This window comes from Oncorhynchus kisutch, linkage group LG28 (genome assembly GCF_002021735.2).
Source record: "Oncorhynchus kisutch isolate 150728-3 linkage group LG28, Okis_V2, whole genome shotgun sequence".
In the NCBI taxonomy this organism is placed as follows: Eukaryota; Metazoa; Chordata; class Actinopteri; order Salmoniformes; family Salmonidae; genus Oncorhynchus; species Oncorhynchus kisutch.
The window spans coordinates 40,288,199-40,349,076 of record NC_034201.2 but is presented as its reverse complement, the minus strand read 5'-3'; the positions used below and the strand labels follow the sequence as shown (position 1 = coordinate 40,349,076).

The following is a 60,878-nucleotide window of genomic DNA, read 5'->3' as shown; positions in this document are numbered from 1 at the left end:
ATGCTAGACCTCATGTGGCTGGAGTGTGTCAGCAGTTCCTGCAAGAGGAAGGCATTGAGGCTATGGACTGCCCGTTCCCCAGACCTGAATCCAATTGAGCACATCTGGGACATCATGTCTCGCTCCATCCACCAACGCCACGTTGCACCACAGACTGTCTAGGAGTTGACGGATGCTTTAGTCCAGGTCTGGGAGGAGATCCCTCAGGAGACCATCCGCCACCTCATCAGGAGCATGCCCAGGCGTTGTAGGGAGGTCATACAGGCACGTGGAGGCCACACACACTACTGAGCCTCATTTTGACTTGTTTTAAGGACATTACATCAAAGTTGGATCAGCCTGTAGTGTGGTTTTCCACTTTAATTTTGAGTGACTCCAAATCCAGACCTCCATGAGTTGATAAATTTGATTTCCATTTATAATTTGTGTGATTTTGTTGTCAGCACATTCAACTATGTAAAGAAAAAAGGATTTAATAAGAATATTTAATTCATTCAGATCTAGGATGTTTTATTTTAGTGTTCCCTTTATTTTTTGGAGCAGTGTATATGCTAATTTTGGGACTTTAAACCAATGATTTGTTACAAAAGGTTAATAAAATAGTGCTACTGCTTGAAAGTCTTTTTGCAATCAGCAAAACATGTTGGTGCTTTAAGGGTTAACCAGTGTATCCAGAAGAGCACTGGTGAAGCTGTGTCTGTAGGTCATGGTGGTTGGAACAGAGAAAAAAAAAGAAACCCAGCTAGTGGGGATGAGGGCTCACCCTCTGCACACACCTGTTGGTTTTATGTACTGAGCTGAGGGGGTGATCCAAAAATAATGCCTATCAAGTGGCCTATTTGTTCCTCAAAACCACCACTGGCCATAGAAGGGATTTGCCGATTTGAGATTTAAAGCAATAGAACATCTAAACATTGCATTTTGTTTATGCCACCTTTGTGAATTTTACATTATACTAACAGCAAACCAGAACTTTGTATAATCCTTTTCCTTTCGTGGAATTCAATGTGTTCCACTCCAGGTCCCTTGGAGTGTTCTCTCACCCAAATCAACATGTTCCTCATTGCATTTTCAAATAATCTTTTAAGCACTTGAACATAATTCTCATACACAAATGTATTTATTTTGCTTTTGGTGAGTGGTAACAGCACCAAATTGGTATTCACACCATTGTACAGAGTAGAAAAACAAAACAAGGCTATACCAGAGAACAACCCACAGACCATTGCCTTTAAATGTGACAGCCTTATGTTGAAATATTGCATGACAAATCTAATTAAACATATAGTAGACAGATAATTGGTGCCTCTATCATATCTCTGAATACACTAACCTTTATTCCATCCAATCTCTCTCCCATCAGGGTGTCCTCAACATTTATCCAACAGGGAATAAGCATACATTTCAAGCTTCAACCCCCTTCCCCATTCAAACATAAGTTAACATTTTTCACGAAACTTCTGTACTAGTTTTTTCACTGCTTACGACCTCTTAATATTTCAATCTCAGTGGAAATAGGCTAGAGATGCTGAGAACATTCCTTACTAAATGGCCATTGAAGCAATACACAGAAAGCAAGATTCCATCCTGCGGCACTCACAATATTTGATGTCAAACAGCTTGATCAATATGCATTCATTGTATTCAGCAAAAAATAGTGGAACATGCCAAGAAGGCTGATTGACAGTACTTATAGGAATAGTTTGACTGTGTCATCAAAAGAAAGGCTATAATCAGTAAGAACTCAGAGGTGCGAGGCGGGTGGGGAGAGAAGGCTGGGGCAGCTGCAGCAGTTAGTCAATGTCCATCTCAGGCAGTTTGTTGCCCTCTGCAGATTCAGGAGCCACCGTGCTCCCTGCTGCACCCTTCTCTGGGCTGCCTGGCTGGGCATCTGTGTCTTCCTGTCCATTAATAGGTCCATTCTGCTCTTCCTTCTCATCCTTGGGGATCTCCACTTTGGGCTTGGGTTTTGAGACGATAGGGTTGCAAGCTGAGTAAAGCTCCTAAACAGATGGAAAGAGGATGTTAAATGAACTTTATGAAATATTACCTAGAATGAAATAAAATATTTGTGAAATGGTCTTCCTTCCAAAACATGGTAATTGTGACAAAACGTGCAATGTCTAGTGCAGAGAATCATTGTACTATCTAAACCGCTTTGAAAAATATTTTCAATATCTCCAACTATTGTATTTTCAGCTGGTGTATAAAACCGAAAGATGCAAACATGAAAATGTAAGAGCAAAAAGCATAGAAATAGAGCACATAGAAGAGATCTACAACTTCTTAGACTTGCTTTCAATAAGAATGACAGATCTACAACTAACATGTGTGTGAACGTGGTCAGGTTCGCCCCCCCCCAAATGTATATATTACAGCATTAAGTATATTAAAAAGGAGCTTTGTGTAGGAATGGTCTGGGCATACCCCAACAACAGAAGGATGCCGGTCAAAAATATTCACATGAGTAGACCACTGATGGCCAGCTCATCTTCCTCAGGATGAAATCATCCTCAATGGACTGGCCTGCCCGTTCCCCAGACCTGAATCCTCAATGAGGAAATAGTAAACCTTTTTGAAACTGTGTTTGAGGTGGGGGTTTTGAAGTGGTTTTTTTCTTCTCCAATTTATGCTTTGGCCACAAATAGGAGTATACAGTGAGTCCACAACATTATTTGGGTACGAGTTGACAGAATATGAACATTAAAAAGTGAGCTTAGGGACATTCTGAACTTTGGATGACCATATGCCATATTAGGACCTGGAGTTGTCCCCGACCATATGACCTCACCAGGCAGAACCGAGTCCTTGACAGACTATACAAACCTATTGTCTGCACTAACCTTTGTTTTCGCCTGAATCTCGTGGACTTTGATGGCAGGCTCCTGGGTAAAATTCTGTTTGCTCTGCGCATTCATTTTGCTGTTCATCCAAATCATGGCGTCGTTCACCTGCTTATCCACCTTCAACATCTCCAACTCGTCCAAATGTTCATACTGCTCCTCCTGGGTGTCAAGACAGACATAAGGAACATTTCAATACTGGGAGACATTGAGATATCATTACATGTCCAGTGACTCAGTTGATAAAACTACATGTGCACAACTATGCAATAACAATATCTTAGAAGTTACCTTTGTTTTGTAAGCTTCTACAATCTTCATGTACTGTTGGATATGCCTTCCGAGTTCATCAAATGCTTTTGGTCTCTCCTCAGCCTCGATGTATCTTTCCAGGACGGGCTGCCCAAGTTTCTGTCGAAGGGACATTTGGTTCAGTCACATAACAAAATACACACCCTAGAATCAGAGACAGGAATTGACTGGCAATGTTACCTTTAATTCAGCCAGTTTGTCGATGTACACTTGTTTCTGTTGGTCCTCGCCGTCATCATACAACCAGTTCTCTGTGTCCTCAAGTCTTAATGCAAAGGTGTCTCGGTCCTACATTTAGTAAAAACTTTTAGTAACTCCACAATACATGTAAAGGTTACCGTAATTGCTGGACTATATGCCGCTACTTTATTCCCACGCTTTGAACCTCGCGGTTTATACAATGACGTGGCTAATTTATGGATTTTTCCCGCTTTCACAAGATTCATGCCGCCAAAAAACTGAGCACCGTCACATAATGTGACAAAATCGAGCGCGCTCAAACTTCCCATCATTCTGATTACGGTAGTAATTTTGTCACCCTCATCATGGCAAAGACACAGAGAAATGCATATGATGCAGCTTTCAAGTTGAAGGCGATCGATCTGGCTGTTGGAAAAGGAAAGAGCTGCTGCACGGGAGCTTGGCCTTAATGAGTCGATGATAAGACGTTGGAAACAGCAGCGTGAGGAACTGAGAAATCCTTCACTAAAACGGGCTGCATGCGAAGAGCAACTTATGGTCAAGTCTGCCAGTGGGTCCTGACAGCGTGGAGCATTGTCAAAAAAATCCACTATCAACGGGTTTCGAAAGCCTGGACTGCTGCGTGTTGAAGGGGCAGCATGAGCTCAGCGGGGTATTTGCCTCCGGATGAAAGTGACGAGAGCGACAATGAAAACGATCCAACGTCGGATGAAGCAATTCTGAGGCTATTCATCTCCGACACCGAAGGAGATGACTTCAGTGGTTTCAGTGCACAGGAGGAGGAAGATAGTGACCAAGTTCATTTGTTTCAATGAACCGGTAGGCACCTGCGGCTTATAGACATGTGCGGTGTATTTATGTACAAAATACATCTTTTTTAATAATTCAGTGGGTGCGGTTTATATTCAGGTGCGCTTAATAGTCCAGCAATTACGGTATATAATACACTGGGAATAATACAAATAAATGTGTCTTAGCCTTGCTGTTAGCTAGTGCTTTTCTACTCAGCCAGCTTGAGGGAATATACTCACAGATTCACTGACAAACTTCTCCAACACTCCGTGCAGTTTGTCCCTCATCTCATAGACGTACTCCTCTACATTGTTCTTGGCATCGTTTCTCTCCTTCTCCAGCTTGTCCTGCATAATCATCTTACCCTGATGTGGACACAAATATACATTTGTATGCACTTACTACTTACTAAGTCGCTCTGGATAAGAGCACCTGCTAAATTGTAACATTTAAATAAAAACAAATGTGTTACTTTCCTTCCTACTATACAACTCTCAGTGGACACAGATGAACATGCTTAAGCAACCCATTAAACCTAATTTTACAGACAAAAAAGGTTGAGAAATTCTTTATACTGTACAATAGTGGTATGATATACAGTGTTGCATATTAAAATTATACCTGTAAAACAATAACAGACAATAATACATGGTTTATATCAATACAGGACAGGTTTTCAACTAATGAGAACAAAATTCAGAAAAATATCCTGTCTCAGTGATGCTAAGCCAATCAGATAATACTGGAAAAAATGTATTAATGTTGATACTAGTTATGGTGTCCTAGAACATTACCTCATTCTCCATGAACAGATTGACCAGGTCATTGGTTAGTTGCCAGGGCAGGCTGTTTTCGATTGGGAGTTCAACAGTCTTCGTTTTCACTTTGGGTTTCTTTGCCGATGGAGCGTGATTCTTCTCCTGTTTTCCATCCTCCGATGTCTGAAATAAAACACACACACACACATATATATACACATTTATAAGCCAATATAGATACACATACATATTATATAGATATATATATATATATATACACACACACTACATTTTAGGTAAATGTGCACTGGTCCCATACCTTTATCATGAATACATACACACAAAACACATCCCCCCAGAATGTTGAAAATATGTAGTCAGTCAGTCACCTCCATTTCCTCAGTCTCTGACTTCTTGTCAGCGTCATCTTTCTGTCCATCACCTTTGGCTTTTTGGTCATCTTGTTCAGTCTGCATCTTACTCTAAAGAGACAAACATTGTATTAGCTCTCCATTCATGTGGCGTTAACACCAAACGTTAGCTTGACATCACAATGCACAGATGGTCAGATAACACAAGAAAAACAAGCAGGCAAAGGACAATACAATAATATATTTTCTGAAGCAGGTTTAACTTGTTGAGACATGACAGATGAATTAGTTGCCCTTTTACTGAATATGTCTGGGTTGATTCATTGTCCAATAAATTGGGTGTGGGTAAAGTATAGGCATTATTGCCGATGTAGCCTAGGCTTCCAGGCCTCCCTCAAGTTGTTCTCCAGAGCCTGGGGAAGTTCATATTGGAAAAGTGGATATGAGTGGAGCGCTGATTGCCAGCGGCTGCTGACTGATTGGGTGTGAGTAGATGATTATTATGCAAGCATACTACATTTTCCCCCATGAATATTTATCATTTGGTTGAAATGACACGACCCCACATGGGCAACAAAGAAAATGATTGGCTTTCGGTTTCCAATCGCTGCCTGTTTGAAAGTGCCTATTCTAATTGTTGGGAGGGGCAAACAACTTGGATACCCTCCACCTTCTTTTGGCCTCTTTGACAGGAACTTCCACAGGCTTTTATACCGAAGATGAGGTGAAAGCCTGGTAGAGGCCATAGCCTATGTAAGCGCTGTGCGAAAACAGTACACACAAACCTCCTCTTCCTTCCCGGCTGGGTCTGTCTCCATTGGCTCCTCTCCCTCATTAGGTTTCAGGAGCTCTACTAGAGAGGCACTGGACACGCTGAAGACCCCGTGGACATTCACCCTGACCTTCACCTTGACCTTTGAACTTTCACCATTTGCCTGGGGAACCACTTTCTGGACGATGAACTGACCTGACGAGATCACAAGTGGAGTATTAAAAGACACCCAGTAACCTGGCCCTCAGAGACAACCATTAAAAGTACAAAATGAATTGAACAGGTGCAAGCTTATAGCTTATTAGAAGCATTTAAAGTTTCAGGACTGTTTGTTCTGGTACCTATTGTGGGGTCCGGGTACGGCAGCTCTTTGGGGTTGTTGTAGTACGCCTCCAAGGAGAAGGGCTCTCTCCGGTAGAATGTCAACACTTTGGAGAAGGGTGCAGCATGGTTCCTTGGGAATACCTCGCAATCACTGACAGAGGAGAGTAGACCAGAAGATGATGTGAGTCACTGCCAGTCAGAGTTCAATAAGCCAATGTGAAATGTGAAGAAGATATCATTACCTTAACCCCTCCTCTGCGGCAGAGTTCCACTTCAAGGATATGGGATAGTGGACAACATCCGTGATGGAAAACTCTCTGACTTTGAAGGCAGGGGACAGGATTGCACACTAAGGAGATAAACTACCTGCATTATAATATGTTCGCTAAGTGTTTAACAACTGTACTTAATGGTATGTCAACAGGAAAAGTTATTACCTGCTAATTGTTTGTGCTATGCCAGTAAACATCAGGTCAACAACTACAGCGATACCGACCAGTTCCATGAGTGAGAGGCATGGGCGTGCCATTTTTAGCCATTTGATGAAAAAATCATTGGGGACAGTGAGTCATGACATGATACCTGCAGTGCACATCCTCTTGCGACAGCCTCGTCTGCGTTTAATGTCGTGCTCAGCTCTTTTCCAAAGAATTTGCTGACCCTTTCTTTGACGGCAGGGATCCTGGAGGCCCCGCCCACAATTTCCACAGCGTAGATGTCTTCCTTCTTCAGCTCTGGACAATGTATGAAACATATTAGTCGTCAGATTTAAACAGCCAATCCAGGTCTTAGCAAGAACATGAACAGCCTGCGCTTGTGCACGCGGCTCAGGGATATTCCAGATACTATTACTACAGCTACTCACTGGCTTGTTCCATGACGCTGTGCAGGGGAGCTTCCACTTTGGCCAGAAGCCCTGCACACATCTCCTCAAAGTGGCCTCTGGAACAACAGTGGTCATGGGATATTAATAGATACCGTACACACATGCAGCTGCTTGTATCATGATGATACACATGCACCGAATGAAACCACTTCCTGAAACATGGCTTTTCCACTGTGGATGGCCAAATGTGTAATGTAGACGTACCGAGATAAATGAAAGGACTTGTTTTACGCTCCACTAACCTGTTGAGTTTCCCAGTCACGTCGATGTCATTCATGAAGCACTCGATGTTGAGTGGCAGATCAGAGGAGTTTGCGCTCATCAGCTTCTTGAGCTTCTCACACTCCTGGTAGAGACGAACCAGGGCTCTGGGCTTGGTCTTCACATCCAGCTTGTACTTCTTGCCAAACTCTTCACAGAAATGGTTCACCAACACCTCGTCAAAGTCTTTGCCACCCAATTCTGCGTCAAACGCAGAAGCTAGCATCTGAAAGAGAACAAAAACAATTTACTTAATGCCTTATTCTATCTTTTTTTTTGTGTGTGTTACGTTGTCTTTGAACATATCAAAAACGTACCTTGAGCTTTCCTTTGTTGAATGCACAGATAGAGACCTGATAACCAGAGTGGCCCAAATCTACAAATACCACATTTCTTGGTTTTTCCTCAGGGGCAGGGAGATCCTGTTTATAGATCCCATATGCCAGTGTAACTGGAATAGACAGAGAAATTGGTTCAGACCAAGATTTACATGGGATAACATTATTCAGTGTTGGCATGGTAATGGCATTACCTGCAGTGGTCTCATTCATGAGTCGTAGGCAGTTGAGCCCTGCAATCTGAGCTGCATCTATGACAGACCTCCTCTCTGCATCAGTGTAGAAGCTGGGGACCTGGAGGACATTAGGAGAAATTATGACAGTTGACAAAAAAAAACAGCCCGTGACTGCCTAAACTGTGTGTGCGCGCACATGTAACTGCATATTTTCTATAGGGCATAGGCATCGCTGTAGGCATGAGGGGTTGTTAACCCCAAAAAGAATACATCTACTTAGACAGGCGTGAAGATAGAGTAAAATTTCTTACAGAGATGACACAGTCAGCCACAGGTTTCTTCATTGCCGTCTCAGCAGTCTCCTTCAGTTTGGTCAGCAGCATGGCAGTGACTTGTTCAATGCTGAAGACTTTCTCCTCCTCCATGTACATCACCTAGTAGATAAATTGAGCAATGAAGTAAAAATGAATATCTCAAACCTGCTCCCTGTTTAGCCGCATCCTCACTTCTGATTATTTACCTTGATGCCGGTCATCCCAGAAGGCATCTGGGCCAGGTCGTAAACCAAGCTAGATTTTGCTGACTGGACGTAGGGGTCTAAGAATGCCCTGCCATGGAATCGCTTGAACCCTTGAACAGTGTTCTTACAATTTGTTACAACCTTTCAAAAAGAAAAAAGAACAAATGTCATGTTCAAATAACATGCTACTTTATTTTCACAAATGACTTATTAGCGATACGTCTTAAAACAAGGCTTACCTGGCCTTTTGCTGCCGCGCCTACTGAACGATTCCGTGGTCCAAAGGACACACATGCTCTGAAAAAGGTGAACAAGATCATTGATAAGATCCTTCCTTGTGTGCATGCTGCTTTAGATTCTATGGCATCCCATATCTTAGTGTGAATTAGCCTATGTAAAATTCAGAGATTGAGATGAGAGAAGTAAAGTAATCTATAACTTAGCAAGTCATCACATTAAATTGTTTAGCCCACATTAAGCTTGGGCAGTTTACCGTATATCAGGGTATTTTGAAATACAGACAGTATGATTTTCAACACTGTCAACAACAAAAAGGTGCGTGCGACGCCACTGCTTATAAGTTCTGACAAGATTTCTATCGAATATGTGCCAAATAGATTATGTTCAGCTCAGGGCTCCAACTACGCATTTGGTTTTCTAGCATTACAGCAGAGACAATCAATCCCCTCCTGGATCAAGATCTCTGCTGCATAAATGTATTTTGCACGTTAAAAAACTTGAACCCGAACATCTCTAGACCTGAAAATAGGTGTGCAGCGACGCTCCCCATCCAACTTGACAGAGCTTGAGAGGATCCGCAGAGAAGAATGGGAGAAACTCCACAAATACAGGTGTGCCAAGCGTGTAGCATCATACCCAAGAAGACTCAAGGCTGTAATCACTGCCAAAGATTCTTCAACAAAGTACAGAGTAAAGGATCTGAATAGTTAAATGTAAATGTGATATTTCCTTTTTAAACCTGTTTTTGCTTTGTCATTATGGGGTATTGTGTGTAGATTGATGAGGAGGGAAAAAACTAATTAATGTTAGAAGGCTTTAACTTAAAATGTTTTGAAAAGGGTCAAGGGGTCTGAATACTTCACACATGCACTGTACGTGCTAACAAAGTGATGGAAACACTAAAGTAACTCAGATATTACACATCCAACAAGTACTTGTAAACATACATTTCAATCTGGGACAGAATCTTGAACATTTGTTTTTCCAGTGTTGGACTTGGTAAAATATAGGGTAGCAACATCCATCTGCAAGCTTGTGATGTTCTTTTTGTTTTAGATTGTCCAAGATCCTCCACGAATGAAAAGTATGTGATGAATTCGATTATGATTCTTGCTAAATATTACATCCATAAAATGAATAGAAAACATCCTATTCAATATATTTTACAGTAGATTTAACTTATTCCTTTGCCATATTGAATACTATGCTCTGTAAGAATAAGGTAATGATACTCTTGTCTTTGAATGTAAAAACCCGGTGTTTCTGTTTTTGTGTTACAAAAATCTATACATCCTTGAAAATGTTAAGACATTTAAATGAGTATCTTTCAATTTACAGAATTTCTCAAATATATATCTCAATACCAATTGCTTGAAAAAAAACAAAAAAACAACTAGAAATATAATGTTATTTGCTGGACAAGGATTGTCCCGACTTTCAAAAGTGCCTGCATTGCTTCGACTGTTATTTCTGATTGACTGCATGCAAGTTTAAACATCCAGTTATTTCTTATCTATAGGAAAGCAAGTTTCACCGGTGTTATGCAATCAATTATTTCATTCTATCCATGCAGCCTGAAGAAGACTCTAGAAGTCGACAAGGTGTGACGTCATGACGTTCAGCTGTTTCTTTTGTTTCCCCCCTCCAATGGAAACGTACCTTACCCCTGGTTTAATGCTGCGTTCACAAGCTAGACGGATCTAGCAAACTCAGGCATGTAAATTTGCTAATTGATAGAACGCGGAACGTGTATAACTACAACCATGTAGCAAGTCAAAAAAATTTTTGTTTAGTTCCAACTAGCAACATATTTTCATTAGAATATTCTAAAATCCGCATAACAACAATTTGCGCATTTTTCCAGCAGATTTGTTTCCATCAAATTGACTAAAAAAAGGTTGTGCGTGTTGACTTGGTGCACATACAATTACCCTTTGCCGTTCAATTCCCTCGTACCATGTCACCAGAATAAGACCCTATATTTATTGGAAAGGCGCATTAAGACATTTACATTTTAGTCATTTGGCAGACACTCTTATCCAGAGCGATTTACAGCAGTGAGTGCATACGTTTTTTGTACTGGTCCCACGTGGGAATCGAATATTGCACTTTCACCACCCTGTGAAATGAATCAAAACTGGTTTTATCTGTAGCCTAATAAACTGCATGTTTTCCCTTCAGTAGTAGTGGTAGGACCACAAATGTCATCGCGTGACTCCAAGTGTACTTCGATATGATGGCTATGTTAATATTTGCGCATAAAAGCAATTCCACCGTAATTTCTCGCATAATTAATTTTATCGACACTAAAAGATACCAACTTGTCTAGTGTATTTTTTTTGTCGACGTCCGGAAGTTTAACGAAAAATGTTCTGTTGCCATCAGGCCGGTCATTACATGTTTTGTCCGACATGTACTTGCATAGGTTTGATGGAACCTGATTTATTACCGTTTTAGGCAGTTATCGCATGTAATTTGTCAACTTTCTTAAAAAAATATAAAAAAAATATAAAAATCGCTTAACAAGTTAATGTTAATATTGACTTAAATCTGACAGTAAGTGGCCAGTAGTGCCATAAACTAATTATATGGTATATATATATTTTAAATAAAGGTAAAAAAAAAAAAATTCATTGGATGGTGTACTTTACCACACAGTTATACGCACTGCAAAATTGCTAGAATATTCCTACCGGCGACTGACGGATGTCGTCATAGCAAGTGAGCCAGTACAGTAAAACGGTGAGCTAGCTAACTGGCTAACTATGATAGCAGGCGAACTCATAAGTAACTGCTAGTTTAATAGCAACCATTAACTAGTTCAATACACATGTGAAATAAATCCATCTGATAAAAGCGGGATGGTGAAATTAAATGGATTACATGGCTGCATTACGTTAGCTAGCTCGCTAACGTAATGCAGCTGAATTCACGTGCAGTACCCAGTACACACAACTGTTAACGAACTAGCTAGCAGCTAGTTGTCCAGGCCGCAAAAACAGAAACTGGCCACTCTCACAAACCAATTGTATTTGTCTCAAGTATATGGCTAGTCTAAACTAGGGAAACGAGTTTTAAAATATTTTACTTACGGTGTACTTCGGTCGCTGTATTCGTTAGCCACGGTCTCAATTCCTCCGGCTCGAGCTACAGCAACATAGCAGCTTTGAAAGCCCACATCAATTCCCACCACTGACATCTTCCACGCTAACGTTACCTTGCCTGTATTCTACTATTGTATGAAATGTTGACGTCAATAACTCCTTAAAATAACAGAAACGTGTTTGAATTATTTTTTGAAAGACGTACAAAAGTCAGTGGATATTGTTAAATCAGAAGTGTACTTCAATTCATAATCCGCGGCACTGTACTGAATAATCTGATAGCTGTGCACACCGGGCGGTAGATTGCAAGATCTACTTCAACTACAAGGTGGTTTTGTGAGTTCACGCGGAATCTCAATGCAATATCGCGAGAATTGAATAGTTCTCGATGGCTCTGGACCTTTCTATCAGAAAGATGTCGTTCTAAACCATGCATTTTTTTTACTTTTCTCCAACTAATGATATGTAGTACTCACATATGGCAGTATATTAACTGCTGCTAAGTCAAAGTTAGCATGTAAAATGCGTATATATTTTATATATATATTATATATATATTTTATATATATATATATATATATATATATATATATATATATTTACACACACACACACACACACACTTTCACGTTCACACACACACGTTCAAAAGTTTGGGGTCACTTAGAAATGTCCTTGTTTTTGAAAGAAAATCATGTTTTGTTTTATGTTATTAAAATAACATACAATTGATCAGAAATACAGTGTATGCATTGTTAATGTTGTAAATGACTATTTTAGCTGGAAACGGCAGATTTTTTATGGAATATCTACATAGGTCGTATAGAGGCCCATTATCAGCAACCATCACTCCTGTGTTCCAATGGCATGTTGTGTTAGCTAATCCTAGTTTATCATTTTAAAAGGCTAATTCATCATTAGACAACCCTTTTGCAATTACGTTAGCACAGATGAAAACTGTTCTGATTAAAGAAGCAACAAAACTGGCCTTCTTTAGACTAGTTGAGTATCTGGAGCATCAGCATTTGTGGGTTCAATTACAGGCTCAAACTGGCCAGAAACAAAGAACTTTCTTCTGAAAACTCATCAGTTCTGCGAAATAAAGGCTATTCCATGCGAGAAATTGCCAAGAAACTAAAGATCTCGTACAACGCTGTGTACTACTCCCTTCACAGAACAGTGCAAACTGGCTCAACCAGAATAGAAAGAGGAGCGGGAGGCCCCGGTGCACAACTGAGCAAGAGGACAAGTACATTAGAGTATCAAGTTTGAGAAACAGACGCCTCACAAGTCCTTAACTGGCGGCTGAATTAAATAATAACCGCAAAACACCAACAGTGAAGAGGAAACCCCCGGGATGCTGGCCTTCTACAAATTATGATGGACGGTTAGTGCTATCCAGAATCCTTGGGATGTCCCTAAACTCTAACCCCCTGCAGGAGGCTGATGAGGGGAGGGCGGCTCATAATAATAGTCGGGAACCGAGTGAATGGAATGGCAACAAACACATGGAAACCATTGGTTTGATGTATTTGATACCATTCCAACCTTTGCCACGAGCCCGTCCTCCCCGATTAAGGTGCCACCAACCGCCTGTGAGTCTCTTACCCCTTGCTTACCTTAACCCTTACCTAACTCTAACCTTAACTCTTACCTTAAACATTTTAAAAGTCAACTTCAATGGGGTAACGTCAGAGTTGGGCCGTCCCACGGATCCCCAATATCAAAGATCAATTATGGATAGTCATTTTCAGCTACCTACAGTATATAACCTGTCTTGAGTTTTCTGCTCATATTGGAATTCCCTGCTATGTGTTGCTCTGGTTGTCTGCGTCTAATAACATCTGTAAATATTTTAAATCAACGCTCAAAAACCTACAGCTTGATATTTATAGTCAATATTTTTCTGTTGTTCAAGGCTCAAACTCCCATGATTCCATTTGGCAAAACCAATCCCACCATTACCAACCGAAATTGCACTCAGGTTTGCGCTTTCGAAATAGCCTATGGTCTTGTTCAACATTGCAGGCGACTGAGAAACATGCATCATAAATAACTATTCATTATTATTCTAGATCAGTCAGCCATTCACAATTTAACCATGATGCATTACTGTTTTGATCCTCTCGAACACTGTAAACGTTTTATTCGTTCCAATATAGGCCTCCAGTGTTATTGGTTGTACAGTCACTGAAGGTGTGTTTGTCTGTTATCATTGAAAACACTATTTTAGATGCCGCAGGTTTAGCTACTTAGCTAGCTAGCATTGCTAACGTTAGTACCCTAGATACATGCTAAGGGACTAGGATTCCGTAAGGATTTGCCTGTACATTTCATTCATAATAAATGTTGTGTTCTAACAGGCCTACATGTTGTTTGGACTGTTATTTAAGACAAGATGTAATTGTTGCCCAGGGACATGTCCCCCCCGCATTCTGAAACTGCATTTTTGCCCCCCCCCCCAGTTTAAGCATTGGAATATGATACAAAACGCAGTACCGGTGTGCTTTAGGACCATGTGAAAACCTCAGAGTGGTTGGGTAGACTGTTTGGAGTGTTTACCCTACTGGATTTAGGACTAAGCAGACACCACAGAGCGGGCTGACAGGCTGTGTGAAGGCAAAGCTTCTGGAATGCTGGCTTGACCGGCATGGGAGAGTTGAGCATGGTTCAGTGTGTCCGTGTTGTGCTCTTTCACCGAGTTGTAAACAGGCAGCTGAACAGAAACTGGCTACTCTTTAGTTGACTGATGTAGCTGGCAAGGTAACTGCTGTTTAACTTAAAAGAAACATTTTTTAACTAGTGTTTATTCGCAGTGCTGGGATAGTATTGTAACTGACATGTAACATTAGCTAATGTTTCATCCCCTCTCGACTGAGGTGGATGAATAAACTATGCTTGTGAGTAGCTACCACAGCCAGGTTAGCTCTAGTTATCTGTCAGATAGAAAATATGAGGTGGCTATTATCGCTATCTAACAGCAGTTGTTTGTATGGACATGTTTTGTAGCCTTTGTTTAGTCCCGTTTCAGAAGTATATCAACTCTCGCCAGTTGATGTACCGTTAGAGAGAGCTGGCCAAAAGTTGGCTTACATTAGCTAGTATTTTTGCCTCAATCAAACTAGACTTGAATCAAATGATGAAACCATCGGCCAAATGATTGAAGATTGATATTCTGATGTTTTTTCATTGCATTGTGGGTTGCATTAGTCAGTATGGCAATGTAACTTTATTGATCTGTCAGTTTCCCTAGGTAATTCCCCATTTTTCACACTGACACAGTCAGTAATAAAATTCTCTAGCATTGCAGGCTTCACTGTCATGGTGCACAGTAGAGGTCTGAGCGGGACAGATTTCATCATCCCGCTCCCACCCGCACCCGCTTTCTGTTAGACTCCCTCTCCCACGAGCTACTGCCCTCCATTTGGCAAATCTGACCTCCTGATTCCTGCTTACAAGCAAAAATTAAAGCAGGAAGTTGCAGTGACTCGCTCAATACGGAAGTGGTCAGATGACGCTGATGCTAAGCTACAGGACTGTTTTGCTAGTAAAGACTGGAATATGTTCCAGGATTCTTCCGATGGCATTGAGGAGTACACCACATTTATTTTATTTATTTTTTATTTCACCTTTATTTAACCAGGTAGGCTAGTTGAGAACAAGTTCTCATTTGCAACTGCGACCTGGCCAAGATAAAGCATAGCAGTGTGAGCATACAACAAAGAGTTACACATGGAGTAAACAATTAACAAGTCAATAACACAGTAGAAAACGAAGGGGGGGGTCTATATACAATGTGTGCAAAAGGCATGAGGAGGTAGGCAAATAATTACAATTTTGCAGATTAACACTGGAGTGATAAAAGATCAGATGGTCATGTACAGGTAGAGATATTGGTGTGCAGAAGAGCAGAAAAGTAAATAAATAAAAACAGTACGGGGATGAGGTAGGTGAAAAGGGTGGGCTATTTACCAATAGACTATGTACAGCTGCAGCGATCGGTTAGCTGCTCAGATAGCTGATGTTTGAAGTTGGTGAGGGAGATGAAAGTCTCCAACTTCAGCGATTTTTGCAATTCACTGGATTAATCAATAAGTGCATTGTTGACGTCGTCCCCACAGTAACCGTACGTACATACCCCAACCAGAATCCATGGATTACAGGCAACATCTGCTTTCAAGGAGCATGACGCTAACCCGGATGCTTATAAGAAATTGTGCTATGCCCTCCGACGAACCATCAAACATGCAAAGCATCTATACAGACTAAGATTGAGTCCTACTACACCGGCTCCGACGCTCGTTGGATGTGGCAGTGCATGCAAACTATTACGGACTACAAAAGGAAGCACAGACGCGAGCTTCCCAGTGACACCAGCCTACCAGATGAGCTAAATAACTTCTAAGCACGCTTCGAGGCAAGCAACACTGAAGCATGCATGAAGCATGCTGTTCCAGACGACTGTGTGATCACAGTCCATAGCCGATGTGAGGAAGACCTTTAAACAAGTAAACATTCACAAGGCCGCAGGGTCAGACGGATTACCAGGATGTGTACTCCGAGCATGCGTTGACCAAATGTCAGTGAAGTTTCTTCACTGACATTTTCAAACTCTCCCTGACCGAATATGTAATACCAACATGTTTCAAGCAGACCACCAGGGTTCCTGTGCCCAAGAACACCAAGGTTACCAAGGTAACCTGCCTGAATGACTGAAGTACTTTGAAAGGCCATGAAGTACTTTGAAAGGCTGATCATGGCTCACCACACCATTATCCCAGAAACCCTAGAGCCACTCCAATTTGCCTACCGCCTCAACAGATCCACAGATAACGCAATCTCTATTGCACTTCACACTGCCGTTTCCTACCTGGACAAAAGTAACACCTATGTGAGAATGCTATTAATTGACCACAGCTCAGCATTCAACACCATAGCACCCTCAAAACTCATCAATAAGCTAAGGACCCTGGGACTAAACACCTCCCCCTGCAACTGAATCCTGGACTTCCTAACGGGCCGCCCCCAGGTGTTAAGGGTAGGTAACAACACATCTGCCATGTTGATCCTCAACACGGGGGCCCCTCAGGGGTAAGTGCTCAGTCCCCTACTGTACTCCCTGTTCACCCATGACTGCATGGCCAAGCACGACTCCAACACCATCATTAAGTTTGCAGACAATGATGAGACAGCCTATCGGGAGCAGGTGAGACAGAGACCTGGCAGTGTGGTGCCAGGATAACAACCTCTCCCTCAACGTGATCAAGACAAAAGAGATGATCGTGGACTACAGGAAAAGGAGGGCTGAGCATGCCCCCATTCTCATTGACGGGGCTGTAGGGGAGCAGGTTGAGAGCTTCAAGTTCCTTGATGTCACCAACAAACTATCATGGTCCAAACTCACCAAGACAGTCGTGAAGAGGGCACGACAATGCCTATTCCCCTTCAGGAGACTGAAAAGATTTGGCATGGGTCCTCAGATCCTCCAAATGTTCTACAGCTGCACTATGGAGAGCATGGTGACTGGTTGCATCACCACCTGGTATGGCAACTTCGCGGCATCTGACCGCAAGGCGCTACAGAGGGTAGTGCGTACGGCCCAGTACATCACTGGGGCCAAGCCTCCTGCCATCCAGAATCTATACCAGGCTGTGTCAGAGGAAGGCCCTAAAAATTGCCAAAGACTTCAGCCACCCTGGTCATAAATAGTTCTCTCTGTTGTCACACAGCAAGCAGTACCGGAGCGCCAAGTCTAGGTTGAACAGGTCGACTAACCTGTTCCCCTGCACATTGATATATAAGCTCGTTATTGTTATTTTATTTGTTTACATTTGGAGTAAAACAAACATACAGTCAATAATACAGTATAAACAAGTCTATATACGATGTGAGCAAATGAGGTGAGATAAGGGAGGTAAAGGCAAAAAAAGGCCATGGTGGCAAAGTAAATACAATATAGCAAGTAAAACACTGGAATGGTAGATTTGCAATGGAAGAATAGGCAAAGTAGAAATAAAAATAATGGGGTGCAAAGGAGCAAAATAAATAAATTAAATACAGTTGGGAAAGAGGTAGTTGTTTGGGCTAAATTATAGGTGGGCTATGTACAGGTGCAGTAATCTGTGAGCTGCTCTGACAGTTGGTGCTTAAAGCTAGTGAGGGAGATAAGTGTTTCCAGTTTCAGAGATTTTTGTAGTTCGTTCCAGTCATTGGCAGCAGAGAACTGGAAGGAGAGGCGGCCAAAGAAAGAATTGGTTTTGGGGGTGACTAGAGAGATATACCTGCTGGAGCGTGTGCTTCAGGTGGGAGATGCTATGGTGACCAGCGAGCTGAGATAAGGGGGGACTTTACCTAGCAGGGTCTTGTAGATGACATGGAGCCAGTGGGTTTGGCGACGAGTATGAAGCGAGGGCCAGCCAACGAGAGCGTACAGGTCGCAAAGGTGGGTAGTATATGGGGCTTTGGTGACAAAACGGATTGCACTGTGATAGACTGCATCCAATTTGTTGAGTAGGGTATTGGAGGCTATTTTGTAAATGACATCGCCAAAGTCGAGGATTGGTAGGATGGTCAGTTTTACAAGGGTATGTTTGGCAGCATGAGTGAAGGATGCTTTGTTGCGAAATAGGAAGCCAATTCTAGATTTAACTTTGGATTGGAGGTGTTTGATATGGGTCTGGAAGGAGAGTTTACAGTCTAACCAGACACCTAAGTATTTGTAGTTGTCCACGTATTCTAAGTCAGAGCCCTCCAGAGTAGTGATGTTGGACAGGCGGGTAGGTGCAGGTAGCGATCGGTTGAAGAGCATGCATTTAGTTTTACTTGTATTTAAGAGCAATTGGAGGCCACGGAAGGAGAGTTGTATGGCATTGAAGCTTGCCTGGAGGGTTGTTAACACAGTGTCCAAAGAAGGGCCAGAAGTATACAGAATGGTGTCGTCTGCGTAGAGGTGGATCAGAGACTCACCAGCAGCAAGAGTGACCTCATTGATGTATACAGAGAAGAGAGTCAGTCCAAGAATTGAACCCTGTGGCACCCCCATAGAGACTGACAGAGGTCCGGACAGCAGACCCTCCGATTTGACACACTGAACTCTATCAGAGAAGTAGTTGGTGAACCAGGCGAGGCAATCATTTGAGAAACCAAGGCTGTCGAGTCTGCCGATGAGGATGTGGTGATTGACAGAGTCGAAAGCCTTGGCCAGATCAATGAATACGGCTGCACAGTAATGTTTCTTATCGATGGCGGTTAAGATATCGTTTAGGACCTTGAGCGGGGCTGAGGTGCACCCATGACCAGCTCTGAAACCAGATTGCATAGCAGAGAAGGTATGGTGAGATTCGAAATGGTCGGTAATCTGTTTGTTGACTTGGCTTTCGAAGACCTTGGCCGCCTTTCGTTCCAGTACTCTGCTGCCTGTGACTGGAACGAATTGCAAAAATCGCTGAAGTTGGAGACTTTTATCTCCCTCACCAACTTCAAACATCAGCTATCTGAGCAGCTAACCGATCGCTGCAGCTGTACATAGTCTATTGGTAAATAGCCCACCCTTTTCACCTACCTCATCCCCATACTGTTTTTATTTATTTACTTTTCTGCTCTTCTGCACACCAATATCTCTACCTGTACATGACCATCTGATCTTTTATCACTCCAGTGTTAATCTGCAAAATTGTAATTATTTGCCTACCTCCTCATGCCTTTTGCACACATTGTATATAGACCCCCCCTTTGTTTTCTACTGTGTTATTGACTTGTTAATTGTTTACTCCATGTGTAACTCTTTGTTGTATGCTCACACTGCTATGCTTTATCTTGGCCAGGTCGCAGTTGCAAATGAGAACTTGTTCTCAACTAGCCTACCTGGTTAAATAAAGGTGAAATAAAAAATAAAATAAAAAACCTTAGAAAGGCACGGTAGGATAGATATAGGTCTGTAGCAGTTTGGGTCAAGAGTGTCCCCCCCTTTGAAGAGGGGGATGACCGCAGCTGCTTTCCAATCTTTGGGAATCTCAGACGACACGAAAGAGAGGTTGAACAGGCTAGTAATAGGGGTGGCAACAATTTCGGCAGATAATTTTAGAAAGAAAGGGTCCAGATTGTCTAGCCCGGCTGATTTGTAAGGGTCCAGATTTTGCAGCTCATTCAGAACATCAGCTGAACGGATTTGGGAGAAGGAGAAATGGCGATTTGGGACTTGATGACTATTTGACATATATTCTAATAGTCAAGGATGAATGAAAATATTTTTTTTTTATCAAATAGACCTTTTGAAGTTAAATATTTATCCACTTTTACCAACAAGTCAGTAGATGAGATGTCTTGTTGGGATAACTATTCAACATAGAAGAGCAACAAGCTGCATACTATTCTGTCTCCCGCAGCTGGCTTACCTCTGAAGCTAAGCAGCGATGGTCCTGGATGGGAGACCAAATGCTGCTGGAAGTGGTGATGGAAGGCCAGTAGGAGGCACTCTTTCCTCCGATTTAAAAATAGAAATATTCCAGGGCAGTGATCAAGGACAATGCCCTGTGTAGGGTACTATATTTTGGGTGGGATGTTAACTGGGTGTCCTGACTCTGTGGTCACTAAAGATCCCATGGCACTTATTGTAAGAGTTGGGGTGTTAACAAGGCCACATAATCATCCCCAGCTTCCAATTTGCTCATTCATCCCCTCTCCTCTCACCTGTAACTATTGCTCAGGTTGTTGCTGTAAAATGAGAATGTGTTCATAGTCAACTTACCTGGTAAAATCTTACCTGGTAAAATAATTATAATAAACCCTGAATTGCTAATGCTGTCTATTGGCCATTGAGTGGCTTTGAAGCCACCGGTCGGCCATATTGGCACTCCCTAGTAGGAGCAGTTCTCCATAGGAATGAATGGAATTCTACAGTAATTCACTTAAGTGTTTCAAGGACAAAAGTACATATATTTAAGTATTTTTTTCTGTTGTAGTGGGGACAGTAACAAAGGGTACTCTCTAATATTTATATTTATATGTGTGTGTAGCTCACATAATTTAATGTAAACGTATGCATTGTGTCTGTAATAGAATAAATAAACGTGTCAAAAACGAATGTTGACATTATTGAATACATTTCTATATCTTCCAAACTATAGATTCCAAAATATTTTTTACAAATGAGGAGTACCAAGATGGTTTCGTGGTGGCTTCAATACAGCTCCCCTGTACGTCATCCAGGGTTTCTACACATCGTTGGCATCAACCATAGGCTTTTGATTGGTTGGCGGTGTCCTCATGTCGCCCAATCGGAATCTTTTTGTTTCGCCCTCCCGGAAGTAGCTACATTTCAACCAAATTGCAACATGGCGACACCCATGCACAGAATTATTGCCCGTCGGCAAGCGTAAGTTTGGTTATTACTAAAATGCTTAAGAATTTTGGTGTTCTTACTCGATTCAGCATATTTTGTGATCACCGTGTTTACTTGGAGCAATAAGTAATGTTGAGGTGCGAATATATGGCTAATTAGTTAACAATAATATTATTACTGAACGCTAGTTAGCCAACGTTAACTAGCTACTGTAACGTTACCTACAACGTTGTTTGAGATGTGGGCAATAATGATGTACAAAGTTAACTTATTAAATGGTTACATTTAATAAATAGTATATGTTTATTTGGCTAACAAGTATAGATATACTGTCTGCACGTTGGATAGCCGACACATAAGTTAGCTAGCGCTAACGTTAGCTGGGTAAAAGCGTCCTTATGCTTCGCATCCGAAAGGGTCGTGTATTTATGACTAAATTGTAACGTTTTGGTTTAAGCAAAGGTTTTTTTCTGGCTGTTCGTAGAAGGGTGTAATTGCGGCTTGCAATTTGGGGCGTTTGGAATCCCCATTATATCTGGGTGAATGTTTAAGCTAGGACAGGTGTGGGTGCTCCAGTACAGTAGGTGGCGCTAATGCACAATGTTAGGCAGGAACTATGACATTTTTAGTAATGCTTTTTCTGATTTAAAAACTAGTTAATTGCATCTTTTTACATATTTTTTTTTACCTTTATTTAACTAGGCAAGTCAGTTAAGAACAAATTCTTATTTTCAATGACGGCCTAGGAACAGTGGGTTAACTGCCTGTTCAGGGGCAGAATGACAGATTTGTACCTTGTCAGCTCGGGGGTTTGAGCTTGCAACCTTCCGGTTACTAGTCCAACGCTCTAACCACTAGGCTACCCTGCCGCCCCCTCCATCTGCTGTGGAGCCCAGTTTCATATACCATATGGCCCATCTGCTTGCTGTAGTTTTGAAGTAATCATGAAAAAACAGGCCGCATTTTTCACCCTGCCAACTCCTATTAGTTATTATTATCGAGCACCAACTCGCTTTCCTGCGGTTCTGTTAGCAACTTCCCTCGCAGTAAGGTTGGTAGAGCGTTGGGCCGGTAACCGAAAGGTTGCTGGATCGAATCCACAAGCTGACAAGGTAAAAATCTGTCATTCTGCCCCTGAACAAGGCACTGTTCCCCAGTAGACCTAATGGTAAATAAGAATTTGTTCTTAACTGACTTGCCGAGTTAAATAAAAAAAATAGAACACTGGTACACAGCGGTGAGCACGACATGTATAAGTTATGCGTAGTGGGCGCAGAATGTAATACTTGGTCAGCAGATGGACCCTACTGGTTTGTGCACTTTCTTTAGGCAAGCTGAAGTTTGGTAGCCAAAACCTGCGCCCCTTTGTCAATATTAGGGATTTTTATACAACTTTTTTTGCTTGAGAAATCCTGCACCAAACATCTTAGATGTAAAATTGTGTGACAAAGAACTGCTCGGCAAAACCAGAACTAAAGAAATATATAACTTTTAAAATCTATTTTGAGGAAGCGTATACTGGCTACGGCGTCTCAAGAGTGACACAGTAATATTGAAGCTTTTTTCCCATTTTTCAAGTGAATGTCTTGAAGGAGTGTGCGAGTCAGACGTTCACTTTACCTAGCCATGTTCTGCTAGGAGCAAACCGAACATAGTTAAGGCATCCGCATACTAACATTAACTATCTAGCTAACTTGCTTGCTAGGTAACTAAAAGTCTGAGACAAAATATCCACATGAAAGTATTGTTCACCTGACTATTCTCTGATGGAGAACAATCCATTTGAAATCTGAATAAATAAAACAATTCACACAAAGATGTCCATCCTCTGGTGATTTAGGATATACAATTGTCATGGTGTGCTTTGTTCAATAGCTATTGGCGAGAGAACTGAATTTTCAATGTAAAACTAACTTTACTTCAGTACCAAACCATATACGGTGCACCAAACCATATACAGTGTATTCAGAAAGTATTCAGACCCTTTGACTTTTTCCACATGTTACATTACAGCCTTATTTGAAAATGCATAAAAAAAATAACATGTCTCTGCAATCTACACACAATACCCAATAATGACAAAGCGAAAACAGGTTTTTAGAAATTTCTGCAAATGTTTTAAAAAACAAACCTTATTTACAAAAGTATTCAGACTCTGCTGTGTGACTTGAAATTGAGCTCAGGTGTTCATTTGTTTATTACACCCAGCTAACAAACTACTCGGAAGAGACTACAAGGACACTGCTGACTTGCAAAACAACTAGCCAAAATCTAAAACAGAACTTGACCTTGACTAAACATCAGCCCGTTACCATGGTTACCCCATGGAAATTTAGTTTGAAAGAAGTGTGCCTTAAAAAGATGCAAGTCTCTTCAAACCAGTATGTTGAATACAATATTTACACTGATTGCTTGGGACAACATTTGGTCTGTAGTTCGGGTAGGCTCGGCCATATTGTTTGTTGCGTGTGAGGAAAAATATATACAGACCAGCATTCTTAAGGTCGGGTCAATAACGCTTCCCTGTGAAAAATAAGTTGACATCTAGTTAGTTCAACAATGACTTGTAATGGGGCTGTTCGTAAAAATGCTGAGCCTACATGTTAGAGACAAGAGTGTAAGCCTTTCACGCTCAAATCCTGAGGCTAACCCTGGTTTGCAAGTCAATAGCCCTTTCCGTATAGCCTTTTCCTAAAAACTCAAGTACAACACTAGTGACTGGGGAACAGGCATAGTGCTTGAGCCAGCAACTACCTGTGCTACATTGGTCTCAAGATCTCTTAACAAAGGCTTTAGAGAGTCAGGGAAGCTACTCAATTCTTCTGAAAAAGTGTCCCGACTCCACTTATTCTGATTTGGCCCAAGCAACTGCAGTGATTATCCAACTTTTGCTACCATTGTAGTGAGTGCCCAGGTTCCATTAACATAGGGAGGGGGTGGGGTGTACACTATGTTAAAGTCTACCTACAGTTATAAATAACTCTTACTCATGTCTCTTTTTCAAACAGGGAGGCAAATAAACAACATGTTCGGTGTCAGAAGTGTTTGGAGTTTGGACACTGGACATATGAGTGTACTGGCAAACGAAAATACCTTCACAGGCCATCAAGGACAACAGAAATGAAAAATAAACTGAAAGAAAATACAAATAAACAGGTCAATGCCACAGGGTAAGTCAGCCACAAGTATGTACTGGGTGACTGCTGTCTAACTAATAAGTCAGCTTGATAGAAGATCACTTTTGAGTTCGGAAGATGTTAACACTGTGGAAAGTCACCTTGGTCGTGTCTATTAGGGAGACATTTTTTTGGAAATGGAGAGGTAGGCCTACTACTTGAGCATTTCCAATAAGAAACATTTATTTTCTATTGCAAAAACATTTACCCTAATGAACGTGACCCTGGTGTCTACCATTTGATGTGACTTTTGAATAGGCTGCATAGTCATGATTTTGATGACTTCAAATCTGTATTTTGTGGCTACAGTCTACTGCAATAGCCTGAGCTTACAGATGGTTTGCTGTTTGGTTACAGCGGTAATTAGTCTGTGACAGTATTTACAAGGCTATTACTGTAACCCAGCCTCAACTGTCTAGTACTGCTATCTAGAGGAGATGCAGTATAACGTCATCGGGAGTTCATTTCCTCTGTACAATGATTCATAAGTGTTGCCAAGTCTCTCTTCACTTTTATTTTCCCCTTGGTTGGTTTAGAATAATCTTTGGAATTTTTTCAGCCATGGCATGTTGTAACTAACTCAATCTCTATTCACTATTCAGACCAGGAAAGGAAAGCTCCAATGAGAAAAAAACTAAGAAGAAAAGGTAATTGTCACAGCGTCACCTTTTTAGCTCTAAACCCCATAATTGTTCCAACATTATGACTGTTGTAGATACACTTAGCGAAAAAAGAAAACAGACATTTTTCAGGGCCCTGTCTTTCAAAGTGAATTTGTAAAAATACAAGTAACTTTACAGCTCTTCATTGTAAAGTGTTTAAACACTGTTTCCCATGCTTGTTCAATGAACCATAAACAACTAATGAACATGCACCTGTGGAACGGTCGTTAAGACACTAACAGCTTACAGACGGTAGGCAATTAAGGTCAGAGTTATGAAAATTAGGACTTTAAAGAGGCCTTTCTACTGACACAAGATTGGTACATCTGAGCATCACACCTGCGGGACAGGTACAGGATGGCAACAACAACTGCCCGAGTTATACCAGGAACGCACAATCCCTCCATCAGTGCTCAGACTGTCCTCAATATGCTGAGAGAGGGCTTGTCGGCCTGTTGTAAGGCAGGTCCTCACCAGACATCACCGGCAACAACATCGCCTATGGGCACAAACCCACTGTCGCTGGACCAGACAGGACTGGCAAAAAGTGCTCTTCACTGACGAGTCATGGTTTTGTCTCACCAGGGGTGATGGTTGGATTTGCTTTTATCGTCAAAGGAATGAGCGTTACACTGTACTCTGGAGTGGGATCAATTTGGTGGTGGAGGGTCTGTCATGGTCTGGGGCGGTGTGTCACAGCATCATCGGACTGATCTTGTTGTCATTGCAGGCAATCTCAACACTGTGCGTTACAGGGAAGACATCCTCCTCCCTCATGTGGTACCTTTCCTGCAGGCTCATCTTGACACGACCCTCCAGCATGACAATGCCACCAGTCATACTGCTTGTTCTGTGCGTGATTTCCTGCAAGACAGGAATGTCAGTGTTCTGCCATGGCCAGCGACGAGCCCGGATCTCGATCCCATTGAGCACGTCTGGGACCTGTTGGATCAGAGGGTGAGGGCTAGGTCCACCCCCACCCCCAGAAATGTCCGGGAACTTGCCTTGGTGGAAGAGTGGGGTAACATCTCACAGCAAGAACTGACAAATCTGGTGCAGTCCATGAGGAGGAGATGCACTGCGGGGCGTCAGGTAGCCTTATGGTTCGAGCGGTGGACTTGTAACCGAAAGGTTGCAAGATCGAATCCCCGAGCTGACATGGTAAAAAAAAATCTGTCGTTCTGCCCCTGAACAAGGCAGTTAACCCACTGTTCCTTGAAAATAAGAATTTGTTCTTAACTGACTTGCCTAGTTAAATAAAGGTTAAAAAAACTGCATTACTTAATGCAGCTGGTGGCCACACCAGATTCTGACTGTTAATTTTGACCCCCCCCCCCTTGTTCAGGGACACATTATTCCATTTCTGTTAGTCACATATCTGTGGAACTTGTTCAGTTTGTCTGTTGTTGAATCCTATGTTCATACAAATATTTACACATGTTAAATTTGCTGAAAATAAACGCAGTTGGAGTGAGGACGTTTCTTTTTTTTGCTGAGTTTAGATCTGAAATGGGTAGAGCATAGTCCACTCGACACACTTCTTAAATATGCAGTAGAGATCTAGGCTATGCCTGCAATATGCCTTCTGTAATGTATTCAATATTCTGCTTATGTAATAATGGTTTTGTAAATTGTGCCACTTGCTTTCAGGTCAAAGGATGCAAGTGGTGGTGGTAGCAGCAGCAGTGACTCTGACAGCTCTTCCAGTGACTCATCGTCTGACAGTAGTGACTCCTCAAGCTCTTCGTCGGACGACAGTGACAGCAGTAGTGACAGTTCTGACAGCTCTAGCTCCTCTTCCTCTAGCAGTTCAAGCAGCTCGGCCTCTGATTCTTCAGAAGGAAGTGATTCAGATCAAGGTCCTCCCAAGAAGAAAAAGAAGAAATGAAAAAGATTTATATGTATTGTGTTCCACCATGACATTAACCTGAGCTCCACTCTGACCCTCTAGCTGTTCAGGAGTTGTCTTACGAAGCATACGGTGTAAATTGTAATGAACAAGCAGCAGGTTTGGGTAGGTTATTTTCTGAATGTAATCCGTTAGTTACTAGTTAATTACCTGTCCAATTGTAATCTGTAATGTGATCTGATTAGTTTTGGATTCATTTCTTAAGAGGCATTTAAAATGGGGATCCATCAAATGCATTTCGTGTGTCATGGTAGTGTTCACAAGTCAAGGACCAGACTCGCTCAGGTGGAACAAACTTAAACTTGTGCATTTTTTTCAATGCTAAATTGAATGTCATTAGTTAGGTTTCCATCCAATTGGCAACAGATTAATGCCAATATTAAAAAAGCTGCATAAATAACATTTCTGCATTCTCTCAGCAGAAATGTTTCCATCAAATGGACTTTTTGTGGATAAAAGCCTGTGTGTGATGACGTAGTGCACATAAATTACTCTTGCAGTTAAATTCCCATGTACCGAATAGAAAATACAAGTTAATGTTTTTCCGTTGAATTTTCAACTCGTCTGATAGTTTTGTCAGAAACAATATTGAGTTCTATAGCGAATGTGCGCTCTAGACAAGAGCTTGCAATAGAGTTCAGGTGTAGCCTATATGATGAGACTATTATGGACAAAAGAGCGAGATTATTTTAATTTGTGAAACGGCAATCAAACATCGGTCGTCATGTCACCAGAATAACACCCTCGATATTTATTGAAAGGAGCAACAGGCTTATCACCTTGTACTTTCACCACCCTGTGAAGTTCATCACACATTTAAAAAAAAGTAATAATCTAGTAAACTGCATGTAACCTAGTAAACTGCATGTTTTCCTGAGTCGTAATGGGAGGACCACACACAATATCATTGCGTGACTCCAAGTTTACTTAGATATAATGCTTAATTAATCAATAGTTGCACATAAAAGCGCCATTTCTCACACAATGAATTTTGCAGACCCAAAAAGACCCCCTCCTTGTCTAGCGTATTTAGCTTTGTTGACATTTTGGAAGTTTATTGACAAATTTGCTGTTTACATGAGCCTGTCGTGACTTTTTTTTGGTACTTTACTGGAAACCTGCTTAGTGAGAATAGAAAGGTGTCAACGTCCTTTCAGAATTTAGAAGTAATCCAAGAAGTAATCTAGTTTTTCAAAAGGATCTGTAATCCGGTTACAATATGTTTGCTGGTAACGTAACGGATTGGTTAAATTGTTTTTAAATTAAGATTGCATTTAACCGACTACATGTAATCTGTTACTCCCCAACCCTGACAAACAGTGAAGAATTTTGTATTTACCAGAATGTGTTCTCTCTCCTGCATTTCTCCTTTGTACAGTCAGTGAAGAAGTGTGGTCATATCTCAACTTAGTTTCAAATCAGTTTGATAATTGGTCTAGATTTAAAAATGTGCATTTTACATAACCTGCTGTACTTCCTTCTATTGCTTTTGAGTGACACTTCAAATGTGCAGTTATGTAGCTACTGAAAGATATGTAATGCATTATTTGGAGGGCCTGCAGCATTAGATGCATTGACCCTTTTCACACTATCATGCTAACCAGAACTGTACTGTACTGGCTCAGACGTTTTCTTTTCATGTTGTTTTTCTCCCAGTACGATTCCCGAAACAACCAGCCCAGTACAACTTGGATCTGGTTATTGATTAGTTTTATTATTAAAACATGTTTTACCCCCAGATGATTATAAACAGAAAAATGTTATTGACTGTTGATAAACTGCCATTTTAGGAATTTAGCATGGACACTGTTTGGCACAGCCAAACGGTGATCATGCCAATGAATCCCCCTGCCCCCCTGTTAGTTGTGCTTTTGATTTGTTTGTTACCTAGTGCCACATCCTTTAATCATTTTTGAATAAATTGGCAGTTGCAAGTGTCTTCACTTGTTGGTATTTTTCATGTTTGTTTTTTTTCTCAGATGGAACAAAGTCAACCATTTATAGCACTAGAGTACCTTGGAAAGTATAGTAAATTGTATGCACTGGTGTTACCCTTACAAAAAAAAAAGATTGCAGTTTTGCAGCTGCAGTAAAAGTGCAGTAACTGCAGTCAACTGGTATTTTTGGATATAGTAATTGCAGGATAACTGCAGTTGTACTGCACTGTAACTACAGTTACACTGCAAAACCACTAGTAAAAAACTGACTGCAATATTTTTTTCCGTAGTGGATGGCAGCACTGTAGGGCAATCGAATGTGTGCCCGGGCGTGGGGCTAATGATAGAGAAGTCTGGGGTTGTGTTTTCCCAAAGGAAGGGCCAGGTAGTGTAGAGGGTAGTGAATGGATCTCTTGGTGTAACGGCTAAGGTGTTGGGATGATAGTCCCTGGGCCCAAGTTAAAGTCCCAGTTTGTTACCCCCAAATTTTCTGCAATATCATGTTGTAGCAATCTTAAATAAAATGGCTACAATTCCGTAAGGCAGTGTTTCCCAACTCCGGTCCTCGAGTACCCCCAACAGCACAACTGATTCAACTCATTTAGGGCTTGATGATTAGTTGACAAGTTGAACGAGGTGTGCTTGTCTGGGGCTACAACACAAATATGTGCTGTTGGGGGTATTTGAGGAGTTGGGGAACTGCAGTAATGTGTTGGAGTGATCAGTCCTGATCAGGCCACCCCTGGGTAAATATACTTTTAATCTGTGATCTGAGTATGAGTCCTGATCGGTGGGATGGCATTCCAATGGGCCTAAAGGTCAGAAAACATAACACAAGTTGCAAAACATAATGAAGCCTATGACCTGTTTGAGGCCAAAAGAGAGTGATAGGAATAATGTGTGCTTCAGTAAGGTTGGTTTCTGAGCTTTTATAGCCATGGTTATCAGCTGTACCACAGAAATGGAACGTCAATCACAGAAAACAGATGTGGTGGCAGCTGCAGAGAAGTACTTGGGTGTATGAGATTTTACTGTAGATGGGTTACAGGGTGTTTTGAACGATTTTGTCCGGTCAAATAGGGCTAAGTAGGGGAATAGTGGTGAGTTTAAAAAAAATGAGTGTAGGGTTAGTTGGTAGGGCAACTCACCAATCATACTCCAGTACAGTAGGAAGCGGTGTATGCAACACCTTTCAGTTGGTTGCGACCCGACAACAGACATTTGAAGAAGAAGAAGACGCCTGGGTCAAATGATTAAATTCGTTGAACGCATTCAGAATAACTTCCTTTTAGCAATTTTATTGTCTGATTAATTAATTCATTGATGTATCTATTAAAAACACAATAACAATATGACTTTCTAAAAATAGTATTCATGATCCGAATCCTGAGAATACGCCATGATCACGTGATCAAGTTTAGGGAACCGAATTCATCCCAGCTGCTGGCTTTCATGCATCTACTCATCGCTGCCTAGTTAGGCACCTTGCTAGCTTTTGTTACAAAAATGGATAGAAAAAATAATGACTAATTATTTTTGCTGTTATCACAGCAATACTTGATAGAGGATGTAGCCTGTTCACACGTTTTGAGTGTTTTTACTATTATTGTTAAATTTTTGTCGGGTCCATTTCGTTAACTGGAAAGTGGAAAAGACAAAGAGAAAGGGCTTTCCAATAGCTATAATGGTTTGGGCCTAAAAAGAAGACAAGAGGTAATAAACAACTAACATTAGTTAAAATGTTTACTGTTATATACTAGTTAGCTGTTATGGTAACAATTTATTTGCATTGCAATTTAGCTATTGTGTGTATATGAAAGGTGGCTAGGTTGCCAGTAATATCGAGCAAGTGGTAGTTACTATTAGCGAGCAACAGGATATATCTAGTTTACGTTGTACGTCGTTAGCCAATGCTAGCAAGCTAATTACCAATCCATGGTCACGTCCCATTGAAAGTTTTCGTACCGTTGACAATGTTATTCAAATGTTAACATTTGTTGACAGAATCAAGTCTTTTTCCGACTTTTTAAGGGGCAAATATTTAATTTGCACTTGTGGTTACTGTAGTTAACTAGTTGATATGTAAGTTTGCATGGAAGCTTGGGACAACTAGCAAGTTGGCTAACGGTATCGTTCATGAGTGTTTTGTCAACTGTCTGAAGCCGCGAGTCAGACATTCAGCGATAATCTCTGGTCATTTTTATTTGTTAGTCGTTGAACATGTGATTAAATAAATTCACTTGTTTTATTACAGCAAACAAGTTAGACAGGAATGTGTCCGAAGTAAATTAGTATTTTTTTGTTGTAATGTTTACAACTAATAAAAGTCAATACTTTGAATCTGTCATTGCAACAAAAAACAATATAAAAATCTATCAAGGCACTCATCAGCCTTTGCCTGTAAAAAAAAAGGATTGAGAACCCTCTCTGCCTAAATGACCCACTCACTGGGTGTTGATACACAAACGAATCAATTTTTCTTTGAAGTTATTTTTCTCTGATTTTTATATCAAACCAGACCAATGCATGATGGCATTACATGCATCCCTGGCTTAGTGGTCATGTAGTACTATACTCTTAAAAAAATGTTTTTGGGGTTGCCCTTTACATGAGCACTGCTGTAACAATAATCATGTGTTTAGTTATACTTTCTTCAATGTGAACCCCAGTGTCTTCACTTATGTCCCATTTAATAAATAAAAAAAAAGCAAAACGGAGCTAAATATCTTAATTTTTCTCCAACGACTGTTGACTTTCTGGGTCTAGGAAGCCATTTTAAGTGTTACGGTGGGGGAAGGGCAGCCTCAAGTTTTAATAGTTGCTACATAATTACACATTTCACTGAGACATGCCCTCTGGTGGCAAGCATAATTCTTGGTACAGTAGACAGTAAGTTTTAATCGTTTTTCTTGTTTCAATGTAAATAAGTGGGGCAGTTTTCTGTTTATCAACAAAATGCAATAGATAGTATAGAATAGATGGTGTATAATACAGTATATACATATGAGAAGAAATGTGAAATATGTAAACATTCTTAAAGTGGCATTATTAAAGTGACTAGTGTTCCATTTATTAAAGTGGCTACTGATTTCAAGTCTGTAGTTAGGCAGCTGCCTCTCTGTGCTTATGATGGCTGTTTAACAATCTGATGGCCATGAGATTGAAAAACAGCTTCTATCTCTGTGCCAGCTTTGATGCACGTGTACTGACCTCGCCTTCTAGATGGGTGAACAGGCTGTGGCTCGGGTGGTTATTGTATGTGATGATATTTTTTACCTTCCTGTGGCATTGGGTGTTGTAGGTGTCCTGGAGGGCAGGTAGTTCCCCCCCCCCCCCCCCCCCCCCCCGGTGATGCATTGTGCCCTGTGGTTGTGGGTGGTGCAGTTGCCGTACCAGGCGGTGATATAGCCTGACAGGATGCTCTTGATTGTGCACCTGTAAAAGTTAGGGTTTTCGGTGAGAAGCCAAATTTCTTCAGCCTCCTGAGGTTGAAGAGGTGCTATTGCGCCTTCTTCATCACACTGTCTGTGTGCGTGGACCATTTCAGTTTGTTGGTGATATGTACACCGTTTTAAGTTTGCTCAGTGGTGTCAGCTAACCTAACTGTTTTGAGGCCAAGTGTGAGCTTCTCAAGTGTGCCTTTACAGCTGAGTTATGACAGACATTTTTAGGGTATTGTTTTATCTGGTGGTGAGTTAAGGATTATTCAATCCTTGTAGAGTTTGTTTTAACAAATGTCATACCAGCAGATGGTCTGTCAGTGAGTGAATGTAGTCTAAATGTGTTTTTTTTTTTTTTGCAAGAATGCACAGGGCAAGTCATCCATCCAAGATAGCCTAAACATAGGTTTGTCTAAGTTTTTGCTATAGTTATTTGTTTTTACATCTGTAAGCTTAAATGACGGGTTTCAGGTTGGAAATAATATTGTTATTTTTCTCTCTGCGTTGTTGGGAAGGGCCCGGCCCGCAAGTAAGTATGTCACTGTTACATGCTGAACACACCGGCTGTGTTGCTAAAGAATTGTACACATGTTATTAAATCAAGTCTTCCAAACTGCTCGTGCGCGTCAACAAGCGTCTTGGTTCTATTTTAGATGCTTGGCGTGCTGCTAGTCAAATCAAATTGATTTATATAGCCCTTCGTACATCAGCTGATATCTCAAAGTGCTGTACAGAAACCCAGCCTAAAACCCCAAACAGCAAGCAATGCAGGTGTAGAAGCACGGTGGCTCGGAAAAACTCCCTAGAAAGGCCAAAACCTAGGAAGAAACCTAGAGAGGAACCAGGCTATGAGGGGATGGCCAGTCCTCTTCTGGCTGTGCCGTGTGGCGATTATAACAGAACATGGCCAAGATGTTCAAATATTCATAAATGACCAGCATGGTCAAATAATAATAATCACAGTAGTAGTCCTTCCTCTCCCATCTCCTTATTGGTTTTTAGGAGCATATACCCACATGGGTGATTGAAAGATGAACGAGGTCCACGCTTCAGTCCAGTTGGTTGCAGTAATGCACTTTAAAGTTGGTTGCCAACCACCATATACAATTCACAGATGACTGAATTAGGAGAGATTAATAGAAACTAACTAGGTTTCCCCTTTTCTGTGGATTAATGTTCAAAGTAGAGAACACATGACTTTGTGACTCAATGGGTTGATATTTGTCAAAGGTCCAGAAAAAAAAGACCTTGTACACTTCAGGTAAAATAACAACTCAATGGTTCTTAGGACAAATAAGATAGCAACAGCTAGCTAAATGTCCATTAATGTTTATGTGTTATGGCCTGTCCCCAAATTAAATATAGTTGGTTCAGAGTTTGTTTTGGTATTTCAACCAGCGTGTCCTGATCGCGTCTGGTGCATATAGACAAATTCCACATGCACACATGCAGAGCTGGCTTGGTCATCATGTTAGTCTACACCTGTCAGATTCGATTTGATTGCAGTCAAGGGTTGATGAAACTGCAGATTTGGCCTACCGGGTGGCAGCAAAAAAGCAGCTTCAAACCCCCGTCTCTAAAGTATTCAGACTAGACTATTAGTCAGACTCTTTAAAAAAAATTATATATATATTCCTACCAAAACCATCACCTCAACCTAGATGCATTGCTGTGCATAGGCTTCTTTATTTTTATTCAGACTAGATTATATTCGTATATACGCTTGATGTACAAATCATTAGGAACACCTGCTCTTTCCATTACAGCATTCACCTGGTTAGTCTATGATCCCTTATTGATGTCACTGAAGGGGAGAAGAGTGGTTAAAGGAGGAGTGTTAAGCCTTGAGACAATTGAGACATGGATTGTGTGTTTATGCGATTCAGAGGGTGAATGGGCAAGACAAAATATTGAAGTGTCTTTTGAACGGGTTATTGTAGTTGGTGCCAGGTGTCAAGATATGCAAAGTTGTTGGGTTTTTCATGCTCAACAGTTTCTCATGTGCATCAGAAATGGTCCACCACCCAAAGGACATCCAGCTAACTTGACACAACTGTGGGAAGAATTGTAGTCAACATGTGCCAGCATCCCTGTGGAACGCTTTTGACACCTTGTGGAGTCCATGCCTAGAGTAGTTGAGGCTGTTCTGAGGGCAAAAGGGTGGGATGCAACTCAATATTAAGAAGTTGTTTCTAATTATTTACCTTTTATTTAACTAGGCAAGTCAGTTAAAAACAAATTCTTATTTTCAATGACGGCCTTGGAACAATGTTTTCTACACTGTGCATTTTACGAACAATCAAGCCTTGTCAATTGGTTTTATGCTGCATACTGTAGGCTAGTCATAGGATAGTAGTTTGAGGCCCTTACATCACCAATGGCAAGCTCTTGGTTAAACTAATAAGCCATCAGCTGCTTCATAAGGGCTTTTCCGGTCACAGCAAAACATATGCTGCTCATTGCTTCATGAGCTCACCAGCCCATGATGCAGCATTTGTTCCTTTGGACTCTGGATACAATAAAGTTGTATGACAGCATATCATGCAAGCTACATCATAAAGTCTAGGCCTACTACTTTATGTTCAAATGTGACATGTTGTCTCTGGCTAGATAAGGCTTGTTTGAGCTGTCTGTTTAGTGAAATGACAAGAACAATCAGAGGTGGGTTTTGTTAAAGGGCAACTTTGCCACGTAACATTTGGGTTGTTATTATGAAGTATTTGATGTCCTACACAGTTTTAGTGTAATTGTGTGATTTCATGTCTATTGACTGATGAGCGATTAGCAAAACTGGAAATGGCTGATCTGTGATGTTTTCATGTAGGATCCCTGAGGTGACTAATAAAATGAATTCTGGCCAGTCGTTTTCAGCTAGCTATCTATCTACACTGCTCAAAAAAATAAAGGGGACACTAATAACACATCCTAGATCTGAATGAATGAAATTCTTAAATACTTTTTTCTTTACATAGTTGAATGTGCTGACAACAAAATCACACAAATTATCAATGGAAATACTGTAAGCACAACCCCCACCTGTGGACGTCGGGCCCTCATGGAGTCTGTTTCTGACCGTTTGAGCAGACACATGCACATTTGTGGCCTGCTGGAGGTCATGTTGCAGGGCTCTGGCAGTGCTCCTCCTGCTCCTCCTTGCACAAAGGCGGAAGTGGCGGTCCTTCTGCTGGGTTGTTGCCCTTCTACGGCCTTCTCCACGTCTCCTGATGTACTGGCCTGTCTCCTGGTAGCGCCTCCATGCTCTGGACACCGCTGACAGACACAGCAAACCGTCTTGCCACAGCTCGCATTCATGTTCCATCCTGGATGAGCTGCACTACCTGAGGCACTTGTGTGGGTTGTAGACTCCGTCTCATGCTACCACTAGAGTGAAAGCACCGCCAGCATTCAAAAGTGACCAAAACATCAACCAGGAAGCATAGGAACTGAGAAGTGGTCTGTGGTCACCACCTGCAGAACCACTCCTTTATTGGGGGTGTCTTGCTAATTGCCTATAATATCCACCTGTTGTCTATTCCATTTGCACAACAGCATGTGAAATTTATTGTCAATCAGTGTTGCTTCCTAAGTGGACAGTTTGATTTCACAGAAGTGTGATTGACTTGGAGTTACATCGTGTTATTTAATTCTTCCCTTTATTTTTTTGAGCAGTGTATATAACTTGTCTAGTTTTCTGATCATATTGGAACTCCCTGCTGTAAGTTTCTCTGGTTGTCTTTGTCTAACATTTGCTAATATTTTAGATATTCAAAAACCTACAGTCAGCTTGCATCTGTAAAAGTTTGAGGGTCTTCTAAAACAAATTGCCATGAACTCTCAGCTACATTTAAGACTGCGTTACTTACATAATCGACTTAAAACTAGGATAGCTTTTATCAATATGTTAGTAAGAAAGAGCTTGGCATTATTTGAAGGGTTAATAATGATCTTACTTCCCCTTTACCATTTTGAAATGGGCCAATCTTATTTATTTTTTAAAATCCATTGAATGTATAAGCATATTTTTATTTACCATTATATTTAACCAGGAAGGGCTCATTGAGATTTGAAATCTCTTTTTCAAGAGCGTCCTGGACAAGATGGGCAGCACCAAGTCATTACACAATTACAGATGAACAACATGAAAAACTACAGGTCATCGAGTAAAAAAACATTAAATTCACAAGAGTATAAAAAAATCATAAAACAGCTAATTAAGAACCATTGACAGGTCAGGGAATCAGCCTCAATCCTTCATCAATGATTTTAAAAACAATCGGGACAAGTTCTTCCAGTTTAAAAGTATTTGTTAAGGCGTTCCAAGCCAGTGGCGCAGAGTACATAAAAACCCTTTTACCAAATTCTGTTCGGACATTTGGAACAGTTAGCAGGATAAAGTCCTGCGAACAATTCACTCTCCCAAACTGCTTCTGACTGTCCACCTTAATTTTTATATTTAAAGCATCGGAAATAGTATTTCTCAAGCTGTGTTAATGGATTTGCTCAAGTCATTAATGTCCACTTAGGCCTAGTGTTTCCATTCGGAGAGTGGCACACATCCTGCTGCGCGCAGTTGAGTGGTATCCTCAGATTTCAGCCGTTGTCGTCTCTAACGGTTTTCCAGGAATTTCATTTTCAGGCTGCCTTGGCTTGACAATGAGCAATGGAGTGGGCAAAAACAAACAGAACTGGGATCAGGCTAAAGTTGACTAGGTGTCGGCTATAGACCCTTTTCACGTACACGAGACACAGATGCAAGTGATTCTTGGCGGCAGTAAGAAGGCGGCAGGTAGCCTAGCGTTTAAGAGTCCTTGAGCAAGGCACTCAACCCTAATTGCTCCTCTTAATTCGCTCTGGATAGGAGAGTCTGCTAAATTACTAAAATGTCAAATATAAAGCCATCGCCATTTGCGCCCATTCAACAGCCTAGATTTACATTTTTGATACTTCTAAACAAAAACTTTTTGGGGGTTCTCATACACTTACAATTATGTTTTGATTCTTTCTTGAACGTCGCTAAGATTATATTTGATTGTGATCTTTGCAAAATAACTGTTTTGGATGCAGCTGCAGTTAGCTAGTATGCTAACGCTCACTGATATAGGCTGTAGCGAAAGCTAGCCAAAGAGCCATTTTACTGGTTGAAGTGTTTTTTAAAAGTATAATGCGGTTGATTTGCAATGTTGACACAAACATATTAAGCAGGACATTCATAAGAGCCTTAAAATCCAATTATAATCCAGAATTAGTTTGAAATGCACTCCTACGTAGAAGCTTTTTATATATAAGAACTCACCCTTCTGCCACCAACATGCGTGCATCGCCCTTGTGCTGCAATGTTTCTAAGCACAGAAAGTGGTCTATTGGTCTAAAACTCTCATTGCATTCAATTAGCCTACTGGTCATAGACAATTATTAAAAAAAAATCTGATTTGATAGGGCTATTTATTGGTTAGGGCCTTTGAATTAGGCTAGGTTCTGGTTTCTTCCACTTCCACTCATGTAGGTCTAGTTATTACCACCTCTATGCAGACGACACCATTCTGTATACTTCTGGCCCTTCTTTGGACACTGTGTTAACTAACATCCAGACAAGCTTCAATGCCATACGACTCTCCTTCCGTGGCCTCCAACTGCTCTTAAACGCAAATAAAACTAAATGCATGCTATTCAACCGATCATTGCCCGCACCTACCCGCCCATCCAGCATCACTACTCTGGACGGCTCTGACTTAGAATACGTGGATAACTACAAATACCTAGGTGTCTGGCTAGACTGTAAACTCTCCTTCCAGACTCACATTAAGCATATCCAATCAAAAATTAAATCTAGAACCGGCTTCCTATTTCGCAACAAAGCTTCCTTCACTCGTGCTGCCAAACATACCCTCGTAAAACTGACCATCCTACCGATCCTTGACTTCATCATCTATAAAATAGCCTCCAACACTCTACTCAACAAACTGATGTAGTCTATCACAGTGCCATCCGTTTTGTCACCAAAGCCCCATATAGTGCGACCTGTACGCTCTCGTTGGCTGGCCCTCGCTTCATACTCGTCGCCAAACCCACTGGCTACAGGTTATCTACAAGTCTCTGCTAGGTAAAGCCCCTCCTTATCTCAGCTCACTGGTCACCATAGCAGCACCCACTCGTAGCACACGCTCCAGCAGGTATATCTCACTGGTCACCACCAAAGCCAATTCCTCCTTTGGTTGCCTTTCCTTCCAGTTCTCTACTGCCACTGACTGGAACGAACTGCAAAAATCACTGAAGCTGGAGATTCCCATCTCCCTCACTTGCTTTAAGAACCAGCTGTCAGAGCAGCTCACAGATCACTGCACCTTTTCATAGCCCATCTGTATACAGCCCATCTATCTACCTACCTCATCCCCATACTGGTATTTATTTATTTAGCTCCTTTTGCACCACAGTATCTCTACTTGCACGTCCATCTTTTGCACATCTACCATTCAAGTGTTTAATTGCCATATTGTAATTACTTCGCCACCATGGCCTATTCATTGCCTAAAAACCTGTTGTGACTAGGGGGCAGTATTTTCATTTTTGAAGAAAAAAAACGTTCCCGTTTTAAACGGGATATTTTGTCAGGACAAGATGAATTGACAGCTTAGGATAGAACACACTCTAACGTTTCCAAAACTGTAAAAATATTGTCTGTGAGTATAACAGAACTGATGTTGCAGGCGAAAGCCTGAGAAAAATCCAATCCGGGAAGTGCCTCCTGCCTCCTTTTTGAAAGCGCTGCGTTCCAATGAGTCACTATTGAGCAGTGAATGGACTATCAACCAGATTACTCTTTCTCCGTATTCCCGAAGGTGTCTACAGCATTGTGACGTAGTTTTACGCATTCATGTTGAAGAATACCCGTAAGCGGCTACATTGCGCAAGTGGTCACCTGATGCTCCCAGAGAGATTCTCGCATAAAATAGCCATTACTCCAATCGGTCCTACTGAAAAACGAATTGTCCCGATGGATATATTATCGAATAGATATTTTAAAAACACCTTGAGGATTGATTATAAACAACGTTTGCCATGTTTCTGTTGGTATTATGGAGCTAATTTGGAATATTTTTCGCCGTTTTCGTGACTGCAATTTCCGGGTTATTTCTCAGCCAAACGTGAAGAACAAACGGAGCTATTTCGCCTACAAAAATAATTTTTTGGAAAAAAGGAACATTTGCTATCTAACTGGGAGTCTCGTGAGTGAAAACATCCGAATCTCATCAAAGGTAAACGATTTAATTTGATTGCTTTTCTGATTTCCGTGACCAAGTTACCTGCTGGACAAAATGCAATGCTAGGCTATCGATAAACTTACACAAATGCTTGTCTAGCTTTGGCTGTAAAGCATATTTTGAAAATCTGAGATGACAGGGTGATTAACAAAAGGCTAAGCTGTGTCTCAATATATTTAATTTGTGATTTTCATGAATAGGAATATTTTCTAGGGATATTTATGTCCGTTGCGTTATGCTATTTAGTGTCAGGCGATGATTACACTCTTGCATGCGGGATGGGGAGTCACTAGATGTTTTAACTCTCTTATTTGACCTTATTTGCACTCACTGTATATAGACTTTGTTTTTTCTTTTGTTTCTACTGTATTATTGACTATGTTTTGTTCAGTCCACGTGTAACTCTGTTGTTGTATGTGTCGAACTGCTATACTTTATCTTGGCCAGGTCGCAGTTGCAAATGAGAACTTGTTCTCAATTAGCTTACCTGGTTAAATAAAGGTGAACAATTTTTTTTTTTAGGCCTGTGTCGTCATATTGCTGATAAAAAATGTCTGAAGTGTGTTTTGAGCAGGGCTGACCCATCTACTAGTAGATAATGGGCCCTACTTTAAACACATTGCTGCTAGTTTACCCAGTGCTCCAGGGCATATTGGGGGAGGGAGTTTGTTGATGGGAAAACAGACTTTGGTTGGCTTTGGCATCCTCAGTCATGAAGACTTTGGTTGGCTTTGGCATCCTCAGTCATGACATCACAAAGAGGTGAGGCTCAATGGCATAACATATCCTTTTATGGAACTAAATGGACTGTTCCATTTTCCAGGAAGAGGTTGTTGACACTTTCCATATTTTTCCTCCTAAAGTGTAGGCTAAGACATTTACTAACGTGATTGTTCCACTATTTTAGACCCAGGCGTATGTTTTGCTCCTGTCTATTCATCTTCCTTTGATTGTCTTTTTACTCTATTGATTTTGTTTAGAGTAGATGAATTAGTTTAGAAGGGCTGTTTTTTTTCTTCTGGTCTACTGCTGGGCTTGTGATGTAAAGGCACACTTGATGATCTTGTCCTAGCACAGTGATAGGCATGTCATTCCATCTTGTAAGAATTATTCTCTGTTAAAAGTATTTCCTTAATTAACATTTACAAAGACCCGTAACCTCTTGTCAGTACTATTTTGCGTTACTGCATTACAACTAATTTATCCCAATTATATATCTCAAACGCCTACAAGAGTGTATGACACATTGTGCACTCATGCAGGCAACCCCCCCCCCCCCCATCTCTCTCACACACAGAGCCTCCTTTCAACTTCACCTATTGTCCCCTGCCTTTGGCACACCCGCTGTTCGGCAGGGTGGTATCTCCCGTGAACTAGCAGTAACCTCCCTCTCCCTGAGTCAGATTTATCTCTACTCCAAGGAATTACTGTAATGTCCGCTGTAGATCAGGAAACCCAGTTTTGAGAACGTCTCCTCGTTAAAGGAATACTACCAAAGAGCAGACTGGCAGAGCATGACAACACTTCTGAATCCCCTGGAGTTTCACTAAATCCCCTTTCTAATGTTTCAGTGGTTTGTGCCCTGTTGCCTCTGTCAGGGTAAGCAACACAACTAGTTGGTTTCTCTTGTTGGTTTTCCATCTACATTTCCTGTGAAGAGAGTTTGTCTAGCTGTTGTGCTAGTCAGACTGTCACCAAACTTCATTATCAAATTGTGATAGTTGGCGATATGAAGGGTGGAATTGTCAGTTTCTCAAAGAAGCATGGCCCTAAACTCATGTTAGTGTATCGGTTTGTCATATAGAAGTGAGTTCAGGAAGCCTTATTACCAGTACAGTAGGTCTTCTTTGGTAGCACAGCTTTTAATCTTTTTTTTATCAGTACTAAAATATGAGTAAAAGGAACCTTTTCAAGGTAACACATTACACACAGGTATAGTCTTTCATGTTTGGTAGCAGTGTCTTCAGTATTAGTAATATATACTGAACAAAAATATAAGCGCAACATGCAACAATTTCAAAGATTTTGCTGTGTTACAGTTCATATAAGGAAATCAGTCAATTGAAATGAATTCATTAGGCCCTAATCTTCACATGACTAGGAACACAGATACCTTAAAAAAAAGGTATGTATAAGTATAAAACCAGTCAGTATCTGGCGTAACCACAATTTGCCTTATGTAGGGAGACTCATCTCTGTCGCATAGAGTTGGCTTTTGATTGTGGCCTGTGGAATGTTGTCCAACTCCTCTTCAATGGCTGTGCGAAGTTGCTGGATATTGGCAGGAACTGGAACACGCTGTTGTAAATGTTGAGCTTGAACACCCCAAACATGCTCAATGGGTGTAATGTCTGAGTATGCAGGCCATGGAAGAACTGGAACATTTTCAGCTTCCAGGAATTGTATACAGAACCAGAATTGTGACATGGTCCTGTGCGTTATCATGGTGAAACATGAGGTGATGGCGGCAGATGAAGGGCACGACAATGGACCTCAGGATCTTGCTACGGTATCTCTGTGCATTCATATTGCCATCGATAAAATAAAATAGTGTTCGTTGTCTCTAGCTTTTGCCTGCCCATACCATAACCCCACCGCCACCATGGGGCACTCTGTTCATAACGTTGACATCAGAAAACTGCTCACCCACACGATGCCATACATGTGGTCTGCGGTTGTTAGGCCGGTTGGATGTACTGCCAAATAATCTAAAACCACGTTGGAGGCGGCTTATGGTAGAGAAATTAACATTACATTCTCTGGCAACCGCTCTAGTGGACATTCCTGCAGTCAGCATCCCAATTGCACACTCCCTCAACTTGAGACATCTGTGGTGTTGTGTGACAAAACGGCACATTTTAAAGTAGCCTTTTATTGCCCCCAGCACAAGGTGCACCTGTGTAATGATCATGCTGTTTAATCAGCTTCTTGATATGCTACACCTGTCAGGTGGATGGAATATCTTGGCAAAGGAGAAATGCTCACTAAAAGGGATGTAAACACGTGTGCCTGTAATTTGAGAGAAAAAAGCTTTTTGTGCTTATGGAACATTTCTGGGATGTTTTATTTCAGCCCATGAGACATGGGACCAACACTTTACATGTTGCGTTTTGTATTTTTGTTCAGTATAGATCAGATTAAGCTGGTCCACGTGTTGCTACAGTGTGTTGTTTAGTGGAGGCGGCTGAGGGGAGGACGGCTCATAATAATGGCTGGAATGGAGTCAACGGACTGGTATCAACCACATGGAAACCATGTTTTTGATGTGTTTTATACCATTCCATTGACTCCATTCGAGCCATTACTATGAGCTGTCCTCCCCTCAGCAGCCTCTACTGGCCCAGTTTCAATTTAAAGGAAAAATCCACTCAAACTATATTTCTGTTTTTGTTTCACTGTTGATACGGTCCCAAAGTGTTTGGCATGTCAGCAGTGAAGTTTTCAAGATATTAGACTTTCAAGAAGCGAAGTGTCACTTGCCACCTCATCAACACTGCTTTTTGAAAGTCCAATATCTTGAAACTTGACAACTGACATGCCAAACATAAGTCAAAGTTAAGTGTAAGGCCTCATTCCAGTGTCATGTATTTTATTGGCTTGTTGATTACCGGTATTTAATTGATTTTTTTAATTTAATCTTTAACTAGGCAAGTCAGTTAAGAAAAAAGGACGGCCTACCAAAAGGCGTCCTGCGGGGATGGGGGCTGGGATTAAACACACATCACGACGAGAGACACCACAACACTACGTAGAGACCTAAGACAACAACAGCATGGCAGCAGCACAAAACATGGTATAAACATTATTGGGAACAGAAAAAAGCAAGAAGCTAGAGACAACAATACATCACGTGAAGCAGCCACGACTGTCATTAAGAGTGTCCATGATTTTAGTCTTTGAATGAAGAGATTGAGATAAAACTGTCTAGTTTGAGTGTTTGTTGCAGCTCGTTCCAGTCGCTAGCTGCAGTGAACTGAAGAGGAGCGACCCAGAGATGTGTGTGCTTTGTGGACCTTTAACAGAATGTGACTGGCAGAACGGATGTTGTATGTGGAGGATGAGGGCTGCAGTAGATATCTCAGATCTGGAGGAGTGAGGCCTAAGAGGGTTTTATAAACAACCACTGGGTCTTGCGACTGGTATACAGAGATGACCAGTTTACAGAGGAGTATAGAGTTCAGTGATGTGTCCTATAAGGAGCTTTGATGGCAAATCTGATGGCCAAATGGTAAAGAACATCTAGCCGCTCGAGAGCACCCTGACCTGCCGATCTATAAATTACATATCTGTAATCGAGCATGGGTAGGATGGTCATCTGAATCAGGGTTAGTTTGACAGCTGGGGTGAATGAGGAGTGATCACGATAGAGGAAACCAAGTCTAGATTTAACCTTAGCCTGCAGCTTTGATATGTGCTGAGTGAAGGACAGTGTACCATCTAGCCATACTCCCAAGTACTTGTATGAGGTGACTACCTCAGGCTCTAAACCCTCAGAGGTAGTAATCACACCTGTGATTACTACCTCTGAGGGGCATTCTTCTTACCAAACCGCATGATCTTTGTTTTGGAGGTGTCCAGAACAAGGTTAAGGCCAGAGAAAGCTTGTGGGATACGTTTAACACAAAATCCGTGGAGGGGCCAGCTGAGTATGAGACTGTATCTGCATATAAACGGATGAGAGCTTCCTACTGCCTGAGCTATGTTGTTGATGTAAATTGAGACGAGCTTGGGGCATAGGATTGAGCCTTGGGGTACTTAGCCGGCACACAGGAATGCACAGGTGCCATTGAAACCCGTAGTAGGGTTGTTAATGCTCTCCAGATAATTTTCTTTAAGCCCCCACTTGCCTCAAAATATACAGCAGGTCATTTAATGGGATGAATATTGAGGGGAGCTTTTACTGAGGGCCAGGACATTTGTATATCTGATCAGTCAGCTTTGTCCCACTGAGTAAATGAGTAGTATGCATCTATAAATACTAATGACAGCATTCCCTAATCCTTTTCTGAATCCTTTTAGTTAGGCAACACCTGCTCCTTATCTGAAGGTCTTTGGGAAAACGTTGGTAGGTTTTGATTTACCTATCTCCTGTTCCTCATTATTCGGACCATACGCTAAAAGGCCACGTGATGGGGTCGAATGTGTTGATGATACTGAATGGTATACATTTTGTTTTAATGGTGGCCATTGTAAAGAAGCAGTTTAATGACAGTACCAGTTATGACTTTTGACACTTCCCGTTCCTGACATGTATGGTTAATGGAAGGTATAAAACCATCTGCTTTCAGTGATGACTCAACCCTGTAGCGTATAGTGTATTGAGCAGTCAGCGAATTGCCATAGGCCTTATGTAGCCTAGTCTAACCAGGAAACAGTAAAACAGCACACATGCTGTGTTTTGAGTGGAGGTGGGGGACAGGGTTATCTTACTGTCATCACTCCTTAAATCATTGTTCTGCTCTTCACTGCAACAGAGAGGCCAGGGTAGGCCTGCGTATGTCAAAGTGTGGGCATATTTTTGGGAAACTACAAACGAACCTTAAAGTTAACTTCATGGAGATCTCTAATAGATCCCACTGTTCAGGTGATGCCTGCCACCCCTTATCTCTCGTGGGAGGATTTTATTAAAACCACAATAATAGAACTCTGGATTCTAATGTGTACACGTTTTCCCTGGGATTCTTGCAGTGATGATTTACCAGCCGTTAGTAGAAATTATGTTGATGGTCCTGTTGGCAGAATGTCTTTTGGCCATATACATTGTACATTTTTTTTTTTCATTTAGCAGACGCTCTTATCCAAAGCGATTAGGGTTAAGTGCCTTGCTCAAGGGCACATCAACAGATTTTTCACCTAGTCAGCTCAGGGATTCGAACAAGAGACCTTTCGGTTACTGGCCCAATACTCTTAACCGCAAGGCTACCTGCTGCGTATAATGGCCAAAAGCTTGTTTTCACATGCCATCAGAAATATTATCTACTATACTGCTATAGATGAAGACAAATGACGAACAACATGAAATTATGATTTGTTGTATATTTTTATTGGCTTGATATATTGGAGGGTGGGTTATGTACTGTAGAAAATTGAAGTGGGTAGTTAAGAAGCAGTGTACGCAGATAGCCTAGCTGTTCAAATGCTAATTTCATTCTATTGACTTAACTGTGTTATCTCTGTCCCACAGTTGTTCCAACATATACCATAACAAATGGTATAATTTTGATCACCATGAATCATTGTAATAACTCTATAGACTTGTTTAGATGTTCTAGTCCCCTTTTAAGCCATTTGGAACATGCCCTTCCCCTAAGTTGTTGTATCAGTATTTCTTTGTGTACTCTGCAGTGTCACTTGGTGTTTTTTCATGTAGACAGAAGTATTTGGAAGCTGCCATTTTCTCTTCTCCACGCTTAGTGACTGTGTCTCTGTTGTTAGCAACATGAACCGTGAAGACCGGAATGTGCTCCGTATGAAAGAAAGAGAAAGGCGAAATCAAGAAATCCAGCAGGGAGGAGAGGCCTTTCCAGCTCACTCCCCTCTCTTTCCTGAACCTTATAAAGTTGTAAGTTTATTTTGTTATTCATTTTGTTTTGCTTCTGTCATTTAGTTAACTATTGGAGTTCAGACTTTTGTTTCTCCTATAGTCTTAAGTATTCCCTTTTCTATGATTGATTTGCAGGATTCATTGATTGATAACTCTTTTTAAAACAGAGAAGACCTTACTTGTTTTTATATCTGAACAGTGGCAGGGAGAGAGTGAGGTAAGTGCATTGTTTGGGGGAACTGCATCAGCTGCAGGTAATGTGGGCCCAGGGCTGTTGCTTGCTGCTCAGGGGGAATTTAAGGCCCAGGCCTCGCTGGCTGAGGTGTCCTGCCCTCGCTGGCTGAGGTGTCCTGCCCTCGCTGGCTGAGGTGTCCTGCCCTCGCTGGCTGAGGTGTCCTGCCCTCGCTGGCTGAGGTGTCCTGCCCTCGCTGGCTGAGGTGTCCTGCCCTCGCTGGCTGAGGTGTCCTGCCCTCGCTGGCTGAGGTGTCCTGCCCTCGCTGGCTGAGGTGTCCTGCCCTCGCTGGCTGAGGTGTCCTGCCCTCGCTGGCTGAGGTGTCCTGCCCTCGCTGGCTGAGGTGTCGCTGGCTGAGCCCTCCAGCCCTCGCTGGCTGAGGTGTCCTGCCCTCGCTGGCTGAGCCCTCCAGCCCTCGCTGGCTGAGGTGTCCTGCCCTCGCTGGCTGAGGTGTCGCTGGCTGAGCCCTCCAGCCCTCGCTGGCTGAGGTGTCCTGCCCTCGCTGGCTGAGGTGTCCTGCCCTCGCTGGCTGAGGTGTCGCTGGCTGAGCCCTCCAGCCCTCGCTGGCTGAGGTGTCGCTGGCTGAGGTGTCCTGCCTTCGCTGGCTAAGGCCCTTTTAGTTCATCTTTCCTTCCTTACTCCTCCTCACAAAAGAGCCTGAGGTAAGTGCATAAACCCCCTGGCCCCTTTTGTCCCATCAAATTGCTAGGTCATTGTGGGCAATAAACAGTCCACATGTAAAGGAGACCTGCATACTGATATCTGTAGGATGCGTGTATGGCACAGTGCCCTATCATATCGCGGTTCAGTAGTAGATCAAACACTTATTGATGTTGATGCTTACCAGGCCTCTGTAGTCAACTAAACCACTGGTTCCCAACCTTTTTCGGTTACTGTAACACCAACCTAATTTTGTTCTGTCCATAGTACCCCTGAAGACCCCCCCCCCCCCCCCCAATGTGCATTTTGACCAGTAAGCCTATGGTGTCATGATTCTTCCCAAGTATCCCCAGGGGACCTAGTACCCCTGGTTGGGAACCACTGAACTAAACAACAGTAACGTTGGTTTAGGGATGCACGTTCACCATGAGCACTGATGTGGGCCGGAGCTCTCAACCCGCCAACTCAATTATTTCAGCCTCTGGCTGAGTCTAATCTTTGCCACTAACCAGATTTAAACAGAGATTAGTGGCTCCTCTCTTAGCTAGAGGACCCATGAAGGACGGCTTGGAATGCATCCTGACAGGTAGCAAATGGAAAGGTGAGTCCTACCTGGAAAGCCAAGTCTTTTGCCCCCACATAGTGAAAGGTAAGCAGCCGATTTGCCGATTTAAGAATAGGACCCAGGGAAGTGGCTCTCCCACCGTCATCCATAGACAACCATGGCAGCCGTGTTGTGTTCAGCAGTTTTTAGAGCCCTGGGTTCACTGTTTACCCATGCCGTTACAAAATGAGGTATTTAATGTAGAAATGGGAAACATCAACTGGCTAACTTAAACTCCCATCTTCTCATCTGGGCAGTAGAATGCTGCTTTGTGATATTTTCTAGAGAGTTAAGTGACACGAGTCGTGACCAGTAGTATTCATGGTCAAGTAAAATTAGTTTACTTTGTCCTCCTCTAAATTCCATGGCTCTTACTTTAAAGATCCATTTAACAAAGCTGCCATTGAAGTTTTACATTTTTACACTGCTAGAACAGATGCAGCTCAGCTTTCCCCAGTCAGAAGAAAAATGCTGATCTTAAATGTCATTGTAGAATTACTTTAGGCCTGTTGTTTTTCTCTTTGAAGTATATTGCTCTCTGATGATATCATTTTTGAAGTGTTCTCCTGAGCACTTTGTAAATGTTGTTTTAAAACTGGTGCATGAATTGTAAAAGATAAGGTTAGATGTGACCTTTTTTGCTTTCTTGTTTGCTACCAAAAGCCCTTCTATCAAAGTGTAGGCCTTGCATGGTGTCACACTTAGGCATTGTACACAAACAACATATTGCAAGGCAACCCCCAATCACTAGTGTGAATGGGATCTTTTCTCCTTTCCTCACAAGTGCTGTCTTTCCATCCATGTCAGACAAGCTCTGTGATGCACATGTTCTTACATTTCCTGTTACAGATATTGGCTTGTTTTTCTCACCCCACAGCTTGTATGTGTCAGAAAGAATTGGTTTGGGGCCCCCATATGAAATTGGATATGCGCCACACTCTGTGGTTTACCTCTTGTCATCTGTAGTGGGAGTGATTGATTAACCTCTAGTGTAGCCATGGAAGGGACTTATCTCTCTATGCAGATGGACCCCAATGGTCGTGAGGCGACTGAATAAGCCAATCATCCCTGATTAGTTGATAGGGCTCTCTTCAATATTGATTAAGCTTTTAGAGGGCTAATAGTTTTTTTTATGTTATAAGAAACATTGAAGGATCTCTTGCCTCAAAAGAAAAAAAGGGTTATTCGTAATTTGTTTTGTCACAATAAATACGTTTGGGTAGCATATTTCATTCATGTGCAGTGCCTTCGGAAAGTATTCAGACCCCTTGACTTTTTCCACATTTTGTTAAAGCCTTATTCTAAAATGTATTAAATACAAATAAATCCTCAGCAATCTACACGCATCCCTCTTAATGACAAAGCAAAAACTGTTTATTAGACATTTTTGCAAATGTATTAAAAATAAAAAACAGATGCTTTATTTGCATAACTATTCAGACCCTTTGAATGAGACTCAAAATTGAGCTCTGGTGCACCCTGTTTCCATTGATCATCAAATCAAATGTATTTATATAGCCTTACATCTTTGAGATGTTTCCACAACTTGATTGGATTCCCAGATCTGGGGAAGGGTACCAAAAAATGTCTGCAGCATTGAAGGTCCCCAAGAACACAGTGGCCTCCATTCTTAAATGGAAGAAGTTTGGAACCACCAAGACACTTCCTAGAGCTGAGCCTGATGGTCACTCTGACAGAGCTCTAGAGTTCCTCTGCAGAGATTGGAGAACCTTCCAGAAGGACAACCATCTCCTGCACTCCACCAATCAGGCCTTTATGGTAGTGGCCAGACGAAAGCCATTCTTCAGTAAAAAGGCACCTGACAGCCCGCTTGGAGTTTGCCAAAAGGCACCTAAAGACTTGTAGACCATGAGAAACAAGATTCTCTGGTCTGATGAAACCAACATTGAACTATTTGGCCTGAATGCCAAGCGTCACGTCTGGAGGAAACCTGACACCATCCCTACGGTGGAGCATGGTGGTGGCAGAATCATGTTGTGGGGATGTTTTTCAGCAGCAGGGAGGCAAAGATGAACGAAGCAAGATCCTTGGTGATAACCTGCTCCAGAGCGCACAATATCTGACTGGGGCGAAGGTTCACCTTTCAACAGAACAATGACCCTAAGCACACAGCCAAGGCAACTCAGGAGAGGCTTCGGGACAAGCCTCAATGTCCTTGAGCGGCCCAGCCAGAGCCCAAACTTGACCCGATCGAACGTCTCTGAAGAGACCTGAAAATAGCTGTGGAGCAACACTCCCCATCCAACTTGACAGAGCTTGAGAGGATTTTCAGAGAAGAATGGAAGACACTTGCCAAATACAGGTGTGCCAAGCTTATAGCGTCATACCCAAGAAGCCTCGTGGCTATAATCGCTGCCAAAGGTACTTCAACAAAGTACTGAGTAAAGGGTCTGAATACTTAGGTAAATGTGATATTTTTATATAAATTAGCAAAAAAATGTCTAAACCTGTTTTTGCTTTGTCATTATTGGGTGTTGTGTGTGTGTGTAGCCTGATGAGGAGAAACAACAAATTAATACATTTTAGAATAAGGCTGTAATCTAACAAAATGTGGAAAAGTCAAAGGGTCTGAATACTTTCCAAAGGCACTGTATTTGACTACGTAAATTAATTCAAGGCCTTAACTGCTGTCCTGAAGGTGATCCTCTCTCTTTCTCTCTCTGTTTTTGTCTGTGCAGTCCAGCAAAGAAGATAAACTGTCCAGTCGTATCCAGAGTATGCTTGGAAACTACGACGAGATGAAGGAACCTATCGGAGACACAATTCCAAAACTCGGTGGCAAACCCTCAGGCTCATCCTCCGAGGAGAAGTCGGGCCAGTCTCTATTTGGGGAGCAGCGAGGCAGCGGCCAGAACAGTAAATGGACTCCAGTAGGCCCAGCGGCCAGCACCTCGTCCTCCCAGTCCTCCAAGAGATCCAGCCTCCAGGGCAGCCACAGCGGTAGCAGGAGTAGCCAAAGACACGAGCGGGAACACAAGAAGACCAGTAAGCATGGCTCAGAACACTCCAAGTCCCACACGTCCAGCCCAGCCAAGGGCTCCCTGAGCTCCAGTCACTCCCGTTCACTGGGCGCTGAGCACCACGGCAAAGAGCGCTACCGCTCCAAGTCCCCGCGCGAGCGCGAGGCCAACTGGGACTCCCCATCGCGTGTGCACACGTCCTTCCCCAGCGGCCCACACTCCAGCCAGGCCTTCCCCCCTTCGCTTATGTCCAAGCCCAGCTCCATGCTACAGAAGCCCACAGCCTATGTGCGTCCCATGGATGGCCAGGAGACGGTGGAGCCCAAGACCTCGTCAGAGATGTACAGTGGCCAGTCCCACAGCAGCACCATGGGGGAGATGAAGTCTAACGGCAAGGCTTCGCTCTCCAAGCTCAAGATCCCCTCGCAGCCTGTTGAGGTAAAAACACAGAACTAGACTGAGTAGAACATTCTACAGAATAAAACTTGTTTCATTACAATGTAATTATGTTAGCATGCCACGTAATAATTTACAAGATGAAAGATGACACACTAATAGTTGTTGTTTTACAAGCCATTTTTTAAAAACTTTTCTTACAGTGGTATGATCTTTGTTATTTGTAGGGTCCCATGACTGGGGATGCTAATTGTGTTGATGAGATTTTAAAGGTAAGTATGTTTTTCAGATGATAACATGTATTGTAAGAAATGCACGTTTTTTTTTCACCCAGTCATTAAGGTCTTCACTTTTACCTTTTCTATTTTTACCTCCAGGAAATGACTCAGTCCTGGCCCCCTCCTTTGACAGCCATCCACACCCCCTGTAAAACGGAGCCTTCAAAGTTTTCATTCCCTTCCAAGGTCAGACTGCAGAGCAGGCCTTAGTGACGTACAGAGGTTGAGGATTATTCAAATATGAGAATTTCCATCTCTTGCAAAGATCTGAATTCAGCCAGCACTATTTTTGCCCTAGTCATTGGTACAATATGTCAAATCTATTTTTTCATGGATTTGTTTTGGGCGGGGGGGGGGGTGTATATTGGAATGCTCTATATATAAATGGTAAATAGTTTAACACTATAGCACAATCAATAAACCGCTGTTTTGTAATATAATTGAGCAGTGTAGTTTATTTGACTTATAGTGTCTCTGTATAATCTAAACATTTCTTGACCATGTCTCACATTTAGGACACTCAGCATGCAAGTTTTCCAGGTGCACACAGTAAGTATTGCCCAGGACTTTACATACAAGATAAGTCTCTCGCATCTTGAACCTCTGGATACAGGTTGAATTCACCATTGTCGTAATGCTCAAGAGTTCTCATCTCACCCTTCCTCACCTCCAGAGAGACAAACCAAAACGTTGAGCATCCACCAGTCCAAGGCAGCACCATGCGACGGGGATCAGGCCAAGTGAGTGTCCCTCCCCTTCTCCTTGAACATTATGGTTAGCTGCCAGCTGCTTAATGATCCAGACAGGTGACACAGTTTCTCTCTCCAAGCACTTTGTCTTTTCATGGCTTTGACATAGACTCGCAAGCATTGAGGGACACAGAATAGGAGCCTTATTGCTTAGTTCTCCCAATAGTTGTTTGTGTGATAAAGAAGCCATACTTGGTGTTAATGTGTAACATACACGGCCTTGTAATGTTCCAGTAATGTTCTGCTGGAGGATGACCTGAAGCTCAGCAGTGATGAGGACAGTGATGGAGAACATGACTCGGCCAAAAACGCTTCCAGAAACGCATCGGCAAGGTAGTGGCTTCTCAGACTGAGACCCATTGGATCTCACATTGTTGATATGATTCTCCCTACTCAGAACTGAAAAGAAATGCTAGAAGAATAGCTAACTATTTTAATGTGTAACTACTAACTGATGATGAAGAACAGCCCCAGCTTGCTGTCCACTAACTAACTGCGTGTCTCTGTTCCACAGTAACAACAGTAATAACAGTGAAGGAGCAGAGCACTCGCGGGACGACTCGAGCAGTCACAGTGGCTCAGAGAGCAGCTCTGGATCAGACAGTGAGAGCGAGAGCAGTTCCACGGACAGCGAGGCCAATGAGCCACCTCGCCCTGCATCACCAGAGGTAAGCCTGCTCAGACCTTTAACTAATCTCTTCCCTTTGACCTATCATTATTAATAATAATAACCAATGACAATTGTTCCTGCTCAGTACAATTATCTTCTTGCAGCTGACCTGTTGACGAGTGCAGAATATGCTTTTGTAGATCCCAGTCTTATCTCCACACTTCTCCTCACAGCCTGAACCAGCCACCGCCAATAAATGGCAGTTGGACAACTGGTTCAAGAAAGCTAAGCAGTTCTCTCCGGCCTCCCCAGTGGACAATAATGTACCCACCAAGTACAAAAAGGAGGGGCGGGACCAGAGCTCAGGCCGGGGATACAGCGGGCAGGGAGGGTCTAAGGACTCAGGGGTGCCCACACCTAGCAGAGACCTAAGAGCAGCACAGAAGGGTTCCGAGAGCGGCCGTGGCCGGCAGAAATCCCCGGCTCAGAGCGAGGGTGGCGCAGGCCAGCGCAGGACGGTGGGTAAAAAACAGCCCAAAAAGTCTGAGAAGCCCCCTGTGGTGGAGGAGCCTAAAGGGGGGCTAAGGGTGGAGAGTGAACCTGCTCCAGAGATCCCTCCCCATCGGCCCAAAGCCGCCACTAAAGGCTCCCGCAAACCCAACATCAAGAAGGAGCCCAAGTCCTCGCCCAGACCGGCTGTTGACAAGCGCAAGAGCAAGGCGCCCATCAAGAAGTCCAGGAAGTTTGTGGACACGGACTCTTCCTCCTCAGAATCAGAGGAGAACGACAGCATTCCTTCGTTGTCGCAGACCCCCAAGTACACAGAGAGCATCAGGACTCCAGTGTGTGTGTTCTCGCCTATGGAAGAGAAAGAGCTGCTCTCTCCTCTCAGCGACCCAGACGACCGCTTCCCCGTCAGGCAGCAGCAGGGGCTCATGGTGAAGATTGACTTGACCCTGCTCTCCCGTGTCCCTGGACGGCCTTACAAAGACCTAGTAGAGCCCAAAGTAGAGAGGGACCGCTCCGTGGACAGAGACAGCAAGGACTTCCAGAAGATGCCCTCTGAGAGGATCTCTAGTAAGGGCAAGAGGAAACACAAGGTATGTCCTGCCACAGCACACGCTATTCATGTCATGTTTGGACTTGACTTTGGTTTACTATGCAAATTGGTGAAAAAGATTGCTATGACAGGGTACGTTAAGCTTGAATGTCAATTACTTTTGGCCGTCTTCCTGCAGTTTATAAGCTACAGTTTGAAGAGTGATGTGATATTACATGTTCAGCTGATACCCAGTCTAGTACCATATCTATCTATTTTACAGCCTTTCAAATGCACCCACAATAAATCATCCTTTCCTCTCCTTTGTTAATCAACTTAGAATGAAGACGAGAACACCAAGTCTGATAGCAAGAAGTCCAGACTTGAAGACAAATCCTCATCTCACCACAAGACCAGCAGCAAAGAGTGAGTATTTTCATCCAAACAAAACATCACGTTGTTAACTTTTAAACTCCAACATTGTGAACATTGAATGGTATCATTGAATGGTATCATTGATAAACACCCACACCAGGTCTAAGAGGGTCATGGACGCCAAGGTGAAGGAGGAGCCAGTGCCCTCTCCCTCCATATCAGGGTCAGGAGGGCTGCAGAGGACGCCCAAGGCAGAGCATCAGAGCCGCAAGCGGACGGTCAGCCAGTCATCCACCTCCCTGTCCAGCGGGGCCAGCAGCGGCAAGGAGGGAGGCCACAGCACCAAGAGCAGCTCCACTTCCAAACACACAAAAGGCGGGGACAAGCAGGCCAGGAGCACCCGGGAGGGAAAGGTCTGTGTGTGTCAGTCTAGTCTAGCTGTCTGTCCCACTGTCTTGCTCTACTAGACACAATTTTATACAAACGTGCGTACATGTCACTGGAGTGCCCGTTACCAGCTGAACTGAGTATTAAGCTGGCTCAAATCTCGCACAAAATGTCCACCCACTGCCATGCCCTCCAAATACATTTGGGAAGGACACAAATATGACATTTATAGCTCACCACTTTCACCACTGCGTGATTTGTTATATGGTCATATAAAATATCCCTTATAGGATTATAAACTTTTTTTGTTGTCTCTGCAGGAGAAATCGTCAAAGGGCTCTGATAACCAGGTTGCTGTGCCACCACTCTCCTCGGACGGCTCAAAGTCCCTGAGGTCAAAATTGGTGTTTGAGGACAGGTAAGAAGAGCCACCTCCTCTCCACTGTGGATAACCTGCTGTTAGCCAGTGTGTAGAGCTGTAGTTATAGGGTTGCCTTTGATGTGAAGCCCCTGGGATGTGCCTGTGTAAATAAAACAGGCCGCTTAACATGGCCTAGTATCTTCACCCCCCCCCCCGCCTATATATTGCTGTGTAGTTCGTAGAGTCTATTGGAATAGTTAGGGGGGGAAAGTACTTCATTTTTATGTCATTTTTCGAAGTACAGGAAATAATTGCAAAAGCTGACGGGCGAACCTGTTTTGTTTCAGGATTCACTCTGCCGATCACTATTTACAAGAGGCCAAGAAACTGAAACACAACGCAGATGCTCTGGTAAGAAATAATTGCATACGTATACAGTATGTTAGCTGTTATGTGAAACCAAGAGTATGCTTACTGTTTTTCCATGAAAAGCTTGGGAATTTAGTCATTATTTTGCACACGCTCTGAAATCGGAACAGTTACAATGGTTTTACTGTGTAGTGCTTTTACATCATCTTATTGGCTCCTCTGGCTACTGAAAGTGGAGCAGCTAGAGTAGTTATAATTGTCCACACTTGGTATCAATAGTGCACCCTGGGGATTATCATCAGATGCCTAAGTGCATCTCACTGCCCTTATTGGGGGACTGGATGCGGTCTCGTCCTATTCTACACTATCCAGGGAACCCATTAACCATGTTTGAAATCTACATAATGACATTTCAAGACAACCAACATTTTAATTTCATCACAAGCACTGGTCATGAAGCATTCCCCTTGCTACTAACTGTCCCAAATTTGAGTGAGAGAGAATCAGTTGCTTAAGAGCCAGTTTTCATAATGTGTGGTGTTCCTGTGTGCAGATGGACCGGTTTGAGAAGGCTGTGTACTACCTGGATGCTGTGGTGTCCTTTATTGAGTGTGGAAATGCACTGGAGAAGAGTGCCCAGGAGGCTAAGTCCCCCTTCCCCATGTATGCCGAGACCGTGGAGCTCATCAAGTAAGAACAAACTTCTCTACAACATGTTTTAACGTCATCATTTCAGTATCAAATAGCAAATATCTTCATGGTAGCAATTACATTTCTTAGACACCATAGACCCAGCATTGCATAAATGGACAAATTATTCACGGAATTTACAGTATTAACATTATTATTATTATTATTATGAAACATTAGAATGCTGGGAACCAGTCTTTAAGGTGTCTCGTTGTGTGTGTGTTTTCAGGTACACTATGAAGTTAAAGAGCTACATGGCCCCAGACGCTACGTCAGCAGACAAACGGCTAGCTGTGTTGTGGTAGGTGTCCTGACTCATAGCTTGATAGATTCCATTTAGAGTGTCTGGACTGGAGCGTCGATGTTCCCCTGCTCATTGAGTCACTGCTTATGCTCATTCATCCATCTCTCCCTGCCACTCCAGCCTGCGTTGCCAGTCCCTCCTCTACCTGCGACTGTTCAAGCTGAGAAAAGAGAGTGCACTGAAATACTCTAAAACACTCACAGAGCATCTGAAGGTAATTTATTTTCCTTGGTGCAAGTTCATAGGTATTGTGATATTGTCTCTTGAAATGTGTGTTCCTTAAAAGAAGTGTTGTATGGATGGGCAGAATGATAGTCAATTTGCATTGCTTATATTTGTTTAACAAATGGCAAATGTTTGTTCTGCATTTCAATTTGTTTTTCAGAATTCCTTGAGCAACACCCAAGCTCCCTCTCCTGGAAAGGGAAGGTGAGACATTTCATTAGTTGTATGCTGTCTTGAGACTAACAGTCTTCTTAAATGTATTTCACTTGTCAATGAATGGTCTCGACGTTATCCTGAATCATCTCGTTTTGAGCGGTTGCGATTCCCCCGCTTACCAGCCATCTATCTCTCTCTGTCTCCCAGTAAAGCGGCAGGCATGCCCTCGCCAGTCTCTCCCAAGCTGTCCCCAGGTAGTGCTGGTAGCTACTCGTCAGGCACATCCAGCGGCAGCTCCTCTGTAACAATCCCCCAGCGCATCCACCAGATGGCTGCCAGCTACGTCCAGGTCACCTCCAACTTCCTGTTCGCCACTGAGGTGTGGGACCAAGCAGAGCAGCTGTCTAAAGAGCAGAAAGGTACCTGACTCGTTTGCTCTCTTCTGGTGGGGGGGTCTCCTTCTTTCCTATGGAATGTATACAGGGGTGTTAGTCCAACTTCCAAGGTATGAATATCCTATCTACTGCTTGTTTAAGATGTTATATTAGGCTCCAGGATGAATCCATAATCTAAATGAAACTAGCTCTGGACGTGTTGACCTGGCAAGCCATTCCTGGGCTAGAGGTCTCTTAAGTGTTTACCTTGCTCACGTGTTATGTTATGTCTCCTGTCTGTTTTGTAGAGTTCTTTGCGGAGTTGGACAAGGTGATGGGCCCTTTGATCTTCAACACCAGCAGCATGACTGAACTGGTGCGCTTCACGCGGCAGGGCCTACACTGGCTACGGCTGGACGCTAAGCTCATTCCCTGAAGGACACTATACGCTCCACACACACACCGTCCACCACAACGCACCGCTGCCCCTCCATGCACATGTGAACTTATCTGCCTCAGACATATCTATAACACTGTGTCCATTTGCTACACCAGCTTGCCAAAAACACTGAGCGATATGGAGCATCTTGCACCTACGACTGTCCGACACGGAGGAGGATTCCAACTGCACAGATCTATTGGTACATTCTAGCTATATCCACTATCAGCGTTTTCCTTTGTCATATCTTTGGATTGTGCAAAGGAAAGCCATTTTTCTATTTGGCCCAATGCCTTTGTTGAATTATTATATATGAAACACACTAAATACATTTTATTCTATAGGCTATAAGCACATTATTCACATTCGGCTTTTAATGTGTTATTATTTTTTACCAAAGTACCTCCCTCAAACCAAAGGTGCTTTAAAACTAAGGTCTGTCTCTTATCTTTTTTGTGCCTTGTATCAGATATACAGGGAACTAGAATATACCATATGTTGAAATGCAGATCCAGCCAGACATTTTAAAGAATAATTTTAAGCTTCCAAACATGATTTTGGAATAGTACTGGACTCAAGCTGTGATCAGTGGGTTGAAGGCTGCACTGATGGTGTGTAAAGTGACGAGAGCTTGGATTGCCTGACAGATATCCCTGACACATACACACATTACTCTAACAGTTGCCATTGAAGAAGAGGTAGCTTGCGGCTGACCATATTAGAGTTAGCCTGTGATACACCATTCAATTGATTTTGTTGAAGTTACTTTCATCGTTCTGAAGCACCACAATATATTTCTTATCTGTCAATGAGTTCTTCCTATGAATTGCCCTGTGAGATGTTCATTTCTAAACCAGATGTTATTGTTCATTTTATTCCTTATAGATCTGTACTGGAAAGGGTTGCTGTTAGTGTATTTTTTTAAGGCACAGCAGGGTGTGGTTGGTATGGCAAATGTTATCCTTGGAACACAATGTAATTATTTGTATAGTTTCTGCAAAAATTGCCCAGTGAAAGCAGGAAGTTAGTGCAAGGAATGACATAAATGCACTCGCATTTTAAGACCACAATTCTTCTAATAATTGATGTAGCATACACGTTGGTGGTGCTCATTAGCCATACGCAGATTACATGAGTGTTATATTTCAGTCGAAAAATACATGGCCAATATAGATTTTATTTATGTACCAAGCAGTTGCTCTGTTCAAAGTGCTGTTCAAACTTTCAGATTAAAATGATTGAAAACAGGGTTGAAAGAGCTATGAGATGCAAAGTATTTCTATTGTATATGAAAATGTCATATTTAAATGTTTAAAAGTGATTACTGGGTTCTCTACATAGTATAATAGTAATTTGTGTACTACAAAACTTAAGTAATCTATGGTCTATATATTTATGGTACAGGTTATATAATATAACAAATTGCGCTAATGTAGTGGTAAACTGGCCTAATATTTACGTGTTCTTCTGTTACTTTGTATTGTCAGCAAGGCAAATGTGGACATAAGTGATTTTGAACAGGAAAATGTACTTAATTCATAAGTGGTATTGTGAAGGACTTTTCTTATTAGCCCACTTACAGAATACAGATGCTGGAAACACTAGTACCTTTTTCCCCCTCATTGGCTCCCTTGTCTTTCATTTGGGGAAAACTGTTATTTCTTCTTACACTCAAAGAGTAGAGGAAGATTGTTTTTATCTATGCAGGATTTTTTTTAAAACTAAAATCTTTAAATCATTTTTGGGCTTTTAGTTTGAAATCAGGAATTTCCGCTGTTGTTTTTAACTGTCGGTCAAAACCTGTTTGGTTTGACAGAAATGTCCAATGCTTTTAGCTTGTGCATCATGCTTGTCCACTGAGTTACTGGTATATGTGTATATATAGCTCTGTTTTAGTAACCAAACATGGATGGCTTTATGAAGCCATTTTATACCTTAAGCTGGAGGCCACTTTTCTCATAGATATTCCTCTGGGTGTGCGTGCTCGTGTAGCCACTCCTATGTTTTCATACACTGGTACACTTTTAAGTACAGCTTCAAGGCTTGTTCAATATATTTAGATGTACAAAAGATGATTGGGATCATTTTAACACTTCTTGTAAGTCTTTCACTCATATTTATTAGTTTTTCTGCCCCTTTCTATTTTGTGTAGAAGATATCGTAGTATGGGTTGTTTTGTTACATTTAAATATGGTCAGTATAATTAGTTATAACTTGAAGACATCCAGGGTAAAATAAAATGTTATGAAATTAAATAGAGAGACGTAACACTTGCATGTTGCTATTTAAATAGAAATTTGTACAAATTGTATATAAAACAATTCATTTAGGGAGAATTTTTACTACAGTTAAACATTTGTATTGATGCATCTGTGTCATTTAAGATAGATATGCACATTTGTGAACATCTGTGAGCTTTCTTTCCAAAATGTAAGCGATGACACAAGTCTTTGAACCATATCAATCATTTTTGTTACTGTATTGTATGCCATGTCTCCTGCTCACCACTCTGTCATTATCATTGTCATCATCATCAATGTCTTTAGAATCAAGTGCTAATGTATGTTCTGTATTTGATATGGAGACATGTAAATCCATTAAATGTATATTGTTGATCAGATTGAATGGAAGTTGGCGTGAGATGTTTTTTTTCTTTTGATCAACTGTACATCTCTACTGCATGTGAGAAAGCTGTTTCCCTTTTGAAATGGATCTGAGATGTCTTTTGAATGAGAGGTATTTCTCTGTTAAGCAGTTGTAGAAGTTAATACAGTGTGTTGCGCTTCATTTTTCTCAGACCATCAGCATACAGCAGTCTAAATTGGGTTAGTTTTAAAATATTGAGAACCGATATATATATATATATTATGGATGCAATATTAAGTAATGGTACTCTTTTGAGGTTGTTATTCAAACTTGGAATAACATGTCATTTAAAATTGTGAAGTATTACTTGTTACTAATGGGATTTGATTCTGTCTGAATATTCTTTGTATTTTGCCTTATTGAGAATAAAATATATATGGTATTTCAATTTACATGTTTCCAATACATAATATCAATATACAGTACTTGTAATTTAGTGACACAGGGCCCTTTCTGGTCTCTGGCTTCTTAATTCCGCAAAATGGTACGAAGCATCATCTGGATGTGTGCAACAAAAGTTCAACATTCACCTGCTACCATTTCTGTCAAGCCCTGTACCCCTACAGAAGTTCACTTTTCTCATTGACTTCCCAAACCTCGGCCTTGTCGCAAGCTTTTTCTTAAGTCTCGCGATGTTGCACCTCTGAGTTTAGAAACGGATTATATTGCAATTTCTTGACCCCATACGGTACTACCTTTTGATTATAGCATCAAATTCATTAAAACCCGGTCATATAAGATATATAAAATTGTATTTGTGTATTGATTTGCTCATACTTGATTCCTGTTATCAAAATATGTTGACGGTCAAAAGTAAAACACATTGCCGAAATGTTGA

General features: G+C 41.9%; 3 protein-coding genes across 4 annotated transcripts; 2 read left to right on the top strand and 1 right to left on the bottom strand.

Annotated features, from left to right (window-relative positions):
• Nucleotides 1-1,101: 1,101 nt before the first annotated feature.
• LOC109872612 (heat shock 70 kDa protein 4) lies at nt 1,102-12,249 on the bottom strand. The gene is made up of 19 exons (XM_020463907.2): nt 11,887-12,249; nt 8,794-8,851; nt 8,555-8,695; nt 8,346-8,468; nt 8,053-8,152; nt 7,838-7,971; nt 7,502-7,746; nt 7,239-7,315; nt 6,956-7,107; nt 6,616-6,722; nt 6,391-6,524; nt 6,063-6,244; nt 5,296-5,388; nt 4,943-5,089; nt 4,388-4,513; nt 3,336-3,443; nt 3,135-3,254; nt 2,844-3,005; nt 1,102-2,003 (listed from the first exon to the last, which is right to left on the bottom strand). Exons 1-19 carry the CDS (start codon nt 11,991-11,993, stop codon nt 1,794-1,796), a joined length of 2,526 nt encoding a protein of 841 aa, XP_020319496.1. The 5' UTR covers nt 11,994-12,249; the 3' UTR covers nt 1,102-1,793.
• Nucleotides 12,250-21,147: 8,898 nt separating this feature from the next.
• Nucleotides 21,148-28,928, top strand: LOC109873027 (zinc finger CCHC domain-containing protein 10-like). Its single transcript, XM_020464519.2, has 4 exons — nt 21,148-21,271; nt 24,247-24,408; nt 25,017-25,061; nt 26,727-28,928. Exons 1-4 carry the CDS (start codon nt 21,231-21,233, stop codon nt 26,962-26,964), a joined length of 486 nt encoding a protein of 161 aa, XP_020320108.1. The 5' UTR covers nt 21,148-21,230; the 3' UTR covers nt 26,965-28,928.
• A 1,422-nt stretch (nt 28,929-30,350) lies between these two features.
• Nucleotides 30,351-60,428, top strand: LOC109872743 (AF4/FMR2 family member 4-like). 2 transcript variants are annotated; one of them, XM_020464045.2, is made up of 20 exons: nt 30,351-30,635; nt 46,057-46,183; nt 50,361-51,080; nt 51,266-51,310; nt 51,416-51,502; nt 51,832-51,865; nt 51,990-52,056; nt 52,300-52,398; nt 52,580-52,733; nt 52,909-53,775; nt 54,055-54,140; nt 54,250-54,502; nt 54,797-54,894; nt 55,185-55,248; nt 55,760-55,896; nt 56,126-56,197; nt 56,321-56,414; nt 56,586-56,629; nt 56,789-57,000; nt 57,264-60,428. In XM_020464045.2, exons 2-20 carry the CDS (start codon nt 46,061-46,063, stop codon nt 57,389-57,391), a joined length of 3,384 nt encoding a protein of 1,127 aa, XP_020319634.1. In that variant the 5' UTR covers nt 30,351-30,635; nt 46,057-46,060; the 3' UTR covers nt 57,392-60,428. The 2 variants fall into 2 exon arrangements, with proteins under 2 accessions (XP_020319634.1, XP_031663750.1); XM_031807890.1 differs by lacking the exon at nt 46,057-46,183.
• Nucleotides 60,429-60,878: the final 450 nt, after the last annotated feature.

Excerpts from the sequence above, each read along its gene's own strand:
- LOC109872743 (XM_020464045.2), top strand. The coding sequence starts at position 46,061 with ATGAACCGTGAAGACCGGAATGTGCTCCGTATGAAAGAAAGAGAAAGG. Across the intron at positions 52,734-52,908 it reads CTCGCCCTGCATCACCAGAG|CCTGAACCAGCCACCGCCAA; the intron begins GTAAGCCTGCTC and ends TTCTCCTCACAG. Across the intron at positions 56,630-56,788 it reads CCCTCTCCTGGAAAGGGAAG|TAAAGCGGCAGGCATGCCCT; the intron begins GTGAGACATTTC and ends TCTGTCTCCCAG.
- LOC109873027 (XM_020464519.2), top strand. The coding sequence starts at position 21,231 with ATGGCGACACCCATGCACAGAATTATTGCCCGTCGGCAAGC. Across the intron at positions 21,272-24,246 it reads ATTATTGCCCGTCGGCAAGC|GGAGGCAAATAAACAACATG; the intron begins GTAAGTTTGGTT and ends TTTTTCAAACAG. Across the intron at positions 24,409-25,016 it reads AAACAGGTCAATGCCACAGG|ACCAGGAAAGGAAAGCTCCA; the intron begins GTAAGTCAGCCA and ends TTCACTATTCAG.
- LOC109872612 (XM_020463907.2), bottom strand. The coding sequence starts at position 11,993 with ATGTCAGTGGTGGGAATTGATGTGGGCTTTCAAAGCTGCTATGTTGCT. Across the intron at positions 3,006-3,134 it reads TAGAAGCTTACAAAACAAAG|GAGGAGCAGTATGAACATTT; the intron begins GTAACTTCTAAG and ends CTTGACACCCAG. Across the intron at positions 2,004-2,843 it reads AGATTCAGGCGAAAACAAAG|GAGCTTTACTCAGCTTGCAA; the intron begins GTTAGTGCAGAC and ends CCATCTGTTTAG.